The sequence below is a fragment of the Camellia sinensis genome, chromosome 12 (genome assembly GCF_055761805.1).
Source record: "Camellia sinensis isolate YWXY chromosome 12, ASM5576180v1, whole genome shotgun sequence".
Taxonomy (NCBI): domain Eukaryota; kingdom Viridiplantae; phylum Streptophyta; class Magnoliopsida; order Ericales; family Theaceae; genus Camellia; species Camellia sinensis.
Window position 1 is genome coordinate 92,083,509 of NC_138972.1, and position 72,089 is coordinate 92,155,597.

A 72,089-nucleotide genomic window follows, 5' to 3' on the forward strand; every position below is an offset into this window, starting at 1 on the left:
AATAAATGTGCATTTATGTCGTACCTCAAAACTAAATGGGTTACTTTATGTTGGTCATTGTGGTGGTTGTTTTTTTGTTCAGTTGGACGATGTGGCATGTGAGTCAAATGACAACAGGTTTGTGACGGACGTCAAAATCAAATGGATTACGTTATGTTGGTCATTGTGGTAGATGTTTTTTGGTCATTTGGATTTGTGATCTTTGGTTGTTTTTGTGGTAATTGGATTGAATTTTGATATGGTGTTAAGTACATCCTTTGTTACATTAAGTTTGGAGATTTTTTTGTGATATGGAAGTGGTTGTCAGTGGGTGTTGTTTTGGATTGAATTTCACTGGGGTTGTTATTGGGTGTTCGTATAGCTAATGGGTTGATGGTTTTTTGGATAAGTTGTTGATTGTTCATTGTTTTGTTTCAGTTTAACACGCATGGTTGTTGCTGTGGACTATTAATTGAAATATAATATGGTCTAATGGTTGTTATTGGGTGTTGTTTGGATTTAATTACGAAGTGTGTTGATGAGCATTTTGATGTGGTTGTTAAGTTGCATAAATTAGGTGGTAGAGACTTGCAGGTACCTATTACATAACCTTATTTCGGTGACGATGTGGCAAGTGAGTCGACTGATTATGTATTTATGACGTACCGCAACAGTGAATGGGTTACGTTATTTTGGTTATTGTGGCAATTGTTTTTTGTTCAGTTGGATTTGTGATGTATAGTTCTTGGTGTGATAATTGGATTGGAATACGATATGGTGTTAACGGCATCCTTTGTTACGCTTGGTGTTGTAAGACATATGTTAAGGTGGTTGCGAAATGCAGTAATTAGTGTGTGGAATTGTGAACATAAAGTACATTGCTGGTAAAACAAATTATTTACTAGAACGTTGTGAACCATAAGTTTACGAAAATTTAACATATTAATACTGGAAAATTAACATTAATATGGTGCCGTTAAATAATTGTACGGGGAGGAAATAATTCTCCTCGTATAATCCTGTTGACCAAGTCCACGCTTTTCCGTACGACGTCGCTTTGTCACCTGAAAACACAAACGTGAGCTAGCCGGCGGGTGTGTGCCGGAAACCTCTCCGATGCCTAAGTCAGAAAACTTGACAAATAGACAAAGCTCTAAGTTCTCAGAAAGATTGAGTTCAATTACCTCCTCCAAGGTGATGCTTGTGAGCTTTTATAAGTTTCCCGTGGCACAATCCTGGTAGGGCTTGTATTTCTCCATGCAGAGTCCTCCTAGGATTCATTCTCCTAAGGATAATGCTTATCCTTTTACACCCTCCCCCACTGCTTAAACCAAGTGGGATGGTTTTCTTTATGGCCGAACTTCCCTTTGACCGAAGTAAAATTGGCTATACCGAGCCACAGAGGGCCGAACTATCCTTAGCTCGGTCTTCTCCTCTAACTCATTATTTCGGCTGTGCTGTTCAACCTTGACGTACTTAGATCAAACTTCCAAGTAACAAGTTTTGACCGACCTAACCATTGTAAGTCACGACCGGACTAACTCCGAAACCGGCCTTCTCAGAACATACTGTGACCGGACTAACTCTGAGACCGGCCTAACTGTGAGTTGCCTCCAGACCGGAGTAGTTTTACTCTTCCTTGGGCCGAAGTAACTATCTCGTCTTGAGCCGGAGTAATTTCACCTCCTTGGGTCGAAGTAACTTTGTCTCCCCAAGGCCGGAGTAACCTTGCCCTCTAGGCCGGAGTATTCAGTACGGCCTTTTTACCTAGTCCTCTGCGTTTTGGGCCTCAAAACCCAACTCGAAGCTCGGCCCAATTTTTCCCAAAAATTACCCTCTCAATTGCCCCTTAATTCCATCTGTGCAACATGATTGGGATTACCAGCCTTCTGGCCGAGCTAGAGTTTGTTACGCTTTTTCAGCCGAGCTAAAAACCCTTTAGCCTTTCCAGCCGAACTAAGTTTACCTCGGATATCACTATGTCCGGTCAAAACGTCTCTTCAATCACAGCGACTGTAACGCTTCCCATTCCAGTGACACGTGGCTAACTCTGATAAGCTGTGGCCAACTGTCATGCCGCCCTTCAGAATTTTCGTACTGTTCCCGCTTCTTTTTGCCGCCTTTTTCTCTCCCTTCTTTCACAAAACAACCTTTTTACTATTTCTCGAATTACTTCACCTTCCATTCCTCATTTTCTCTTCTCCTCTGTTTCCTGAGTTTTTGAGCTTTGAGCTTGATTGTGTTCGTGCTTCCATTGCTGCTACTGCTCCATCTTCAGCTTCTTCTTCTCCAATCTGGTAAGCAAGCCTACCCTTCTCGCTTTTTTTTATTTGTTTTTCCATCTGTTTTTGTTTTGTATGCTTTTTGCAAACATTTTTCTTCATTTGTCTGCCTTGCTTTTGTACTTTTATGAAGAAACCAGTAGAACCCATGAGTATATGTCATACAAAAAACTCGATTTCCTAGAGAAAACTCGATTTTGATCCAGAATCACGTCCCAACCGAACTAGGATACTGTTTGTGTTATGTATGTAGATGGATTTCAGAGAACAACCGAACTAGAACTTGTAGGAATATCAGTAGTTTCTTCTGAACCACTCTAGCCAAGATAAGATCACCGAAGAAACGTGCACATACCGAACTAGGTACTTCGGTCTATAACCGAGCTAAGCCTTTCGGGGCCAAGCCGGCTTTCTTAGCTCTTAAACCGAACTCAGAAAACCGCCCCTAGGGGTTCAACCGAAGTAACTTTCCTCATACTGCAACCGATTTAAGCCTTGGGACTAAACCAGCTTTCTTAGTTTTTTAGACCGAACTCAGAAAGCTGCCCCTAGACGTTAAACCGGTCTAAACTGCTCAAAACCGAGCTAACAAACCTTCTGATGGGCCGAGGTAGAATCATCCCACTAAGCCGAAGTAGGATTTGTATATCTTGCTTATAATTTGTAGCGCGGTCCAACGATCTGTGCTTAACCCCTTTGTTTTCTACCTTGCAGACTTAGGCTGCCCAGGCACTCCTGCGTGTGCTCAACCGAGCTACTGAGCCTAATTTTTGTACCGAAATAATTTATTCATAAATTATACAACAAATGGGTAAGTATAGATATTTAGTCGAAACCCCTGGTGGCATGGCCGAATTTAGGCAAGATTACCAGATTCCTGACGATGTCCAACTGGTGTTGGCCAAGAAAGATGCTACTCCCTGGGACAATGAAGGCTTCGTCCCTTTTACCCTTCAATCCATAATAGAAACTGGACTACGGTTTCCTGTCCAACCGCTAATCTGTGAATTTCTTAGACAGACTAGGTTGTGCCCCACCCAACTGTCCACCAATACATATCGTATTATAATGGAAATAGCCGCATTAAACCACCAAACCGGACTAAATCTTGGCCTAGCCGAAATATTCCATCAGTATTCCATCGGCTCGAAGAATGCTGGGTGGGTCTATTACCTTAGGATCCGCCGTCGCCGAGAGAAGATAATTAAGCATACACCGGACAAAGACCTTAATGATGATGACTTCTTCTAGGTCTCTGGGAATTTTGAGGACTTTCAAGCCCAAATTCCTGGCCGACCTATAAATTGGAAAATGGGAGAGCCTGGTAATTTAACTTCGGTCTTCTTCCTTGTATTTTATTTCGGCTCTCGTTTAGTCTATTACCCGAACTAACACTTGTCTTTTTGGCAGATTTCGCCCATCTTCATTCCTTATATAGTTACCCAAGCCTTGCAACTTTACGAGCCGCCCTACGGATTAAAGAAAGAAGTTGGGCAAAACTTCTGAACTTTGAGCCGACCTACCGGTACAGCGGTCGTAGAAAAGCAAGAGTGACAGACTTCCTTCTTGAAGAAGCACTTGAACCGGACCCTACTTTGCCCGAAATAAGACTTGTCCAACTAACCGCTGAAGAAGAGATGGCGAAGAGAAGCAGAGTTAGGGAAATGGCCGAACTCCGAGGCGAGGTCGGCCGACTGACCGGAATGGTTAGTTCGGCCGAGGCTGAAAAACAAAAGACTGCCATTGCTCTGAAGGACAAGTACTTGCGTGAGCTGGTGAAGCTCGAAAGAAAGAAAGATGGCGAAATAAAGGAGAAGGTGAAGGAGGCTGACAAACAAGGCTTCAAGAGGGTAGAGGATGCTTATGCCCAACAATGTAATGCTGCCAAGGAGCTCTTTTTTAAGTGCGGCTGGAGGGGAGCCGTTGAGAAGCTCGGTCAAGATCCTCAGACCGAGGTTTTTAACCCTCCAGCCTACTTTATACCGAACTCCCTGATGGCATATGCCACGGCCATGCAACAGCAGTTCCTTGAGGGCTCAGATGATGAAGACTCTGATGAAGACTCTGCCCCTGAGGATACTTCGGTTGTGAATGCGGATCAGGTAGTTCGGTCAGAGCCCATGGTGGAAGATCTAACTATTGATCCACCAAGTGAAACCGTGGCTCCAGCCGAAACCATTCTTTCTTCTGAAAACGTCCTTGCGCCCGAAACTGGTCTTCGAGTTGACGCCGATGCTGCCTTTGACGCCGAGATCGAAGATCTTTTTTCTTGATTTTGTACTTTTTTGTTTTCTTTGTAACCGAACTAAGCCCCCTTTGTAATGACTTTTTCCTGAATGAAAATTTTACGCGACTCTTACTACGGTTTTGATGTGTATGCTTGTATTTTGTAATGTCTTCTATTACTCCAACTGTTATTTCGGTTTTGGTTGGTTAAACTATACTTACCAGCCAACCACTCCTTAGCCGACATAATTACTTCGGCTGAGGAGTACTAAGTGTTGGTTTAATCCAGCCAACCACTCTTCAGCCTTACACTTACTTCGGTTGAAGAGTAACAAGAGTTGGTTTATTCCAGCCAACCACTCTTTAGCCATACACTTACTTCGGCTGAAGAGTAACAAGAGTTGGTTTATTCCAGCCAACCATTCTTCAGCCATACCCTTACTTCGGCTGAAGAGTAACAAGAGTTGGTTTATTCCAGCCAACCACTCTTCAGCCATACCCTTACTTCGGCTGAAGAGTAACAAGAGTTGGTTTATTCCAGTCAACCACTCTTCAGCCATACACTTACTTCGGCTGAAGAGTAACAAGAGTTGGTTTATTCCAGCCAACCACTCTTCAGCCTTGCACTTACTTCGGCTGAAGAGTATCAAGAGTTGGTTTATTCCAGCCAACTATTGAAGTTAGTTTTTCCAGCTAACTTATAGTATTTGGTTATTCCGACCAAATGTCCTGCAGCCTGGATCCTTATCCTGGGCTTAGGAAGGGTGTTGGTTTAATCCAGCCAACCTCTAAGTTAGTTTGTCCAGCTAACTTAGAATAACATGTTTGCAATATACTTAAGTCTTGAAAGCTAACTTTTACAAAGAGTAATTTGTGCTAAAAAGAATTTCTCATTTTATTGAAGGAAGAGAAAATTACATGTTTGAAAAAGAAAAGCTAAAAGTAAAATATCTTGAGATTGGCCGTATTCCATGGCCTAGGGATTGCCTTGCCATCCTTGTCTTCTAGGTGGTATGCCCCTTTGCCTGCTAACCCAACCACCTTATAAGGACCTTCCCAATTTGGGCCTAACTTGCCGTCTCCTGGGACCAAGGTGTTTCCCATTACTTTGCGTAGTACCCAATCCCCAATCTTGAATTGTCTTGGATGCACCTTTTTGCTGTATTTTCTGATTAACTCTCGTTGGTATAAGGCGATGTGGACCAACGCTCTTTCTCTTCTTTCTTCTGCAAGGTTGAGTTCTAAGGCTATGGCTTCTCCATTTAAGTCTGGATCAAAATTTTCGCTTCAAATTGTGGGGAGGCCAACTTCTAGTGGGATCACTGCTTCCATGCCATAGGCTAAGGAAAATGGTGTTTCTCCAGTTGATCGCCGAGGTGTGGTGCGGTAAGCCCATAAGATGTGAGGAAGTTCATCCGCCCACTTGCCTTTTGCTTTCTCTAGCCTTTTCTTTAGTCCATCCAAGACGACTTTATTTGATGCTTCAGCCTGCCCATTTGCTTGAGGATAAGCCGATGTGGAATTGTAGAACTCTATCTTATATTCTTCACAAAAGCTTCTGAAGATTCTGCCGTTGAACTGAGTTCCATTGTCTGAGATCAGTGCTTTTGGTATGCCAAACCGAGTGATAATATTTTGCCAAACAAACTTCTTCACATCTTTTTCTTTGATTGACGCCAATGCTTCTGCTTCCACCCACTTTGTGAAGTAGTCTGTTGCTGCGAGGAAGAATTTTCTGCCCCCGGGTGCTGTTGGAAGTGGTCCTACTATGTCTAAGCCCCACATTGCGAAAGGCCATGGGCTAGTTAAGGGTAGGAGTTCTCTTGCTGGTTGATGTATTTGGTGCGCGAATTTCTGGCATTTTTCACACTTCTTCACATATTTCTCTGAGTCTGCTTGCATATATGGCCACCAATATCCTTGTAAAATAGCCCTGTAAGCGAGCGACCTTCCCCCTTGATGACTTCCACATACCCCTTCATGTATTGCGAACAGGAATGCTTCTACTTTGCTGGGATGAACGCACTTGAGGTAAGGCCCAGAGAACGACTTCTTATATAATGCCAAAGATGGAGATAGCCAAAACCGCTGCGACTTTGCCCTTATTCTGTTGGCTTCTTTTTTCTCTTCTGGTAGGATGCCGTCTTTCAGGAACAGGATGATGGGATCCATCCAGGAAGGGCCTAATTCTGCGCAACATACTTCTTCTGCTTCGGGGTCTTCTATGCTTGGTCTTGGTAAGAAGTCGATGAGTAATGGATGAGGGATTGATGTATCTGCCATTGAGGCCAGGCCTGCTAGCTCATCCGCTCGGCTGTTTTCCTCCCTGCCAATTTGTTCTATCCTTACCACATCAAACTTCTTGATCTCCGTTCTGACTAACTCTTGGTATTTGGCCATTCTGTCATCCTTTGCTTCGTATTCGCCAGAAATTTGGTTTACCACCAGCAGAGAGTCACTGTATACCATTAGTTCGGTTGCTTTCATGAAGTGTGCCGATTTGAGTCCTGCGAGAAGCGCCTCATACTCCGCTTCATTGTTGGATGCTGGGAAGCCAAGGTTGATTGCTTGCTCTATAACCAGGCTGTCTGGAGAGATGAGGACTATGCCAAGCCCTGCACCATGTCGGTTGGATGCTCCATCCACAAAGAGCTTCCACATCTCTCCAACGAATAGTTTCCAGCAAGTGGAAGGATCAGACGATGTCGTGAGGTCAAGAATAGTGTTTTCTTCGAGGTCTATGTTGGCTGTCTGTTCTTCGCCCTTTGTTTGAACTGCTGGTGAGCCTTTGTTTGGTTCTTCCTTGTTGTCCTTAGTGTGGTTTGCCTTGGTACTTGATTGACTACCTTCTACTAGGGGTTGCGCTATTCCGGCGTCAACTTTTGTCCCTAGCTCGGTTGTGTCAGTCAGGTCGACGGGGCAAATATGATGACTTCCAGGAGTAAATTCTGCGACGAAGTCTGCCAAGGATTGGGCTTTTATTGCGGTTTTAGGTTGGAATTTGATGTCGAATTGTCCCAACTCTACTGCCCACTTCAAAATTCGCCCACTAAAGTTCGCCCTTTCAAACAGAGCCTTCAGTGGAAAGGCCGTGAGGACGACTATGGTGTGGGCATGAAAGTAGTGCGCCAACTTTCTGGATGCCATCATTAATGCTAATGCTAGTTTTTCCAAGGGCAAGTACCTTGTTTCGGCTCCCAACAATGTCTTGCTGACATAAAAGATGGGCAAGTGTTGTATTCCTTCTGCACGAACCAACACTGCGCTGACTGCGTGCTGAGAGACTGCCAGGTATAAAAAGAGTTCTTCACCAGGTACTGGAGTAACAAGTAGTTGTGGGGAAGACATATATTCCTTCAAGCTTTCCAGAGCTCGGTCGCATTCTTCATCCCACTCAAACTTGGCCTTCAAAGCTTGGAAAAACGGTCGTAGTCTGTCCGACGACCTGCTTATGAACCGGTTGAGTGCAGCTGCCACACCAGTGAGATGCTGCACTTCTTTGACTGAGTTTGGTCTCTCTAACTCCTGGATTGCTTTGATCTGAGAGGGGTCGGCTTCTATACCTCGGTTGGTCACCAGGAAGCCCAAGAATTTGCCAGATCCAACTCCGAATGCGCATTTGGACGCATTTAGGCGTAGCTTGTGTTTCTTCAGGATCTGGAACATCTCGCCTAGGTCTTTAAGATGGTCATTCTCATCCTTGCTTTTGACCACCATGTCGTCGATGTAAGCCTCCATTGTTCTGCCTAACAATGGTTCGAACATCTTGGTGACCATTTTTTGGAATGTCGCCCCAGCGTTCTTTAGGCCAAAGGGCATGACCTTGTAGCAATATAACCCCCTTGGTGTTGTGAAGGATGTGACCTCCTGGTCTGGTTCATACATGGCGATCTGGTGGTAGCCTCTGTATGCATCCAAAAAGCTAAGTCGGTTATGTCCTGCCGTTAGGTCCACCAGTTGATCTATCCTTGGTAGAGGGAAGCTATCTTTTGGGCACGCCTTGTTGACTGTTTTGTAGTCGACGCAGACACGCCATTTACCATTCTTTTTTGGCACTACGACTGTGTTGGAGATCCACCTTGGGTAGTGCACTTCCTTTATTGCTCCTGCCTCCAGCAGGTTGCCTACCTCTTCTGCCACTATTTCGGCGTGGTGGAGTGCCGATCTGCGCGTGCGTTGAATGACTGGTCTGGCGGATGGGTGGACGTTGAGTTGGTGACTGATGAAGTTTGGGTCAATACCTGGCATGTCGTAGGGCGTCCAGGCAAACACTTCGATATTAGAGGTCAAGAATTCCAAGACCTCTGATCTCTCAGTGCTGGACAACGATGAGCCAAGCAAGAAGAACTTATCCGGGTTCTTCTCATCTATTTTTACCTCTACCAAGTCCTCCACCGCTTTCTGATCAGCCTCTTTGCCGACGTCCGCGAATAGTTCATTACTTTTTGGTTCTTCCACCGAATGAACGTATCCTTTGGCAGCTCGGCTTCCATTTGCTGTGGCGAAGCACTGTTTTGACATGATCTGATCGCCATAGACTTCTTCAATTATACCGGCGTCATTGGGGAACCGCATTACCTGATGGTATGATGACGCTACCGAACGCATGGCATGCAGCCATGTTCTGCCCAGGATGATGTTGTAGGTGGAGGGGACCTTCAATACCCAGAACTCCACTTGTTTTGTTACACTTCCTGCTCTGACTGGAAGGATTATTTTGCCGACAGGCCACTCTGGCATGGAGTTGAATCCAATCAGGGGAGAAACTGCAGGTGCCAAGTCTTTGTCTTGTAGTTTCAGTTGCTTGAATGTGTCGTAATACATGATCTCACATGAACTACCCTGGTCAATCAGAATCCGCTTGACGTCAAAATCCTTGACTCGGAGAGTGACAACCAGGGCATCATTATGGGGGCAGTAAATTCGTTCCAAGTCCTTATCCGAAAAGGACATGACATTTGTTGCCTCTGTCCTCCCTTTCTTGATGGCAGGTTGTGCACTTAATACTTCCCTAAAGTGCTCAGCCTTCTTGATTGAACCTCTGAGCTCGCATACGCGCTCAGGTTCAAAAACTCCATGAATTACATTGATAATGCCTTGGGGTGGTGCATCGATTGGCATTCTATTGGGATGGTCATTATGATCTTGGGGGGCCGGTTGCGCTCCTCCTTCAATGTATTCGTCCAAGTGGCCTGCTGCCACCAATTCTTCCAAGTGCTGTCTCAGTGGCATGCAATTCTCAGTTCGGTGCCCCTTTTCTTTGTGGAAGGTGCACCGTGATCTGTCATCGTAATTTTTCTGACCTTCCCCTAGCTTGGCTGGCCACTTGACAAAAGGCTTGTCTTTGATTTCGCTCAAAATTCGATATATTGGTTTTTTGAACACCGTGGTTATGGCAGTGCGGATTCTCAGCCATCTTTTGTCTGGGTCTTCTCCGTTATCTCGTCTGCCACGTCCGTTCTTGTTACTTCGGTCAACCGTGTTGACCTTGGCAGGGGTTTTCTTTTTTGGTGCTGCGGTCGTACTTGATTTTGCTTTAGCACGCGCGCCATCCTCTTCTACCCTGATGTGCTGATGCACTCTTTCCATCAGGGCCTCCATGGTGAGGGGTGGCGTCATGGTGATCGAGTCCCTTAATCGGTTCCCTACTGGTAGGCCTCTTTTATATTGCGCAATGGCCAGATTGGTGGGGCAGTCTCCAATCTGGTTGAATGTCTCCCAGTAGGGACTGTTGTAAGATCTGAGGGTCTCTTTTTCACCCATGTCGATGGAGAGTAACTGGTCTATCTCCACCGGTGTCTTAGTATTTGTCCGAAACCTCGTTACGAACGCTTCTGCCAATTGGGCCCAGGAGGCTATGCTGCCCTCTGGGAGCTTTTCGAACCAAGTCAAGCCTAGGTCGCCCAGACTTGACGGGAAGAGTATGCACATTAAGGCCTCGTTTCGCCTGTACACGGCCATGACTTGGCGAAAGTGGCTCAGGTGTGAATACGGGTCCGTCTTCCCTTCATATGTATTGAACTTCGGCTGAAGGAAGCCTGATGGTAGGGGCGCGTTTTCGATCGCTGGGACAAACGGCGAGGTCTGTAGTCTTGCCAATGCCTTGTCCGTTGGTTCGTAGGCCGGTCGCGGTATTGGCATTCCAACCTCGACGCTTCCGTGCGTCCGAGGAGCCAACCGTTGTAAGGCCGAAACTCGGTGTGGATCCCTTGCCCTGGCATCTTCCTTGCATCGTGCTTTTTCTTCTAGCACGGTTCGTAAGTCGGATGACCTGGGTAGCTCGGTTTGTCTGGATCTGGTTTGGTGTGAATGTGAAGGCCAATACGTGCTTCCTTCAGTGTATGATCTTTCGGATCTCGTCCTCTCAGACCTGGAGTGACGAGTCCTTGAAGATAAGGAGTGAGTGTCGCCTGTCCTGAGGCTTCTGCTCTCTCCTTGGGAGGGTGTAGTATTCCTACTACGACTCTCTGAGTGGCGAGGGGGCGTCTTGTGCTTGCGCCCCTCTCCTGTCGCCACATCTTTGGTCTTCATCTGGCGTTTCAAAGCCTCCATGTCCGCCGCCATCTTCCGAATTAGTTCATCTTGTTCCTTTACGCGGTCTTCCAGGGCTTGAGGATCAATCCTCCTCCTTTGCCTGTCGGGACTTTGAGAGTGACGAGGGCTGCCATTCCGCCTTCCCCTGCCACTCCTCCTGGAATTATGTTGTTGGGGCTCCAAGTCCGCCATGGGAGGGACAGCAGGTAATCCTTCACGCCTCGCGCCCCCCTCTGGAGTTAGTCCGTCGACGGCGGACTGCGGCAAGTCTTCAATGTGTGCCATTGAATGAGAAAAGGAGAAGCTTAGTCAAGAGGTTTTTGTTCTTGTCTGTTATTCCCACAGACGGCGCCAATTGTACGGGGAGGAAATAATTCTCCTCGTATAATCCTGTTGACCAAGTCCACGCTTCTCCGTACGACGTCGCTTTGTCACCTGAAAACACAAACGTGAGCTAGCCGGCGGGTGTGTGCCGGAAACCTCTCCGATGCCTAAGTCAGAAAACTTGACAAATAGACAAAGCTCTAAGTTCTCAGAAAGATTGAGTTCAATTACCTCCTCCAAGGTGATGCTTGTGAGCTTTTATAAGTTTCCCGTGGCACAATCCTGGTAGGACTTGTATTTCTCCATGCAGAGTCCTCCTAGGATTCATTCTCCTAAGGATAATGCTTATCCTTTTACACCCTCCCCCACTGCTTAAACCAAGTGGGATGGTTTTCTTTATGGCCGAACTTCCCTTTGACCGAAGTAAAATTGGCTATACCGAGCCACAGAGGGCCGAACTATCCTTAGCTCGGTCTTCTCCTCTAACTCATTATTTCGGCTGTGCTGTTCAACCTTGACGTACTTAGATCAAACTTCCAAGTAACAAGTTCTGACCGACCTAACCATTGTAAGTCACAACCGGACTAACTCCGAAACCGGCCTTCTCAGAACATACTGTGACCGGACTAACTCTGAGACCGGCCTAACTGTGAGTTGCCTCCAAACCGGAGTAGTTTTACTCTTCCTTGGGCCGAAGTAACTATCTCGTCTTGAGCCGGAGTAATTTCACCTCCTTGGGCCGAAGTAACTTTGTCTCCCCAAGGCCGGAGTAACCTTGCCCTCTAGGCCGGAGTATTCAGTACGGCCTTTTTACCTAGTCCTCTGCGTTTTGGGCCTCAAAACCCAACTCGAAGCTCGGCCCAATTTTTCCAAAAAATTACCCTCTCAATAATGATGACTTATTTAAAAATATGTGATAGTAGATTTGTTAAACATGTGAACGGACTATATTGGATCGTTGCATGTCTTCCTGTTATGGTTACCTATACGGCCGCAGCGGCCACAACGGATTTGTTGTACATGCTCTCCCCTTGAAAGTATCCGCTTCTTTTTTGGCCTACTTGGTGGACGTTTCACGGCAAAGGGTTAAATGAGGTAATCATTTGGACTAAACGGAGGTTGTTCCACTGTAGGTATTGGGTATATGGTTGATGCGTATGTGGAATGGTACTCAGACACATGGAAGTACAATTCTACAATCTTGTTCAAATCCCTACCACTCCTTCGAACGACGACCACAACATGTGCACATGGGAGACCTTTGAGTTGCTACTAGAAGCATGAACATGTACGCCTCCCAATGTCAACAGTGACTGAGGGGAATGAGTGTACTTCGTAGACGTCTGCATTTGACTGGCTGACATTCCACAACCTACCTGTATTGAAAGCTATATCCAAGTGGGTCTCCATTTTAGAACAAATTGCACCGGTCCAAGTTTGGGATGCCACACGACATTTGGCCATTTGCCGCATTAGTTTGGTTCTAATACTGTCAACCATGTAGGTTATTGGAAGGTTGCGTGACTCATGTATCCATGAGTTGAATGATTCAGCAGCATTGGAACACATCTCCCTATAACGCTTGCCCTTGAAAATTGTTAAATGATGAGACAATATTAATGTACTCGTTATAACACAGTATTGTGATTAGGTTCTTTACATGTGCCATATGGAATTTGGTAAGAACACATAAGAGGCGTACCTAAATAAGGCATTTGCCCAATGTTGTGGATGTGCGTTTGCTATGAATTTGGCTGCAATGCCACATCCTGATTTGTGGAATTGTTCGACTTTCTGATTAAACGCGGCTACCGTTGGTGCGTACGCACAATGTCATAGTTTGGTAACTAACCCAGCTCGATGCATACTATTTGAATACCGTAACATGACCTTGAGGTTCCTCTACAAATATTGGAGACAGAAAGCGTGTTCCGTATTTGGGAAAATGGTTGGCATTGCTTCAAGCAAACCAGTATTTCTATCAGAAATGAATGTCAGTTGCCTTCCACATTAACCACTTGTGCAAGTTGTTGAAGGAACTAGGACTAGTTCGATGTGTTCTCGGAGTCCACGACTGCGCATGCGAGTGGGAATAACCCTAACACGGAATGCGAAACCAAATGTTGAGGACTTTGTGGGTTAATATGAAATATTTGTTCATATCAAAATTGATTAGATGAAATAGTTCATTGATTTTCAGGCAGTGGGATGTACTAACCTTGGTTGCTATCTTTCACAGTGGCGGCGAGTAGGAATCATTTGAAACGTCCTTTCAGAAAAGTAGCGTCCAGGAAAAGCAACGGACGGCAATGATTAAAACCATTAATACATGCTTTAAATGATATGAAGTACCGGGTGAAACAGTGGGTGTGGTCATCGTACTCAAATTTGATGTAACTACCTGGGTTGTGTGCCATCACAGTATCACTGTACCATCGTAACTAATCGAAAGAAATGTTATGAGCACCGAATAGTTTGCCCCTTGCTTTTTCGACCCCCAACCACGCGACACAGTAGCTAATGTCCAGTCTGTGATCTTGTTTCAAATCCAAGATGACCTCGGTGGGGCGTGTGAGTGGTCGGTCATGTACCCGTTTTGAAATAATGTCAGACACTAACTCAGACCCCACCAGCGGATTTTTCGAAGTAGGGATGGCTACGCCACAAATGTGTTCACTATTCCATTTTCGAAGGTAAAAAAATCTGTTTGCCTCTAATTTGCGAGCATGAACAAACCATGTACATCCATTAGTCTCGAGCATTGCACAAACATCGGTTACACGGAAAGAATCATTTTTCTTGTATTTGAACTGAAACCGCGTATTTCAGCAATACATTCGGAACTCCGAAGCTCCACCCTTAAACCCCTGCCCTATGTGAGTGAATCCAGTTGCCTATGAATGTGATAGGAAGACCTTGTCATTGTTTGGACAAAATGTTGGTAACAAATCCACCTCGTCATCAACGTCCATATCGCTTTGTACCGTTACCCGGTCAGGGGAGTTGCCTCCAACGTAGGGCTGTTCAGCAACATGAGGACCGTCCCCCTTACCCTGGTGGTATTCAATAACCACATCAACAAGTTGTAATTGGAATGACCGGGCAAGGCATACCATGTTCTACATGTCAACGTCATTCTGCAAAGCAAAATTGTTATACCCCGGAATCTTGTAGAACAACAACACTTTTCCCGGTGACAGGCCACCGTATTTGGTACACACAAAATCAACAAGTTTGGAAAAGTTATATGACGGTTGCAGTTCGTATGCAACATTGATGGATTGATAACAACATAAAAGCATGAAAAATGAGTCCATCTGTAACATAAATAAAATTGTTTACAACAATGATTACTGTATTGACATTAAATGAACTGGAAGGTTCAATGCAAGGAAAACCAAAACGACCAGAATCCCGTCAACACGAAATGATACATTAAACGGGACAGAGAAACAGTATGCCATACCTAAACATGGCGGAAGTTGATCACATCGACTGCAGAAACCCCACTCCCACCTCACACACAGCAAAACCCAAAACCCTATTCTCCCTTAAACCCCTTTGCAAATTCAATCCCACGGCTCTACACAAACGTCTAACCACATATTTCAAAAATATAGCATACCTATCCTAAATAACTAATGAGGGTACATATGTCCAACCAATGGCCATCATATTTTAAAAAAGGACTTCATGGTATGATGTTCCACATAATAAGGACTACGCAATCAAACATACCTAACGCAGGATTAAATGGTACGAGAGTTGCCAAATTGGGGCTTTTCAATAAATTTCCCATTATATTATATATGAAAAAAAAAAAAAAAAAAACTCTGAAGATCATAGGAAAAAAGGGCCACAATTTAAATGCACGCTGTCACAAAATGAGGTTACACAATTAATAATTTGAAGATATTGAGATATAAAGGATAAAGTACAAAATATTAATAATAATTTGAAGATATCAAGATCACAGTTGTAACAATAAAAAGCTAAAAAAGTCTCCTCAAACAATTACTATAAGTTGGTGGGAATAAATGTATACATTATTAATAACAAAATTGAAAAGAAAAGCAGGGACTACAATATCAACTGGCATAAAAACAAATAAATTGTATTCCTATTAAGTTATAAATACTTTTTTTTTTTTTTGGTAGTGGTTATTTTATTTGTTTTATGCATACACTTTATAATCTTTTTCTTTCTTTAGAAAATAATAAGTTTGTATAAATTATAATGCTTCATGTATAAAAATCTAGCAGGACAAACTTATATAATTTGAAAATAATTAATAATTAGTGTAGTAAAGAAAAAATAAAAATTGAATTGTTATTCGAGATTGTTCTCAACAAAACCATTGACTTATTGATTAAGTTTGTGGTTGGTGAAGTCCAATTCTTCATGTTTAACTAAAGTTCTTTTTGACACTTTCTTTAGAATAATTCAAAGTGAGAGAGTATGAAACAGCATCTTTTTTTTATTTACTTTAATAATTATGGTGCAACCCATCACGGGTTGATGTGTGGAATTTGTTTTGTATGATCATGATTCATATCTTATTTGAAGAGTTGGTAGTTGGGAGGAGAATGTGGCTTCATTTTTAATTTTTTAGGTCATGCGTGTGACATATTTATAGAAATAAATAAATAATAGATCTGTTTCACAGGATAATCAGCAACTCATTTAACTCCAAAAACATAAAAATAAAATAAAATAAAAAAATAATGTAATGTGTGGTATTAGTGTGATTCTAAATAGTGGGATGTACCTAACTCCTTGTGTACCCAATTACCACTAGTTTAAGCATTGTTTGACAACGTTTTTATTTCATATATTTGTTTTTATTTTAAAAAACATGGAATTAAATTCATAGTGAAAATGAAAAAAAAAATGGGTTTTCACTTAATTTCAAGGGTAAATTACACTGACACTCTTAAGATTTCTATTTAATATAAATTCTCCCTTCACGTTTGAAAAAATACATTTTCTTCTCTAAAGTTTATAATCTCATTACAAATTACCTTTTGAATTGCTGATGTCATACCTTAAAATTTTTTAAATGATCATTTTTTCTTTTTTCCTACCATTTTTTCTTTATATCATCATGATTACATTCTAAGACTTTCCATCATTAAATTCTACCTGAATATATTTTTGTGATATATAAATAAAAATTTTATATAAATTTTTTAAATACAATAATATAGCTTGATGGTGAACTTTCACTTTAAAACAAAACACTCATAAACATAATTTATATTTACAGTAATATCATTATCACAAGATTTTTATGATATTTTTTATACAAATTTTTATATATGAATAGAATTTTTTATTTTTATTTCCACTATCATCATTCTTTTTCGTCTATTCACTCATATTTATTACAGTATTATCAAACACCATCATTCACATTTATTATAGTGTTATTGAGTTTTTGTATTTTTGTATTTGGTGAATTTAAAAAAAAATCACAAAATATTATATTTCTTAAATATATCTAGATTAGGTGTATCTAAAAAATTTTAAAAATTTAGTAAAAATTAAAAAAATAGGAAAAAAAAAAATTAAGGCTCTGTTTGGTTGTGCTCTGTAATCAATTTTCTACCCGTGTGTTGGAGCATGATGTTTGGTTTCGTTTTCAAATCAATTTTCTACACTCTGCAAAGAGAACTCTGATGCACAGGCGCCTTTTTTGTCCACCCGGTTGTCCACCTGGTAGACCACCCGGATGTCCACCCGGATGTCCGGCTGATTTCCAGATTTATTTTTTTTTTTTTTTTTTTTGCAATTGATTTACATAATCGGGAAAAATATTTTCTGAAAATTTTTAAATTTTTTATGTACTTTAAAATAATTTTGAATTGTATGTTTAGTTATGAGTTGTAAATTTTTGTATCACATATCAAATGTCACATCAATAATTCTCCACTCAAATCAAACCTCTTTTCCAAAACTATTTTCAAAACTCTTTACCAAACAAATTTTCTACACTCAAATCATAATTCCACAACACACAAACTCAAAATACAACTCATACTCTCAAATCACATTTACAAAACACAACCAAACGCTACCTAATTTTTTGTGTGAGTTAAACTAAAAAAGATGATTGTTATTTCTTTTGAAATGACATGAACAAAATATCAGTATTATTTTATATGTATACAGAATAAGAGACAAATATGTCATTTTAATTTGACAGGAGGTAAGTGTAATTTTTCAAATATGAAAAAAAAATTATATTAAACAGAAACCTCAAGTGGTGTTAGTGTAATTTACCCTAATTTCAAAACAAGTTTTCTCTCTCTCTCTCTCTGCCCTCAACCTTCCGCTATTGATCGACATGTGTTTTTCAGATCAAGATGTGCTTTCAAACCTTTCATTAACCTTTAATATCACTTACTCATAAAAATATTCAAAATATAAAATGTGTTAATCAAATTCATTTTAGGTGAAGGGCAGATTCAATTTTTGAGCATTTTTTCTGAGTAAGTAACATTTATTTTTATTGACTCACTCTTGAGACCAATGCAGTGTTGGGATAACTTGATCCATGGTCTTAGTGATATTAATTGGTGTTTTGGAAAGTTAGTAAAAATTAAATTTTTTAATTTTTTTTTTTTTTTTTGTGTGTGACTTTTTAACTTTTTTTGTGTAAAAATATGACTCAAAAAAAGTCAAAAAAAACTAACTTTTTACTATGTTACCAAAACGTCCCTAATTATACACAAACCCAAATCTGTTTTGTGCTTAATTTAAGAGGCAATTGAATTTGAATATTTTATTGGTTATATTATAAATAAACTTCATAGAAGTACTAGTAATACAATTTGTCTTCTTCAGCTAGCTTATCTACAAAACTGGCCAGAATCAACCTATTAATTTGCAACCTGGCTTAAATTTCAATTCTCTTCTAATCAGACTGACCAGTTTCTCACCTTTTAATATTTTTTATTTATCAAGAAAGAAAATCTAATTCATTTGTGTATTTCAATTTGGATAGTATGACCCCCACAAACTCACCATATGTATTAAGAACCAAATACAAAGTCACATACATGAAGAGTAAAGCTGTATTTGGATCGTGAATTTGAGTATGAAGTTTGAAAGAGAAAATAAAAAGCGAGGGAAATGCGGAAAATATTTAGTTAATATTTCATTCAATTTCTATTGCCTTTTCATTTTCTTTTCCAAATTTCTAATCAAATCTACAATCCAAACATAACATTAAAATTTTCTGCTATGATCTAATTTTTGTCCCAAGAAGATACAATTACCAAAAGATATATTATAACAAATTTAAATTTAAATTTAAATTTAAATTTAAATTATTAAATTATTATAACAAAATTAAATCATGATGGAGAAAATCTCCTCCCCTCGTACCAAAAAACTTTTTTCCTTCTTTTTTCTTTTTTATTATATAAATTTGATTTATGTATGAGGTTCAGACTCTTTCCTGCATGAAGTTTCCTACACATACATGTTACACAAACAACCCTAAAAACAACTACCATTTTGTTTTATCAGCCATGCTGGGACTTCTGGTGGGTGACCCCAGCACCCCACCTCCACTACTATGGGGGGGGCCCTGTGAGAGCAAGCCTTAAAAAAAAAATAAAAGAAATTTACACCAATCAAAAAACAGTGGGGTGGTGAGGACACCCCACTGGGTCTAAGTCTTTTTCCTTATTTTATATATAGTATATCAAATAAGACAAATAAAAGACTAAAATCTAAAAAGGTGCTTTTGTGATCTTCTTGCAATTGAAAAGCAACCCTCAAGAAGATAATTCTAGAAAAACATTGACTTGATTGCAAATTCTAAAAAACTCTTAAAGAGTTTTCTTCTTTCTTCACAAGTCACTTTTTGACATTAGAAAGTGTGTACTTGTAGGTATACCGTGTATATATGAATAGGGCAATTTTTACATGTTCAAGTATATACTATATGTATTTATATAAATTTTTATATATATATATATAAGTTATCTTATAAAATTACGTAAATTTTTACAAACATACATAAGTCAACTTATAAAAATTTTAAAAAACACAACTTAATTACATATATTTGTGAGAAGCATTTCCAACGGTAGTAAGCATTTTACCTATTTAAATATTACTATAAAGTATATATTTTATTTTGTCTATCAACTGTTTTATGTTTTTACTCCAACCATACTTTTTATTTTAGCTATTTATCCAAATACTATTAATTTTATAGAATGTCACATCAACAACAAAGATGGAGGGAAATGATTCCAATGATTAAAGGCTAGCTACATGTAGCTAGTGATAATGAGTTGAGCTAAAATACCAAATCATATACCTAGTACATTGGAATTGAAAAAAGTGAATCACACTAGATATTTTAACTAACAAATGTTATACGCCAGTAGATTAGAGATGCTCACAATTTTTTTAAATAACTTATATATATTTATAAGAATTTACATAAATACATATAATATATACTTCACGCACCTAAATACTTCCCATATGAATATAACTTGGAAGTTTTTAAAAACCATAGATTGAATTACACGACATCAATGGAAGTAGGTGAGAGAGGGGAAGAATAGGAAAACTTTGCCGCCCAACTACCGCTCTCATTTCCTTGAAGTCTACCTATAAACAAATAATAATAAAATAAATGAGCAAATTACACCTATATTCTTGTAATTTGTGTTATGTTAAATTTTTTATTTCATTTGATTCATTTGGATATTATAATAAAATTTAATAAATTATAATTATAATAATAAAAATCAAATACATCATATAATCAATATAAAGAAATTCTTAAAGTAGAAGATAAAATTCCAATAAATACATAGAGAATAAAATCACGCATAAGTGAATAAATTCGAACTACTAACTTCCTAATAAGATGTAAGAGTTCTGGCCAATCGGGTTTGGTTACGTCAATTTTATCTTTCAATTTTTCGTATTATGTCAATTTAGTCCAACATGATTACATCTTTACAAAAAATAGTCTAAAATTAGGAAAAATAATATAGTTTCTCTCCTCAAGGTTAGTGAAAGGTTTTTTTTTTTATAAATAAAATTACATCCACACAATCCTAATCAAACAATTATAAAAGTCCAATAACCAACCAATTTAAGAAGGAGGCCCCACTAGCCCAAACTAATTTTAAAAAAATTCTTATAGTTGAGGAGAAACAAACAATGCAACAAATATCTATAAAATTATCTATATTTAAGTTAATCCCCTAACCACCTAGATAAAAGTGTATGGCACTGGTGAACTGAACTAGTTTAATTGGTTTGGATTAAATTGATATAGTGTAAAAAATTTTAAAATAAGATTAATACAATTAAAACGTTAGAGACGAATTAGCATAAAAGACAATACAAATTATAAACACGTTTTCCATATTTATTCAATTTCCAGCAACCAAACAAGCCCTAGTTGTAACACCACGTGGATTACTTAAGAAGAGGGTTCTTTAGACTAGGAAAGTTTGGTCTAATTGTCTATTTTGCTAAAACGACATTATTGTCCCCGTCTTCACCTCATATTTTCTGATTTCACATTGATCATGTTTGGTTGCAAACAAATAAGTGATAATATATCATTAATCACTCCTAATACTTTATTAACATCATATAATGTATTACATACATGCATTTAACCAGCATGTTTCATAGTATATTTAGGCCTCGTTTGGGAATATGTTATTTTAGTAATTTTTTGACTTTTTAGTTAAAATATGAGATAAAAAAAAAACTAGTTGCTTTGAAATGACTTTTTGTACAAAAAATAGAGAGAAAAGAGAATTTTTAACTTTTTTGTATATGTTATAGATTTTTTGATTTTTTTAATAACTTTTTTATTTTTAAGCTAAAACAAGCACTTGCCAAACAAGACCTTAAGGATAAGAGAAACAAATCGGTGTTTTATTAACCCTAGGGTTAGTCCAGACTTGAAAGGCAAGGGATTCAATTGAATATTTTGATGTAGTTGTTTAGTTTAACAAAATGAAATAAAATAGAATCAAATGATTATCCATTAGTCTCTCTATGGAGTGACGATCTCACGATCCCTTTATATAAATGAATAATGATTTTATTTGTAATATATTTTCATTTTATAATAAAAATAACCATTTCACTAAAGTAAAGTAAATGAGAGAATATATACGTCTACATTTTTTAAAACCAAAATGATAAAAGTTATAAGATCCAAAAGTATTTATGATTAACTAGTCTGCTTTTTTATTTTTAAAATTTTCAGATTTGACGTCATTGTTCAAATTAATGATTTTGGTCTCTATCACATTCACTCCCTGCACATCCCTCCAACATTTAACTAGTTTTGATGAATATTTAAGGGAGTCATTATTCCCACTCTACTTTGTTTTAAATACACCGTTTTTTTTGCCCTTATTATATATAATTACATTAATACTTTTTCATATGAAATATACCCCCGAAAAGAAAAAAAATATCAAAAATACTCTTACTAAAAAAAATAAAATTCCCAAGATATTGATATAACTACGTATAATAAAGATAAAGATATGAGTGTATTTAAAATAAAATAGAATGAAAATAATGACTCCCATAATTAATAGAAGATTATTTCTATATAATATAATGTTGCAATCATGAACATCTTAAAATAATACGGGTATAGCACTATTTTTGTTTTTACTTTTATTTCAGAAACTATAACACAAAAAATGAAAGTATTGTACATTGTAAACATAAATATATCAACCTACCAAATATACAATACACATACACAAGCGTAAGAGAGAGAGCTCTAATCACTTTTAGCAAGATCAAAAGTTAATTTAATTGCCTTTTCCTCCTAGAGAGCCAATAGAGTGATTAGCTTTAATCACTTTTTTGCACCATCAAAAACAAATTTACATACATTTCCTCCTAGCTATTATACGACACAATACTCAAGCGTGAGAGAGAGAGAGAGAGAGAGAGAGAGAGAGAGAGAGAGAGAGAGAGAGAGATCAATCTAATCACTATTGCAAAATCAAAACTTAATTCCAATGCAATTGATTTTGGCTTATAAAGGAAAGCATGAAAATAAAAATGAAAATGTAAATGCATATCACAAAACACGGCATTCCACTTTTAAGGTCTTTGCCTCTTTACTATCAACAACTATGTTTTCATTAATAATCTAAACACTTCCCAAATATAGATGACTGGTAAAATCAAATAAAAATATTATGACTGGCCGTTTCTCAAGGGTTGCCGGGTCGACATGCAAGTAAAAATAGTCCGTATGGTCACTCTCAATGACTCAAAACTACATACATGGTTTACAATTTTAGAATTACAACACAAAGTAGTTTACCCCAAAACCCCACCCACAAAATATCCTCCAATGTACACAAAATAACTCATCCCTATGAGATCTATTGACCCACCGTCCAAGACGGGAAGATGAACAAAAAAAGGGAAAAGAAAAAGAATAAAACAGTTTACAGAGGTCGATTTTACTATATGAGCTAAGCTTAATTAATTTAGAATCACAACACGACACAATCTACCAAGAAACAGCTTTTGATGAGCTTAATTGACAATCCAACAATGGCTAACCAAAAAAAAAAAAAAAAAGAATTAAGAAAAAAAAGAACCTCATGTCTCAAAGCCCAACCCATTTCACCCATCTGAAAACTCGCCCAACTCTGAAGGGCAACTCGTAGTCTTTGGCAACAGCAGGCTCCCGTCTTGCAGCCTCGGGTTCAGACCAAACATAAGCACCACGTTCCTGCCGACTACCCGGTACGGTGTTATCCAGGATTATGGCTATTAAAAGTGCAATCACCATGTGAAATGACAGTACTGTGTTCACGACATAGTTCAGCTGCAAAAAGAAGATAAATAAATTCTATCATTTTTTGCCGAAATTGAAATGATAGAAGTCAGTGAGATGCATACCCCTCCATATTTAGTGCGAAAAGGACCGTGAGATGCCACAATGTATGGCTGAAAATAACTTGGAACGGACAAATTGGTATTTGGAGAAATGCCATATTGCTGAAAGTAGGCTGGTATTGAAAGGGAAAAAAATAAAGACAACCCAACTATGATAATGTTCCTAGAGCTTCCTGCCTCACTATAACGTAGATTTGACAAGCCCAATGCTGTAAGCATTGCCCACATAAAGCACAGTAGAGCTGCAACCATGACTTCAGGAATTGAAGCAATAAACCCTCCAACTTTACCTGTCAGCACAGTAAAAACAAGATTCAGTACATTAGCAAAGCAATATAACTTGAGAAAGACATGAGAAGAGGGCTCTAAGAACCCCTTATGACAACTAGAAAATTATCAAGACACATTTGTTGTGTTTTGCATTCCCAAGAGTACTAGCTATTATTCTCATTAACATATTCACCACATAGGCCATGTTGGGGAGTGTTTGAAAAGTGCCAATGATGTGTCGTTAAAGTGTCATAAATTCAATTTCAAACTATGCCCCATTAAGCGTAGGACATTTCTAGGTGTCCAAAAAATGTAGGCGTCCAGTACATATCCAACACAAGAAAACTCCTAGACATTACGGGGCTATTTATGACACCACATAACTCCAATCTGTACTGCATTTTGATTTAATCATATGAAAATGCAACCATGTGATGCATAGGCCCTAGGATGATACGATAACACATCCATATGAAATGTGCACAATCTATCAGCAATGTTTTTAGAAAAATAAGTTTCAAACAATTTTTCAAAAAGTACTATGTACATTAGGGTCACAGGGATGAAAAATTAAATGCTCTATTTTGTCTTCAGTAAATAAATAAATAAAAGTTGTCTATCAACTTAGAAACTGAGCACAGTTGTTTGTCTCTTATATCAAACAAAGCTTGAGTACACTATTTGTTATATGACTGCATACCACATAGCCATTACGTGGAACTTAAAACCTTACAGATTTATATCCATATCATGCTTCATATAAATATATGGGTGTATTTATTCTTTTTTTGTGTTTAACAAAAATGCAATCCAGAATTGTTAAATACAAAGTCATGCTAGAAATGGTCACATGCTCAGATGGGAACAATTCCGCAGACCTCTTAGCTAACCAGGGAGTGTAGGCTATGGAAGAAATGGTCATCCTCCAACCTCCTCTTAGAGAGTTGCAGAATCTTTTGCTAGCTGACATGATCAGGGTTTCATTTGCGATAGGCTGTTTTGTCCTTTATTCAATTCATTTTAATTTTATGCAATTAAAAAAAAAGGAATTTCTACTACATAATTCATTAATTTTATTCAAACATTGACAAGGTCATAGGTCCTAAAATACTTAGCGTTTCACTTGCAAATCATTCATCAATGGTGAGAAATGATGTCTTATGTAAACACGTAATTAAACCCTAATTAGAATTGGAAATTATGGAATGATATTTAAAAAATTACTTATCCGTTGAAGTCCCCAAGTATATGATATCTTGGCATACATTATGCCGCTTTTACTGATTCAGTATATAAAACAAATCAACTAATGGCAATAACTCAAGAATTCAACAATTCAACAATAATTTTCCAAAGAACCAGAGCATTGTATGGTGCAAGTGCGGGAGCTGCTTAAAAGTAAATTGAAAGAATCTGACCTCAAATGGAACATAAAGAAATCGTCAACTGGCAAATTTTTTTTATTTTTATTTTTGTTGCGGGTAATCAGATCATTTTCTGCTTAACAGAATATAAACTTTCCAATGTGATTAATTAATATTATGGTGCACATATCAACACGTAACATGTCTTTGCCACCACGAAAAAAGATTTCATTGTTCAGTAGTCATGAACTCTAAGAAAAATTTGTTAATAGCCACTTTAAAAAAATACATACCTACAAGGGATAAGACAATCAACATGATTGCACCCAACTCAACTGCCCTGCGGCTTCCCATTTTAGTCACAGCAATAGTGTGCACATTTTCAGTTAAAGTTGTGGACCCAGTTCCTGTTCCCCAAAGACCAGCCAATATACTAGAAAGACCTTCAAGACCAATTCCTCGACTTAAAACACCTGGAGTCGGAGGTCTGGATGCTACCAACAAGGATGCTGCGTGGTATGAGCCAACCTGTGGAGCATCGCAACAAACAATCAGCCATTCGGGATTTGAATAGTAATTCTAGATTACTTAAAATATCAAATATGAAGCACTTCACAATGAAATGCAACAGAAACATATTCAGTGTGTTTGGTTTGAGTTTTCTAGATTAAGTTTTTTGAAAACTAAATTTTTTGATTTTTGTGTTTTTTTATTTTTAGTGAATATTTTTAAAATTTTAAACATTTTTTTTTACTTTTTTAGATGCATCTTACTTAGATGTATCCAAAAAATAAAAAATTTCAGAAAAAATATTTTAAAAAATTAATAAATACATAAAAATGTAAAAAATATATTGAATTCTCGTATTTTTTTTGTATTTTTGGTATTTAGTGAATTTCTAAAAAGTTTTTTTCAATTTTTTTTTACTTTTTAGGTATATTTATGTTAGGTATGTCTAAAAACTAAAAAAAATGTTTAAAATATTAAAAAAAATCAATAAAAACAAAAAAATACGAAAAATAAGAAAGTAGAATTTTCTGAAAAGTGTTTTTAAAAAATGATAACCAAGCAAGGTGATTAGAATCAGCAAAATTTTCACCGTGTTTGGTTTCAGAAAATTGAGTCCACTTTTCAAAAAATGAGTTTTTCCGTGTTTTTTTCTAGTCAAACTTTTAAATATTTTACGCAAAATTTTAGTTTTTTAGATACACCTGATCTAAATACACTTAAAAGTACAATATTTGTGAAATTTTTTAAAAAAATTTACCAAATTCAAAAAATATGAAAATTCAATACATTTTCATATTTTGTTGTATTCAATGAATTTTTTATTGATTTTTGTACAAAATTTTTACTTTTTAAGTATATTAAGATTAAGTGAATTAGGATTGAGTGTATTCGGAAATGGGTAAGAGTAGCACCGATAGAAGATAAGTTGAGAAAGAATCGATTGAAATGGTTTAGTCATATTCAACGGAGACCAACAAAGACAGTAGTGAAGAGATGCGATACTGTAACAGTAAATGGAAGTGTTAGGGGACGGGGTAGGCCTAGATTAACGTTGGTCAGCATTGTAAATAGAGATATGAATCTACTTAATTTGACTAATGAAATAGCCTTTGATAGGGTCGCGTGGAGAAGAAGGATTCATGTAGCCGACCCATTTGATGGGACTTAAGGTTTGGTTTAGTTTGGTTTGGTTTATTAAAAATATAAAAATACGTTCAGAAAACTACTTTTGAAAACTGAAAACCAAACAAGGTGTTAAATTTTCTTCAAAGATGTTAACCATGATAAAAAAAAAATTAATAAAATAAAAGCTAAAAAACAATCATGCAATCTAATTTATAACATTATATAACCTAATGTTGACTTACTAGTCATTAGTATATATGTTAATAATCTATAATCGCTACTAATGTCTTGAGGACGCACTACCTTGGTTTGATAGTAGATAATCAATAGTGATCTAATCTATGCTTAAGATTCTGGTGGGAGTAGTGAATAAAACTGAAAAGATTATGAGAGATTTTTTGTTTTAGGGTAGCAATAAGGAGAAGAAAGATCACTAGATTAGTTGGGATATGAAGATTTCCTATTGAGCACAACTCTTTATGGCATTCTGTCATTAAGAGCAAGTATGAGATTCAGATTCAGGTTAATGAGTACGACTCTCAGGTCAATTGTGTGATTTGTGTTGTACATTAGGTGATATGGTTTGAAGAACTCTTCGATATGAATTTATACTTGGAATTCGGAAGAATCTGAAATGCTCCCACTCTGCATGGCAGGTGAGGTAGGATAGAGAAGAGGGGTTGCCTTTTAGGATAAGAGTGATAATTAGATGACGTATAGGGAAGATTTGTTATTTATCATCTTTTCGGGTTTCAATGTCATCTCCTTTTAGAGGGATCCCTTTATTAATTATTAGTCTTAGGGATTGGAGCATTGTAAGTGACTTGTAATTTTGATCTTTACCCCTTTCGTTCCTGGTGGACTACTCCTCCTTTTTCTCTTGTACTCTTTTCACTTTTTTCTTTAATAAAATTTTTTTCTGCTGTCAATAACAAATAATTAAAAAAACTTATAATAGGTTAACCTATTTTTTCAGAGGATGTCATACATATGTGAGGGAGGGAGTTGGTCAATCAAGCTAAAAGCAGATAATATTTAATAACCTCAACTTTTATATCTTCTGCTTCTATTAATTATCACATGGCAGACTGTATTTTGAACTAATAGAGAACCTGCTCTAGCATGCTTTTCACTCAAACCTCGCATTACACATGTTTTCAGTCAAAGAATCATATGAGGGGCCACAAAACGTGATAAAATCACTAAAATTTCTAAGAAAGCATGCGACACATTGTTGTTTTATTGACATCAGGTATGACCATGTTTATACTTGCATACTTTTCCTTGCAGTGGATAATATCAAAGTATTTAGGGAGTTTTGCACATTCATTCCAATTTCCAAGTTACTCTCCATTTCAAGACACAAATTCACCCATTGCTGGAACTTCAACAGAAAAATGGAGACATCACCACAAAAAATAATAAAACCTGATGTATCATTTTTTTTGATACACCAAGACTAGGGATGGCAATTTGAAACCGACCCGACGGGGACCCGATCCCCAGATCCCGATTTGAACGGTCTTTCTCCGAAAAATACTCCCGATGGGCCGGGGATGGTATTCAAAAATCAATCCCCGATCAATTTCGGGCCAGGGACAGTGATAAGTGTACAATCTCCGGCCCCGGCCCCGGTTGCCCCCGAAGCAATATATATATATTATATATACTTTCTATACTGTTTCTCTCTCTCTCTCTCTCTTTTATTTCATTTGTTTTTCATTTCACATCTAATCTCTCTCTCTCTTCCCTCCCATCTCTCTCTCCCTCGCACTCACTCACCGTCTCTGATCTCTCTGTCGTCCTCACCGTCTCTCATCTCTCTCTCTCCCTCCCTCTCACTCAAAGTTCCTCTGTTACAACTTACAAGCCATTGAAGAAGCATCTGAAGCAAGCAGATCTATGATGATTGAAGTAGATCTATAATGATTGAAGCACATCCTTGCATCTGAAGCAAGCCATTGAAGAAGCAAGAACATCCTTTCATCTATATATATATATATATATATTATGATTTTTTTAACAGACCTATGATTTTATCTTTATATATATGGATTCAAATCTTTTCTTTTTTTTTTTTACCATATCTAAATGTTTTTTTTTAGACATTTCAGCTCACAAATTTTTAGATTTGAATAGTGTTAGATTTGTTGAATAGTGTGTTTTGGATCTATGTTTTGGATTTGTTGAATAGTGTGTTTTGGATCTGTGTGTTGGATTTAGATCTTCTCTTCTTTTTTTTTTTTTTTTCTTAGCCGGGAAATTTTTGGGGCCGGGGAACCCCGATCCCCGTTAGGAGACGGGGGCGGGGATGGCAATAAGTTCCCCGTCGGGGATCGGGAACGGGGGAATTTGTACCCTCGGGGATCGGGGACAGGGGGTGTGATCCCCGGCCCCACCCCGCCCCGTTGCCATTCCTAACCAAGACATCAAATATGCCCTTTCTTTTTTCTTTTTTTCTTTTTTTTGATAAATAAGGCATCAAATATGCTCTTAAACTAACTTCAAAGAGACTCAGGTAGTGTTTGGAAAAGTTTTGAAAATATGATTTGAGAATAGAGTTGTATTTTGAGTTTGTGTGTTTTGGAATTATGATTTGAGTGTAAAAAATTTGTTTGGTTATGCGTTGAAAAAAGTTTTGAATTGAGTGGAGAATTTTTGATGTGACATGATATCTGATACAAAAACTTATAACTCATAACCAAACATGCAACTCAAAAATCTATTAAATGATCATAAAAAAATTTTAAAAATTCCGAAAATATTGTTTTATTATAAATAAATAAATAAGAAAGAAAAAAACAAGTGCCAATTGCAAAAAAAAAAGGTTGCCCTGTTCCAGTTGACCAGCCGGTCAATTGGTCGGACGACCAGTTAAGCCAAATTTCAAAAAAAAAAAAACCCGCCCGACACAGAATTTTTTGCAGAGTTTTTTTTTTGGTTGTAATTTGAAAGATGTATCCAAACATGGCATTGGAATGTACGGGTGGAATTATAGTTTGAAAATCTATCCAAACACAGCCTTAAAATTTTCTGACCAACATACTGACTTCTCGGACAATCCAAAAGATGTTACATGAGACTACAAATTGAATCAAGGTTTTTTCAGCATAGAAAAAAAAGGAAAAGTTGCAGGGGACAAACACAATAATCATTTGTATAATGGTTATTATATTTGACCAATTTAAAGACAAAAAAAGTGATGTAAAACTCACTGTTGTTCATATAAAATTCACTTCTAAACCGACTGTTGACTCATGGCTCCTTGGTAAATGAAAAGGAACTTACCGAATCCACTGATGATATCAACGACACCACACACATAACAAGAGCCATTTTCCACTGGAAGACAGGTGTACCCCATTGTAGTGGGTAAGGAAATCTAAACCATGGGGCAGATTTTAATGCCTGAGAAGTATCAACTCGACATTGCTTCATCCTGGAAATATGATTTCTGCAGTGCTCCGATATTATATTTGACACTGGTACATTTACATCACAACCTTTGTAACTATAGGCTCCTGCTTCAGTCAGAAGAAAAGCAGCAGCCCATGTGATTGCAAGACCCAACGGAACCTGGACATAAGATAAAAACAACAAATTTAGGCTCATAGAAGTAGGAATATAATGTAAAAATTGTGGAAAATCGAAAGTAATAAGCAGAATCAAAAGTAATATGAATATGATAACTTACCGCATATATGAGAAATACACGATGACCAAGAACGGATATCTTTCGAAGGTACTGCAGGAAATTTAGGAAAGAAAAGTCATAGAAATAGTGGGACAAGATCCAAATCCAAAGAAATAATGAGTTATCACATTTCCAGGCAGCAATATCAGGTAAACTAAGATGACGAAGCATGAGAACAAAAACACTTGTAAGGAGTCAGAAATGAAAGGTCGCCTCTGAACTTACAAGAGAGAAAATAATAACCAGTAATATCTGCACTGCACCAATCTCAAGACATGTACCAACTCGTGGAAAACCATAACTGTAGAAAGAAAGTCCAACAGCAGCAATAGTTGGGGCCACAACAACTGGATTAATCAACCTGGAAAGGTAGGACAAATAAAGCATGGATGAGTTAAAAGGCATATTGTACATCAAAGCCTCATCGTAAATGTTGTAATTGGACAACAAATGAGCTACATTAAAACAAACGGCATAAACTGATTTAGCCTGGTCTTCACGAGAATTTTGTTGAACATGCAGTGGGCAAATGTGTACTAACTTTGTTCAAGTAATTATGTGATACAATGTAGTAGAGACGAAAGAACAAGAAAAAGAACATAGGGAGAAGATATTGATAGAGGTAGATAAAAGGCAAAAAAACTACAAGAACGATAGAGAGGAGATAACGAACAGAGAAGAGTAGAGACAGACAAAAAAAGTAAAACAGTTCCAAATATTCAATTTTAATTCATTCTCCCAAACCCTAATAAGAGACCGTTTTACTAACCTTACAAACCCCTAATAACATAATTACAGCATAAACTACCCATACCCATTATGGCAACAATTTAAAGTCCCAAGATTCCATCACTAAAACTGGAAAACAAAAGCTAAATACAATAAAATACAAAAATTCTTCTTGCCCCTAAGAGGCCATTTTATAAGCCTTACACAACCCTAATAACAGATAATTTACATATAAACTACCCTACCATCACTAAAATACAAAAATAAATAAATAAACAATCTAAAATAAGAAACACAACGATACAATTACAAGACTCCCAGCAAAAATTTAATGACTACAATGAAAACTTGATGTGAACCTTGCATAAACTAGGTTGTTAGTAACTGTGTACTTTGCTAGACATAGGTTGCAGTGGGTAATCTATGAATCATAATATGAATCAAGTTATGTTTTTGAGTCATATATACAGTTAATAGGCCGTAAATTTCCTAATTAGTAAAGGTATACTAGTTTCCTATTTATGAGTCAAAGCACTTGTAAATAGTAAATCCAAATAGTGAACAAGTTTGGCAGACTATAAATATATATGTAATTTTTATTTTCAATAGAGAATTTGAGTTATGAGGATTTGAGATTGTAAATGTATAAATTTGCCAAACCCTTGCAAGGGTGCAGCATTTCATCTTTGCATACATAATTTGGATATTGTTCTCAACTTGGGCTCATTTGAGAATTGGCTATTTTAGCAGCTTTTTGGCATTTGAGTGAACTGCCCGTTTATAACCTCAAAACTTACTCCTACAGTTTATAACCTCACGGACTAAACCCCTCAAAGCTAAAATTAGGCAACTTCTTATAGTTGTCCTACATTCAGTTTGTTTTTCATTTCCATTATTGATTCCTAAAACAAATGTATCCCAGAAACTTCATATTTTGTGGGCCTAGGTTGTAGTACTAGCCAATGAATTTTTCCTTTCTAGCTGGAAAATAATGTTCTTAGGCCTTTCTGAGACAATTATATTATGTTCATAGTGCTTTCAAGGGTCAAAGTTCCTAATTTTAGAGTATTGGTAAAAGCAAAATTAGAAGGCAACCAACAACCTTTATATCTCTGTATATAATCCATTGATTTGACAAACACATTTCATAGATGACTTTAGAGTCTAACTAGAATAAGGACATAACCAACAGCCCATTTATCAAGCTTAAGCAAGGTTTTAAAAAGCGGCCGCAACCGTTACGTAACGGTTGTGGTCGTTACCGCCACCCGTTACGGCCGCTTTTGCGGTGTGATTGAGATTTACAGGTGTATCGGCTGGAGCGGTTGCTATAGCGGTCGTAACAGTGCCGTAACGGCCTATTACGCACTGTTACGTAACGGTTCCGAATTGCTTTTTTCGAAGAAAAAAAAAAGTTGAAAATGGGGAAGAGAGATAGAGAGAGAAAAGGGAAGATGGAGGAACAAGAGATAGAGAGAGAGAAGAGGGAAGATGAAGAACATGTTATTAATTTGTTGAAACTGTAAGGCTTATACTCAAGGTTCTGAAAAACAGTTGCGGTCGCCGTAACGGTGGCGGTGAAGCGGTTGCGGTTGCGGGGTGTAAAGGCCGTAGCGTAACGGTTGCGGTAACCGGAACCGTTAATTTTTTTATTTTTCGCACAATTTGAAAAAAATTTACCGATACGCACATTTTTTTTCCATGATCATATTTATTGAGTTTTAAAATAAATATTGATTAATTTTTATAAATTTTTTAGTTTGATCCAATATATTTTATGTTTTTAAATCATTACAAACTGAGTTTTTTACATTTTATTTTAATAATTAATGACTTTATATTATACAAAAAATCAATCACTAACTATTATATATAACATAAACAATGACAAAAGTAAGAGAATAAATAAGAGCCTAAATATATATATATATATATATATATATTAATCAAGCCAAATAGATAATGACCACACTTATTATTCTTATTATTATTATTATTATTATTATCAAACAATATATAGATAGACACGCACAAACAAAATGATTGAGTGATAGCAGCTGAATATAATAGTATAAGTCTTACAGGTTCAACAAATCAATAACATGCTCTTCATCTTCCCTCTTCTCTCTCTATCTCTTATTCCTCCATCTTCCCTCTTCTCTCTCTATCTCTCTTCCCCATTTTCAACTTTTTTTTTTCCAAAAAAACAATTCGAAACCGTTACGTAACGGTGCGTAATAGGCCGTTACGACCGCTACAGCAGCTGCTCCAGCCGATACACCTATGAATCTCAATCACACCGCAAAAGCGGCCGTAACGGGTGGCGGTAACGACCACAACCGTTACGTAACGGCTGCGGCCGCTTTTTAAAACCTTGCTTATACTATTATATTCAGCCTCTGTTGTCAGAATCTTACGATTCGCGATTCGATTCACGATTCGATTCGCAATTTTTGCAAAATCGATACGAATCTAAGGGTGAATCTATTTTGGAAGTGAATCTCTAGTGAATCACACGATTCACAATCGATTCACGATTCGATTCACTTTTTACGATTCATACAATTTTTAAAATTATTGTGTTCGACATATTTTCGACTCTATTTTTTCTCCATCTTTTTAGTAAAAATGGCATAATGCAACTTCTAATAGCATTTAATATCAAAATAACCAGCATATATACATGATTTGTTGTTATTTTAGTGATCATGAAGTTTTCAATAGAATCCAATTAGATTTAATCAGACCTAACATATTTTTAACCTTTCTTCTCATTTTTTTTTTCCTTTAAAAAATCGTAATATACCTTCTAAAGATGTTTAAGATTAAAATTATACTATGAATTATCTATTGCTATTTTATTAAATTAAATATTATATGTATGAGGTCAGTTATACTTTTTAAAATATTTTAAGCTTTAAAAAAAAAGATTTTAAAAGATTTTTTTTTTATTATTTGCTCACTGTTACTTAGAAAAGTATGTATGCTTATTATCCAAATATCAATATCCTTGTTAATTATTGCTACTTTAGAAATTGATAATTTGTCCATTTGGTTATTATTTTTATTAAGAATAGTTGATAAGAAATATCTAAAAAAGAAAAAAAAGGTAAGATGGTGATCTTACATAGGAACGTTTGTTAACTTCTTACTTATTAAACTATGTGATTATCATTCAAAATAACATTTTTATTAACTTAAGTCTAAATATTTTATATTCATAAGATATATTTAACATCTAAATGTGTAAATATATGTTTTTAAATAATTTAGAAGAAGTGACCGAATCTTTACGATTCACGATTCGATTCGATTCACGATTCGGTACGAGACCATTTCGATTCACGATACGAATCCCGATTTGACAACTATGTATTCAGCTACTATCACTCAACCATTTTGTTTGTGTGTGTCTATCTATATATTGTTTGATAATAATAATAATAATAATCTAAGAAGCATGGACACGGACACGTGACACGACACGAATACGATACGGACACGCCGACACGTTAATTTTAAAAAAATGTAGGACACGACACGTGGAGGACACGCATGAAATATATAATTTTATATATTTATTATATGTTATATATATGAATATATCATTCAAAGATAATAAAAAATGCAATATAGCACTAATTCCTATAAATTTATATGCTTTTTGTTTTATTATTGTATCTTAAGTTGTTTTGTTCAAACTTATAATTAGTTTCACATATGTATAATCAACAGACACATGTGTTTAAACAATTGACACGTGTGTCCTCCAAGTGTCCAAAGAGTGTCCGGGTCTTTAAAAATATTTAAAAAATAGGACACGTTTTGAAGAGTATCGGACACGTGTCCTAAGAGTGTCCAAAGAGTGTCAGTGTCCGACACGGACATGACACGGATACGTCACCTTCTTAGAAGTGTCCGTGCTTCTTAGATAATAATAATAAGTGTAGTCATTATCTATTTGGCTTGATTAATATATATATACTAGTATATGCCCGTGCCTAAAGGCACTGTATAAATATTGTTAGAATTAAAATATAATTGTAATTTATATATTAAAAATTTATGGAGTCTGTAATATTTTTTGATACAAATATTAAAAAAATATAAAGAAATATTATTTTGGTTATAAATAAATATGATTTATCTAAAAAACTGAAATTAATTAAATTATGTTCCATTCGGAATCACTTAATATTGTTAGCCTCCGTTTGGGAAGTGAGTTGGCTTTTTGGCTTTTTTGACTATATGAGCCTGGACTCAAAAGCTTGGTTTGGGAAGGACTTTTGGCTTTTTGGCTTTTTTGATTTTTTTGTGAGAGAATAATGTAATGATTATGGGGTTGAATGGGATGTTTTGTCTGTTGTGGCTCATGAGCCTATTCTGTCTTTTATGGCTCATTGAGCCAAAAAAGCCCAATGAGCCCTTGCCAAACCAACCCTTATTAAACTCAATTGATTAAATTATTAAATTTCGTGCCTTTTAAACTCAATTGATTAAATTTCATTCTTAATTACCTAATATTGTTATTATGAGAGAGTTATTTATTGTTATTATGATAGAGTTACCACCCAACAAAATATGTATTTGTAATGAAAACATATTATATCATTTTAATATTTATGTTACAAAATTTTAGAGTGATATTACCATATACTTTGAGTGGTTTTGAGAAATTGATTAAATATTAACTTTTAACTTTCTTGAAAAAACATATAAAATAAATAAAAAGATAATATCACCCAAAATAAATTAACCAAATCCATGTGGGTTGCCTCTCACTTTTTTCCTTATCTCATCAATCTTCTCTTTCCCTTTTCTTTTTATTTGTTTTTCTTGGGAAGAGATTTCCCCTCCCATGCCTTTGTCCGTCCCTCAAATTTCACCATTGTTGCTCAAGTTTGATGTTAGAATGAGAAAGGATTTTGCAAAACTTTCTCTTCGAAACAAAACTCACAAAAAGAAAGGTACCAGTACGGTACAAATAGGGCTATTTTGAGAAGTGAGTAAGTGGATTAAAAGCCACTTCTCAGCTTTTAACCCACTTCCATCTCTCAAAAAGAAAAAACCAAAAAAAAGTCAAAAAGTAACTTTTAATCATCTTCCCAAAACACCCCATAATATTGAGATCAAAATATAATCTTAATTTCTACGTATTATATTAAAATAAGTGAAGTGTGTAGTATTTTTTAATAAAGACACTAAAAAAATATTATTTTTCTTAAAGAACTTTTAATAATTTTATTTATATAACTCTCCTTAGCCTTGACATAAATTAAGAAATAAACATACAAAATTTATAATGTTTGCTAAAAGAAAAAAAAAGAAAAAAAGAAAAGTCCTATATTTTATTTCACCAAAAAAAAATAAAATAGTGAAATAAAAAAATATATATAAAAAAAATATTTCGGATAATATTATTTTAATTTGAAGGTGATAATTACTAAGTAACTCTTTTTTTTTTTCTTTTCTTTTCTTTTTTATCTTTGAAAGTCTTGTGTTCTATTGCATACTTGTATTGCTCTCTTTACCCCATAAATAATATATTCTTTTACACTCACAAAGCCCCGTCCAAGAAAAACCATATACAGCCAAAAATAAAAAAACAAACTGAGAGATAAAGGCACGGTGTAAATAATATTAAGATTAAAATGTAGTTATAATATTATAAAAATAAAAATAAAAATAAATAAACAAAAAGGAAAAGGGGGGAAGTAAAAAAAATAAAAAGAAAAGAGAGAGGAAGGTAGGATCATGAGATCATTCATGAGATTATTCATGAGATTATGGGAGGATTTGTGAGAAAAGAACAAAGAAAGAGAGAGAAGCGAGAAAGTGGAAAATATAAGCATAGAATATTTTTCAAAAAAATATATCTCAGCTATTGTTTTATAATTTGAACAAATTTATGCTCTAAATAAATCAAACTTGCCTATTCAAGAGCTATGTATCCAGAAGTCCCGGAATACTCTAGTGCATGCCTGTACACAGTGAAAGTAATTTTGAGATTAAAATATACTTAATATAAAAATATTGAATTAAAATGTAATTTAGCTAATTTGTTGTAAAAAAACAAAAAACAAAATTTGAGGTCAAAATATAAATAGATTATCCATTTGATTTGAATTTTCAAATAAATTTTATAATTATGTTTTTGAAAAGAATTTATCAAACTTGACATTTTATTTGGTTGTATATTTTGAAAATAATTTTTACAAATTTAAAATCCAAAACATATTTAGTTTTGAAATTTTCAAAAATAGTTTTTAAAATTTACAATTTGAATTTTATTATTTTTAATAAATTTTTAAAAATATTTTAATCAAAATTTTTTATTTTTCAGATTCATTAAATCTGAATACACTTAAAAATTATAAAATTTAGAGTAATGCTATAAAATTTACGCTTAAAAATTTTAAAAATAATTTTTACGAATTTAAAATAAAATTTTATAATTTTGCATGATTTATGTGATTTTATGTATTTTGAGTATTTCAATTCAAATTATTATAAATAACACATTAAAAAAAAAAAAAAAAGACAAAACAAAAAGAGTGAGGTGGTAGACAACCACACCCAATAATTTTATATCAAAGTGATATTTCTCATTCCATGTTTGCACGGCTTACACGGTGGTGTCACTTTGACGCCGACAGCTTCTCCCACTCACTCTCATTCTCTCTGTTTCTAACTCTCTCTACTATCTCTCATTCATCATTCTCTCTCTCCATCTTCCCTACTTTCTCTCTCTCATCTCTATAGAAACGTCTCTCTTTCTCATCATCACATCTCATCTCTTGGCAAACTCTCCTCTCAGAGATCTAATAGCAACCAAGTCTCATTCACATAATTTGCTCAAACAACTCCCAAGCAACTTGAACCCATCATTTGATTGTGTTGGGGATCGCAAGTGTCGGTGGCGGCGATGGAACTGGCAATGACAATCTAAATGGAGGGGAGGTTGTTAGAGGCAGTGATGAGCGTAGGTTGCTGCGATGATCTCGGTTGACTGTGGAGAAAGGGATAGCAGAGGAGGCAGCCATGATGTTGTCCAAAATCCAGAGCCCAATCCACCCATACCCATCAAAGCTCCTCCTCCCCCTCCCCCACACACACACCACCACCACTACACTGAAACCCAAATTTGTAATATAACTTTGTTAAATCACATAATCAGTAGCCCTTCATTGTCGAATCCACCTTTACTAAATCACTTAAGCAATTACATGCACTCAAATTTTACCAAAGCAATTTTAAGCACAAAATGCGTCACTTCAAATTTTATCAAAGCAATTACATTCACTCATTAATGAGATTAATGTACAGCAAAGTCTACTTTCCTTCCTCCTTCGCTGCCACTACTTCGGCACAAACAGAACACACACAAAAAAAAAAAAAAAAACAAAACTCATTCTCTCTCCCCTTCATCTTCCACCACTCATTCTCTTTATCTATGAGATACATCTTCCCTACTCTCTCTCTCTCTCTCTGTCTCATTTCTCCTACTCTCTCTATCTAAGAGATCAAATAACCAACCTTTATCCCCTTTGTTATGCAGTAGACTGAGCAGCAGCGGTGGTGATCACTGGAATAGGTGACTGGAGGAGGTGATGAGCACCACTATGGTTGGTTCATGAGACAATCGTCGGGAAGAGATGTATCGCCGTGGGAGAGAGATGTACCGGTGGTGTGATGGGAAGTAAGGCTGTGAGTGAGTGAGTGAGAGAGAGAGAGAGAGAGAGGGGTGTTTTGAAATTTGAAAATTGGGAAGTGAGACTGGGAGAGAGAGAGAGATGAGAGTATATAGAGAGAGTGAGATCAGATGAGCCTATCGTGGGTGCAAATTTTTAGGTTTATTTTTTACATGTGCTCTTAGGCGGGAAGTTGAAGGAGATTGGCAGAGTTGATTCTCATCTCTACCGTCCATTTCAGTCAAAAATGAATCCTAACCATTCAAATGTCCTAATAGAACAATTGTCTCTAAGACAAATTTAAAAACTTTTGTGCCTTGTTATATAGATATATATATATATATTTAGGCTTTTATTTATTCTCTTACTTTTGTCATTATTTATCTTACATATAATAGTTAGTGATTGATTTTTTGTATAATATAAAGTCATTAATTATTAAAATAAAATGTAAAAAACTCAGTTTGTAATGATTTAAAAATATAAATATATTGGATCAAACTAAAAAATTTATAAAAATTAATCAATATTTATTTTAAAACCCAATAAATATGATCATGGAAAAAAATGTGCGTATCGGTAAATTTTTTTCAAATTGTGCGAAAAATAAAAAAATTCACGGTTCTGATTACCGCAACCGTTACGCTACGGCCTTTACACCCCGCAACCGCAACCGCAACCGCAACCGCAACCGCTCCACCACCACCGTTACGCCGACCGCAACCGCTTTTCAGAACCTTGAGCTTAAGTGTTGGATAGAACTACTATTTCAAGCTTTCGATTCACTTGAAAGAACCATTTCCAATTGCATTTATCACACACAAAAAAAATATAAAATAAAATAAAAAATACCATTTCCAATTGTAGCAGTTGACTGATAACTAAGGGTGTCCTCAGATCCAGGTTCTTATAATTGGCAATCTGAGCTATTACTATCGCACCACCAGTGGACCTCCAATAAATAAATCTCTACGTATAAAACGAAGTATTGAATTAATTCTTGTTTTAGAAGTCCAGTAACTTTTTGGAAACAACTTTTTTGGCTAAAATAACAAATAAAGACCCCCCCCCAAAAAAAAAGAACTAAAATAGGCAATAAGACGAAATGCTATGATACATGGACTCGGGTACAGGTGTCGGATACGGGGTATGTATCTAGATGTCAGACCCATCAAACTATAAATTTAAAGGTGCACAGATTCGACAAAAAAAATCATATTTTTGTATTTTTAATCAAGTATATGAAATAAAATGGTATTGTAACTTATAGTGTCAAAAAGATATTTATAGCAATTATACGACAATATGTACATATAATAATAATGTTATATACAATTATATAAGAAGTATTCATTGAAAAGTATCTGACACATATCGCATACTCTTATTTGAGTGTCGGGTGTCCAACACAGGTATTTGATTTATTTTGAAGAATCCGTGTAACATAGACAAAATGTCACATCCTACACATCAATTAATCACTTTTTCTCTCACAACCATCTATTCAACTACAAAAAAATCCACAAATAATCTCAAACAATACTTTTTTTCATCTCATAAAATAGCCAAAAAGCCAACTAAATAGCCAAGTTCCAAACGAGGCCTTATTTTATCAATTTTCATCAATTTTGTCACCATGAAATTGAAGTTTATAGCAACTATATTCTAACTACAAAACTTTGCACCTAGTTTCAAATATTTTAAAATGTATCATACAGAATCATACAAATGTATCAGGTTTCTTCACAACAAACACCAACAAACAATTCAGTCAATATTTTAACCCAATCAGCTCTTCAGAAATAAACATTGAATTAACTCCATGTTTCAAAAAATCATCTAGATTCCAAGATTAATCCTCTTCCTTGGGAAACAGAATTACATGCACAAACTGATGAAGTAAAAAATTTCCAAAGAAAGATCACTTAAGAAGAAGAAATTCATACCTCAAAAATAGTGTCATCAGTCCACTATACCCCAGTATTGCCTGAAAAGCTGAAGATATAATTATAGCCCCCTGAAGCTCCTTCATAATATGCTTGAAATTCTGCAATGTAAATAATTTTTCACAAGTCATGATCAAAAATTCACAAAAAGTATTAACCAATTTTTTGAGGAAAAAAGAATTTAGTTAAAAATGATGATCTTGAAAGGCACGATTATTATTAGATCTACTTCCTTGAAAATATAACAAAACTATATTAAAAAAAACTAGAGTTCGACAGTGTTTATGTTTACACTACAATTTATACTGAATTATGCATGACATGAAAGTTAAAGTGTCCTGTATTTCTATTCAACTCTCATATAAATAGAATGATTGGGGAAAGGTTGCTCTTTTTTATTTTTCTATTCATTCCTTTAGCTTGTTTTTCTTCAAAAACACTTTCACGTTTGATATCCCAGACAACCAACCAGAGCATCAGCTACTTGTAGTTAATAAAATGTGATATCCCAGACAACCAACCAACCAACCACAGTGATATGTTTAAATTTTTCATAAGCTGATTGGAACAGTGATTTATCCATCATGGACCATATCTGGATGTTGCCTACTCGTGCAATGTAAACTTTAATCAAAGAAAAATCAAGCATAAAAACTACTTATAGGTCAAGGTTCAAGTACTAAGGCCAAGTTTGGCATTCTCAAAAAAATCTAAAAAGTCAAAAAGTCACTATTCTATTTAAGTCACATCATCTTATTTAAGTCACATCACCTCTCTATCACATCACTTCAAACCCAACCCATACCCAATCCATATTTCATAAAAAGTCAAAAAGTACACTTATTTAGGACATCCCAAACAACCCCTAAGCAAAAATGAAGAGCAATTCCACAAACAGCCAACAATAAAATAGGTCAAGTCTCCACTCTCCACTCATAAATTGGGTTTCCCTATTGCCCACCACCAACTCATCAGTCAAGGTTCAAGATTTTCTATTTAGATTGTTAAATACAAGTAAAAATCTTAAGACGAAGTGTCAAAAACAAAAAGGGCAAACTTTACTTTACCCCCTTATGATTTAGGCCGGGTGTGGTTTACCCTGACATTCGGATATCACTACATAACCCCATGTGGTTGATGAACTAAAACGCACACTAACTTCTGTTAACAGAAGTTGTATATAGACAATTATACCCTCATATATATATTATTTCAAGGGAAACCCAGTTCTTTCTCTCTCCATCTTCATCTTTTTCTTCTCTCTCTTCTTCTCTCTCTCTCTCCATTTCTAGGTTCGGATCTAAAAAATAATGTGGACTTTATCTTTTACTCTGCATTGTACCTTTTACCGTGTTCAACTTTGTCTCATAAATAATGTGCACCTGCAACCACTTTTAAGAATTTTTGAGCCCATTTTGAAGAATGCCACTAAGGAACTTCTTCAAGGATACACAATATCTATCTCCCTCTCAACTCCTTCAAACAGTGGCATAATGAAATTTGCTAAGAAGCAACTTAGTTGCATCGGCTGCAAGGCTCTAATCAGGTAGAGTTCAAATGCTATGTTGTTTCCATGTTTCGTTACTTCATGTGAGGACTAAATCCTTCCATTGTTTTTCTAAAAAAAATTTTATACTCCTCACTACTGTTAGATTTTTTTTTTTTTATTATTTTTAATTGGAAATTAGCTTCAACAGACAAAGATTGCAACTCTTCAGTGATCCCCATAATAATCACAAACGTTTTCTGGATTCTCTACTTTTTGGATATGTGTGTGTGTGTGTGTGTGTGTGCGCGTGCGTGTAAAGTATAATTTGGGGGATGAATCAATTTGATGTGGGAAGGAGGTTTAAGGATGGCATGTGAGGGGAGGGGCTACGGTGGTGGTGCGATGGATATGGGTGGCGGTTTGAGGGAAGGAGAGAGAGAGAGAGAGAATGGCATCTTTTGTAAATTTGAAGAGATAGAAAGGGTATTTTCGTTATAAAAACAAACTCACTCTCCATAGAGGCACGTGACTTTCACATTTTGTTATCTTAGCCAGAAAAGTTAACTATGCGTTTTAGTCCATCAACCACAGAGGGGTTATGTGGTGATATCCAAATGTTAGGGGGGTAAACCGCACCTGGTCCAAACCACAAGGAGTAAAGTGAAGTTTGCCCAAACAAAAAATTTTAAAAAAAAAATTAGAGTTATACAACACAAAGCATGTGAAGTCAAAGTGAGTTATTTTAACCAAAGCACATGGCAAAGGACAATTTCCTTCATCTTTGACAATTTACGAATTATACCCATGAATGTCTTGATTGTTAAAACAATCTACAAGAAGATAGAATAATTATGGTAATGATACTAGAAAGAAACTGCATTTTAGGAATTTGAATGCGTAATATCTAATATGTATGATCGGTAGAGAATTCTTTTTCCATTTTTTAGGCCTCGTTTGGGAACATGCTAATTTAGTAACTTTTTGGCTATTTGGCTAAAAAGGTAGGTAAAAAAAACTTGTATGTTTGGGATGACTTTTTAGCTAATTACGAAAAGATGTGCAAAAAGTAGAGAGAAAAGAGAATCTTTGACTTTTTGGTATGGGTTGTTGGCTTTTTGGCTAATTTAGTAACTTTTTCGCTAATTGGCTAAAATAGCCTCTTGCCAAACGAGGCCTTAGTAAGGACAAGGGTGTACAGACATTCGAATCAAAACAATTTTCATTACTCTACGTGTGTCTCTGTATATGTTTAAAAATTAGCAGATAACTGTGTTATACACACATCAAAATCACAATATCAAATACTCTATTTGACCTTTTTTTGGGCAAATTAAAGACTTTTCCTGAGGTATAGAGAGAATACAATAATGAGACCCATAATTTTGGAAAAATTGCATGTACATCCCCTCTAGGAATGGTAATGTAAACGAAAGTAAGAAGTGATAATAAATTACTCCAATATATCACCAAATTACACAACTGCCCTTTTTCTCTTGTCATCTCTACTGCAACATTCCCCCTCAATTCCAACTGACCACCATCTCCGACCTAGAAGCTTTACCCCTCTCTCTCTCTCTAACCCAAAGAGACACCACCACACTGCATTGCACCAACCACCAACACCACATAAACAGATGGCCACCACCACTACACCCACAAGCCATCTCCCTTTCTTTTCCCCTTCAGCCACTATTGCCAACTATTAGCCACCATAAAATTGCATCACCAGGCACCACCAAATCACATTGCACCACCGCATCTCTGCCATCCCACCGAATTCCCATCTCTCTCTCTCTCTCTCTCTCTCTCTCTCACTTCTTTCTGGCCACCATCACTACCCTTTCCCCACTCTCTCTCTATTCTAACCGCCATCACTACCCCTCTCCCTCTCTCAATTGACCACCATCACCTAACCCACAAGCTAGCAGACCCAAGAGACACCATTTCACGGCATCGCACAAACCATCACAACCACAGATGGCCACCACCGATCACTTTTCTTTTCTTTTCTTTTTTTTTTTTTTTTTTTTTTTTTTTTGTGTGGGGGGGGGGGGGAACTCAATTTGACTTAAAAGGTCTCAAATTCCAACTACTTGATCTTTCTCACCATTCAATCCTGGCTATGCCTATTTTCAGTCATGATTCATTCATACCTCTAAGGTTGTACTAAAATTTTAGTGAATAACTACATGAACACAAGAATTTTTACTATTAAGTAGTACATCTATTAGTCTACATCTACCAAACAAGATACCTTGATCCATGACTAAAGGAACATCTGTTATCACAGTTTTACTTTTAAAAAAGAAACAAGAAAAAACATTGACAGGCAAAGTTAACTACATCAAAATATAAGATTAGAAACATACATTTCCATTCAGTCCCAGAAACTCAGGAGAGTTAATTATCGCAAGTGCTGGAGCAAGATATACAAATGATGGACCCTGTATAAGGGGCAACCTTGATCCAAACGACGTATGCAGAAGCGTAGTGACTCCCGATACAAAGAGCACAGTAGAGACCACATTAGCTGTATCTTCCTACACCCACTAATTTTGATGAGATCAAGTCATCTAATTTATGATACAACATAAAGAGTGAATCTATACAGAATTCAAATAAGAAATAAATTACAAGTGCTCACATAAGTACCACCCATTGCTGGAACTATGACGAGTGGAATAAGAACCAACGAACCCAACATTGAAATATAATGTTGAAATCCATATAGGCCAATTGGAACTGAAACATTTTACACAAACTTTTAGAAATCCATTTAGATATCAACAAAGTCAGACATAAACAAAAGTCAAGTCACAATTTTTTTCACTAATAACTAATAATAAATAAATTAGCGGAATAAGATCCAATGAACCTAATATTGGTAATATATAATATTGGAATCCATATAGACCAATTGGAACTGAAACATTATACACAAAAACATTGACAAACCCATTTTGAGATCAACAAGATTATACATAAAAACACAAACTTTTTTCCCCACTATTAACCAATAATAAATTATTATTAGTTAATTAAGTAACCCAAAAAAGCTCACCAAGACCAGGTGTGTCTCTGAGTTCATACTTCATATGTGAGTGACGAGAGGCAAATCCATCATCACTAACTGTTTGAGGCAATACATCCAAAACTTCCTCACTCCTCACCGGCCTCCGGCTCGGCGGCTGAGTTGGCTCCACCGTCGCCGTAGCCTGCCCATTTGGGCCCGAACTCTTCGGTGCTCCACCGTCCGAATCCCTCCTCCTCTTCACCGGCTGATCCTTCTCCACCGCCACGGCCGCCGTCACCTTCTCTCCCTCCAGCTCACCATTCGCCGGCGGCGGAGCAACAGGCCGAGCTCGGCCCGATTCAAGATCGGGCTGGGAATCGGGCTCTCTGGGCTTGGGGTGGGGCGCAATTTGGCCCGAATCGGTGGCATTGGTCTCGCCGGAGAATTTGGGGCGGAAGCCGGTGCGCTTAGCCCAAGAAGACGGTGGCAATGCAGTGGATTCCGGCGCGGGAGGCCATGGACCGGGTCGGGGACGTTTGGTCGGGTCGGAGCTGGCCATTTGCCTAAAACTGCATAACTTTAAGAGTAGCAATAGCAATGTTTACAGATCTGATCTGTGATTGGGGTTAACAGTAATGGTGGTGAGTGAAGTACCAGTGTTGAAACTTTAGGGTTTATCGAGATCCCAGACCATGAAAGACAGACAAAGAGAGAGATTAGAGAGAGAAAGAACGTTTGCAAGCTGTGCGCTAGAGAGAGAAAGTGTGAGTGAGTCAGAGAGAGAGAGAGAGTGAGTGAGTGTTTGTGTTTCGGGAAGAGAGACGTCAAAGAGGAGAGAGAAACAACTATTGTGAAGAGTTTAGAGAGAGAAGGAACGGTGGTCGATTCGAAACCGCGTTTTTCTCTCTTTAATAAAATATTTAACAAATTAAAAGTGGGTAAATTGCATTGACACCCTGGAAGGTTTGTATTTATTATAGTTCTTTCTTACATTTTAAAAATTATATCTCATTCCTAAAATTTAAAATTTCATTACAAATTGTTTCTTCTAGTAATTTAATTTTTTAAATATCAATTTTACCTTTACTAGGTAAATTACATAGACATCTCTCACATTTTAGAAATTACAATCCCCTTCTCTAATGTTTAAAGTAGCATTAACAATTGTCCCTTTGGTTAGTATTAGTTGAAAAAAAAAAATTCATTGAAACAAAAATTATTTGAAAAAAATTTGTTAGTCAAAATTTTAAATTTCTGTTTAAAAACTAACGTAAACTCATGTTTTGAATTTACGTTTTTTTCTCAAATTTACAAACTAAGACAACCATTTATAAACCAAAAAAATTATCAAATAAATTTTCATGACATTTTTTAAAATTTTTGTAGATATAAATTGAAAACTGAAAACGAAATGGTTACCAAACAAGTTTCAGATGGTAAAAATGTCGTAAAATTAATAAATACTTAAATAAATTACCAACGTAATAAATGACTTATCAAAAAAAAATTAGGCAATGTATAGTTTGATTTTTAGAATTTTTTTTAAAAAATTAAAAATTAATTTGGTTAAGAAATAAAAAATAATTATCATTTTCATATAATTTTTATCTTTCGAGTGTAATAAGCATAAACCTCAAGGGGTGTCAGTTTAATTTTTATCTTACGTCATTTTTTAAACAGAAATTTACAAATTTGGCTAACACAATTTTTTTTCAATTATTTTTTTTCAAATAATTTTTTCCAATTAATTTTTTTTTAATGAAATTTTTTATTTTTTTTTCAATTAATACTAACTAAAATGTGAGGGGTGTTAAAAACTGGTATTTAAAAAATTAAATTGCTAGAGGGAGCAATCTGTAATGAAACTTTAAACCTCAGGAAAGGGACATAATTTTCAAAAGGTGAGAGAAAACTGTAATAAATACAAACCTTAGGAGGTGTCAATGTAATTTACCCAATTTTAAATCTTTGGGAGGGGATTGTCAATGTAAATACAAACTTTAGGATGGGCAATTGGTAATGCTACTTTAAATCTTAAGGAGGGGATTGTAATTTCTAAAATGTGAGGGATGTCAATGTAATTTACCCAATGAAGGCAAAATTAGTATTCAAAAAAATTAAATTATTGGAGGGAGCAATCTGTAATGAAACTTTAAACCTCAGAGAATGGGATGTAATTTCCAAAAGGTGATGGAGGAACTGTAATAAACATAAACTTGGTGTCAATGTAATTTACCCATTAAAATTTAATATATTATTAAAACTAATTTTTAATCATAAAAAATTAAATATTTCAAATATTTTTTACTAATGGGATGATGTAATAATAGATTGTTTTATCCTTTTTTTTTAATGAGATTTAAGAAAATTTATGTAATTTTTATTTAGAAAAACACTTAATTTTAATGTATAATATAAATATAAATTTATATATCATATATGTAAAAAGGGTTTTTAATGACAAATTTGGCAAGAGTTCTAATATCTCAAACTAAAATTTTTTATTTTTTATTTTAAATAATTAAAAAAATTGTATTGGTTAATTCTCATTCAAGTAAAAAATAAAATATATAAATAATATTCCTTAATTTACAACTTTTAAATGTAAAGTATATTAAATAAAAAAATAAAAAAATATTCAAATTCATTTTAAAATTTAAATTTAAGGGGTACTAAATATGAAAAGCAATCTATTTGTAACTTAAATTTAAAATTATAATGATTTAGCTCATAATGTATAAGTTACAAATAATAATTTATCCCATGATTTATTTATATATATATATTTATTATAACTACAAAACATTGTTATCTTTATAAGACTGTAAGTTGTAATTCTTTTTTCTTATTTTTTGATTTTGTTTAATTTTGATTAATATGAGTCACAATATGATTGGTTTATAAATTAATTTTATATTCTTAAAATTAAATTTTAACTTTGGATTCTTCCTTAAATTGTATTACTATAATTGAAATGAGATCAATATTCATTCATTAAATTATGCATCCTGTATTGAATTACAAAATAAATTTTAAATTTTTCTTCAAATTATGTTACTGTAATTATAATGAAATCAATATTTAGGGATATCATACTGATGTGTCATAATATTATTGATTTGAGTATAATATGTTATTAAATATACATGTTCAAATTATTATTCATTATTAAAAGTTTGTATTTTTATTTTTTGCCTTCTTTGGTTTTAAATTTTATAAAAAAAATAAAAATTAGATCCTTCTAAATTACAAGGACTTGAACAATAAAAAATTTTAATACAAAACATTTTTTAACAAAAGACAAAAATATTAAGAAAATGAATGATTTTTTTAGCATTTACCAAACATGGTAGATTTTTTTTTTTTTATCTCAATTGTCAATTAAACAAAATGGAGGTTATACGTGATAATTTATTGTTCATGACTTTTTAACACTTGCTAAACATGGTGAATCCTATTAATTTTGTTTTTAATCTCAATTGTCAATTAAATAAATTAAAATAAAAAGTAAATATATTTTTTGGCTAAAATTGTTAAAAAGTGACTTGCTAAATCAACATGAGGGTTATAGGTGATAATTTATTATTCATCTAGAAATTTCAGATTAAATGAGAATATATACCATTCTAAATATTTTTCTTACCTTTTTTTTTTATTCAGATACTTTTATTTTATAAGAAATTTATTTTTATTCCATTTAAACATTTTGTTGTAATTTTTAAATTAAAAATAATTTATGAAAAATCATATTAAATTTTTTTTTCCATTATAAAATATAATTTTTTTAATATCAACTTATTCGATGATCCATTTCTAAAAGGCGTATTTTTAAACATTTTCAAAAAAAAAAAAATCTATTGAAAAAGCTTAAGCATATTGCTTTTGCTTTTGTTCATTAGTATTAAAATTTTAATTAATTTTATTTATTATTTTAAAAAATAAAGTAGCAATAATTTTATATATTTATATATACAATTTTGTTTCCGTTGCTTAGTTATTTTTGGTGTCTTCGCCTAAGTATACTTAAATTTAATTCAAATTTTTAAATTTCTACATAAGTACTCACCGAATTGAAATTATGTTGCCCGATGTTCATAAAATTGCAAGCTTGACTCGAGTCGTTTGAGTTGAGCTTGAACAAGTTTGTAAATATTAGATAATTAAATTTGTGACAAATTAAAAATTAATACATAAATTGTGGTAAAATTGTGGAACTTCAATGGTAGGTTTCAATAGTTTTTGTTTTCATAGTTTGCATGCAAAAATCTAACTATTTATATTATTTCATATAAAAATATGTTTTTAATTTTTTCACATCCCATGCATGACACGGATTTACCACTAGTTTAATATAATATAAATCATACTTTTTAATTCATAATTTTAAATTCTATATTTCATAATAAAATTTCAAAGTTTGTAACATTATTGTTTGTTTTTTATTTATAACATTGATGTTTGTTTATTATTTGATAATTTCAAATTTTTGTTCAAAAAATAAAAAATAAAAAGTAGGTAGGATTGAATAGTTTTTAGAGTAAATTTGTGATAAATTCAATTTAGAGAGTGCCTAAGGCATTAAGTTCAATGAATTTTTTTTTTATTGGTGAAATATCTACCATTTGTAAAATAATTTGATGAAAAGTACTTTTGTTAGTTTTGAAAGACATTTTATTTATAATTTTATCGCTTAATTTAACTGTCAACTTTTTTTTGTCTATTGACTTTTGTTGACTACCTGTTCAAAAAATCTCCCTATCTGTTCAAATTTTTTGCACTTATCTGTTCAAATATCTGTCCAAATTTTATTATCTATTATATTTTTTCACTTATCTGTTTAAATTTTTTTATCTATTCAAATTTTAAACATTTTTTTTTTGATCGGCAAATGTTAGTTGTTAATTGTTAGATTAGTACCTATGGGAGAAAATCTCCCCACACTTGGCAAAGCACCCAAGTGCTTGCACTCCCTTAATTCAACCTCCCTAAGAAGAATTGAACTCATGACCTCCTTGGGACTAAGCCCTGATGTCACGATCCAAACCCGCCCCTATAGGTTAGCACCGTAACCGGCCAGTAATCCGTGAATTACCAAAGGCCTCTGAACAGATTAACAAATATTAAGGGGGCTGCGGAAGCAATAATATAAAATATACAAGATCCAATGAGCTGTGATAATGTACATGGGACAGAACATGTTAAAACTTATTTATAGATATATAAGCATGCCAGTCCAGATACACAATATTTACAGAAGTGAACTTCTCAAGATCTGACTTTACAAATAGTTACAGAGACTAGCAAGAAATACAAAAATAGCCTTGGCGTTAGACTTCGATCGGAACCTCCTCGGGAGGCACAACGGTTGGCTGACAAAAACAGTACAAAAGGCCGTCAACTCTGGCCCTGGTCATATGCCGGCTCACCTACATACATAATATAACCTGTGAGCGAAAGCCCAGTGAATAATAACAGAGTAAAAGGTTATATGAATGATGTCCATCACAAGTTAGAATCCAGTATTTAAATTAGAACATAATCAGACTTCGAACAGAAACAGATTCATATACATTTCATATTCAGATTTTGCATAAGATCATACGTGGTACACCCATTAGCTATAAGATCAGATTGGTCCAGAGACCCACATATATAGTTGGTACCAATGAGCACAAAGGTCCATAACTTGCGCGCAAGTAGCCATGGTATTATTACCCCCAAGCAAGGGCCACGTGCAGATTGGCCGCGGTATTGTTACCCCCGGGCGAGGGCCACATACAGATTGGCCACGGTATCGTTACCCCCCGACGAAGGCCACGTGAACTAAGGGTGCCACAATTACTTTTCAGAAAATTAGACATAATTTGTAAGATAACATTTCAGAAAGCAGATCATACAATACCAATCGGAAAATACTTAAGTTGAACATAACTTTACAGAGTTATTACTCACAGTGGGCTTGGAGACAGACATACAGAGCAGATCAATCAGACAGGACGTGGCACGTGACCTACACGACACATAACAGATACACACTTGAAACGCACGCTCTAATTGTACAAAACTTATCTCGTTGGCTCTTAGTGTGTTTCTAATCTCTTACCCTCACTATATAGTCTTAAACATGACCTAGGAATGCCTATGATGGAATGAGGATGCAAAGATGTGCTTTATACACTTTTCAAAATTTTGCTGAAACAGGGGTCCCGCTTGAGCGTGGCCTTCTACGCTCGAGCGGACATGCAGACAAAAGGAATCCCCTCGAGCGTGGATTACTCCGCTCAAGCGGATTGCAAGTTACAGTAAAAGTACTAGATGCATGAAATTCACGCTCGACGAGCGCTCGATACCCGCTCGAGCGTGAAACACAAGTCCTTGCTCGAGCGTGCATTACCCTGCTCGAGCGGACTGTAAACACAGGCAAAGTATTGGATACGCGAAATTCCTGCTCGAGCGTCATTTTACCCGCTCAAGCGTACTGCATGAACTCAGTATGTACGCTCGAGCATGGAGTTTCCCGCTCGAGCGTGAGTCCAAAATCTGAAATTTCCAGATTTGAACCTCAAGCTCAAAACTCAACTACAATGCATCAAATTCAATCATTTTGGGCTAATTTTCTGGAAAACTCTTGTAAACTCATAGTATGACATGTTTTGAAGATCAATTTGAGAAATCAAAGCCCAAAGGTAGTTCAATTAAACACAATTTTCAAATATACTTCAAGAACATGAAGAACAATGCAAATTCAACACATGCATGGATTCCTTGAAACTCCAAAGTTCTAAAACAAAATCAAATGCAAGATTTAACTTCAAAACATGGTGAGTTCATGGACTATAACAAAAATGTGGACATGCATGCAATAATTTCTATGAAAACAACCTCAAACTTCATGATATACACATGCATGCAAGAATTCCTACTCAATTCAACATTTAGAACCAAAACTTGACTCTAAACTCTAGTTCACTATGAACCATGCAAGAAGTAGCTCAGAATTACAATGGAGAAGATGAATTCTCTACCTTATGTCTTCAATTTCAAGTGTGGGAGCTTAAACATGCAAAGCTTCTTCAATTCTCCTAAGTTCCAAGCCAAATCTCTTGTTGAAGCTAAGTTTCTCTCACTCTCCCTCTAACCCACGGTTTGGACAAGATAAATGGCTAAGGAGAGGTGTGTCTAAGTGTAATGAAGTTGGTCAACAAACAAGTCACTAAGTGGAATTTGTGTATTAACTCAAAAAAGTATAAATTAATATGATTTAATCTAATTTAATCATACCAAAACACATTTCAACTAAATTTACCATAAATTCACATAAAATCTAACTACCATAAAACGTTAATCAATTTTGGAATCGGGCGCCGATAAGGCTTTCAATTCGCAGTTTAAAGTCAAAGACATGAACAGATCATTTTATGGCAAACAGATAGAAATACATAAATAATGCAATACACATGCAGATTAAATCCCAAATCCTTCCTAAATTATTGTTAGGCATAATTAAGCACGAATTACGTTAATCAGGGGTCGGGGTTATTATATCTAAGAAAGGCATAGTGGCCAACTAGGCTAAGTCTAGTTGGTTTATTCAAATTTTAGTATCTTTCTTTCTCCAGGCGATGAAATCTATTTTTTATCTGTTTATTTACAATCTATTTTTCAACAACAACAATAACAACAAAACTCCTAAAAATCATCTACAATATTATTTTTTTCATATTAAAAAAATGTATTCATTATCACATCTAGAATTGGAAATCACGAAACCCTAACCTAGAACTGATAAATCTAGTGAAAAAAAACTCCAAACTGTTTCGTCATCGTTCATGATCATCAACAATAACAACAACAACTATCTGTTTAAATTTTTCAAAAAAATAAAAAATAAAAATCTGAGCTAGAAAACATAAATACTACTACTCGTTGCGGTAGCAGATCCTCTACACAGCAGCGCATAGTTACAAAGCGATGGCAGCAAACCTCCGAGATTACAGCAAGATCGTCATCACGAGATCTTATATATATATATATATATATATATAAATCATATAGAACACACACACACACATATATATACATAATATAGAACACATATCTATAGGGGTGTTTGGCGAAAGCTTTTTTTGTCTTTTTGAGCTAAAATTCACAAAATGACAAAATAGGTTAAAATAGCCAATAAGACAAAATGTCACACTAAATCCATAATCATTTCAATTTTTCTCTTACAAACATCACATCAAACTACAAAAAAATCCAACTATTTTCCCAAATACAAAAATTTTAGTTTACTAAAATAGTCAAAAACTAAAATAGCCTACTAAAATAACAACTTCTCAAAATCTACATATACATCTCCTAACCACCACTAGAAACCCCATCCCTCTGCCAAGATCTTATATATATACATCATATAGAACACAGATCTATATATATACACCTCATACCATCATTGAATTGCTGCTAGAAACCCCACTCCCCTGTACCCTCTACTATCACTGAACCGCCGCAAAGATCTAAGGGGAGAGAGATATAGCTATGAGGAGAGAGGGAGAAAAAGAGAGGAGATTGGGGCCAATAACGGCGATGAGGCGAGAGGGGGCAATGATTGCGATAAAACGAAATGACAACAGTGGATTTGAGAGAGAGAGAGAGAAAAATCTGAGCGAGGGAGTAAGTAAGTGAGAGGGGTTTGGATCGTGTGTATAGGATATATAAGAAAGGGTATTTTGGTCATTTTAGTTAAGCTTGTCCTTTTGAACAAAGTGTTTCAACAGCTGGATCTTTGAGCAACAAAATTGAAATTTGGACTTTTGGACCGAGTGCCATAGTTTTTATAGTCATATTTAGGGCTGCAAATGAATAAAGTTATTCATGAACAAACCTGAACTCTGCTCGGTAAGAGCTTGTTCGAACTCGGTTCATTAATTTTTTTTTTTGGGTTCAAAAACTTGAGCTCGTTAAATTTTTAATAAACAAGTTCAAACATACTAAAGTTCGGTTCGTTAGTTGGCTCGTTTAACATTTATTATTTATATATTAAATAATATAAATATATGTATAAAAAATAAGATAAATATCTTGTTTATATATTTAAAAAATATAAATGCAAATAATAGTTAACTATAGATAATACATTTATATAATAGTGGTGGTAGATATTATTATTTTGGTAAAATATTATTTTTTATATATAATTATATAATAAAAGTTGTAATTGTAACGTTAGTCTCATATGCAAATATGAATCTATAAATTTTTTGGCTCGTTAAGGCTCATAAATATGCTCGAGCTCGAGTCAAGTCTAAGCCAACTCAACTCGAGTTCGGTTCATTAAATTTTTATTGAGTTCGAACTCTTTAAAATCATAATAAATAAGTCTAAACATACTAAAACTCGGTTCGGCTCAACTCGTTTTTTCAACCCTAGTTACATTATAATTTATAATTTTATTTGCACAAATATTCACCCCACTTTTATTGTGAACATAGCCAATTAAAATTGTAGTTAGTATTTTAATTTTTTTTCATATAAATAATTTAAAAATGATTAGATGCCCGTGATTTAAGCATGAAAATTTATTTCCAAAGGGACCATTGAGGATTTTTCTAATGAATGATTGAAGAGTTTTAATTCCCACTTTGAATTCAAATTTGACCGTTCAAGTTTTCAATTTGAATTTGATTTTTAAAAATAAAAGGGTAAATTATACTAATAGTCCCTATAATTTGGGACTCGTATTACTTTGGTCTATGACTTTTTAATTGTAACATATTTGATCCTGAATTTTGAATCTTGTTCTAAATAAAGACAATTGAAGATACCATTGCTTAATTTTAAGGGTGAAATCATCAATTCGACAAAGTATAAACTAATTTGACAAAAATAAATATCAAAAAAATATTTTTAAAATTATTTATACACACCAAAGATAAAATTATATAGAATTGATAAATTTTTTAAAATTTATTTATTTATTATTTTACCAAATTAATTTTTATTATACGTTTAGATGATGATTATATAATGAATAGTTGTTAAATTTTGAATGTGTAATTGATACATTTAATATATGAAATATTTTTAGTTTTGGATTTTTTTTATTTAATGGATTAGTTTAATAATGATATCAAAGTTGTCATCATATTTGACTTTTGAAAAAATAGAAACTAATTTAATAAAAACAAAAATAACAACCCATTACATGATTACCATCCAAACACATAATAAAAATTAATTTGGTAAAATAAATAAATAAATAAAAGTCTAAAAGATTTATCAATTTTACATAATTTTATCTTTAGTGGGTAGCAATAATTTTTAAAAATTTCAAAATATTTTTTTGACATTTATTTTTGTCAAATTAGTTATATTTTATCAGATTGATGGTTTTGCCCTTGAAAAATCAAACGGTATCTTCAATTGTCCTTATTTGGAACAAGATTCAAAATTCAGGGTTAAATGTGTCACAATTGAAAAGACAGGGACCAAAATGACACAAGCCCCAAACTATAGGGACCGTTAGCGTAATTCATCCAAAATAAAAATATAAATGTGTGCGTTTGGTTTGAGTTATTTTGATTAAATTTTTTGAAAATTAAGTTTTTGATTTTTCGTATTTTTTTTTGTTTTTAGTGAATATTTTTAAAAGTTTAAGCATTTTTTTAACTTTTTTAGATGCACCTTACTTAGATGTATATAAAAAGTAAAAAAATTGTGAAAAAACATTTTAAAAAATTAATAAATACTTAAAAATATACTGAATTCTCATATTTTTTTTGTATTTCTAGTATTTAGTGAATTTTTAAATATTTTTTTCACAAAAATTATACTTTTATGTGTATTTATGTTATGTGTGCCTAAAAATTAAAAAAAATACTTAAAATATTAAAAAAATTCAATAAAAACAAAAAATATGAAAAACATAAAAATAGAATTTTGGTTTTTGGAAAACTAAAAACTAGCAAAGTGATTCGGGATCCAATGGTAACTTAAGAGTTGCTAGAGAGGAACACAAAATTCTCAAGAGAAAAATTAGGGATCATAAAAATTTTTTCATGAAAATGATCATGAAAGATTTGTGACCTTTGGATTACCTTGATTAGTGTGTGGTGCTTTATTTTAAGTATAATCTAAGGATCATAAAACTTTCATGATTATTTTCATGAAACTTTTTTTTATGATACCTAGTATTGTTCAATTCTCAATCCCTATGGACTACAAGGGAAAAAATCTATTATTGGTCAATCTTTTTTTATGATTTTTAACAATATAAAACATTTTGTGCTCCTTTTACAAAGTCACATAATCTCGTGAATGTTGACACTATAAAAATTTAAAAAATAAAAAGAAGAAAAAGTGAACACTGATTGAGTATAAATAAATAAATAAAAATTACCTCGTAAATGAGATTTTTGTTCCATAATCCCTTCCTAACGATTGTATTAAGAAAATTTTACTTGAACTATATGATCCATTAATACCGTTTGTGTGAGATATAAGATAATTTTACATTTTTTGTAACTATTATTGGTGTTATACGAAAATGATCATAATAAAATTTAATGAGTGTTATACTAGGCAAAATATAATACCTTGGAAAATGTTATAAGTCATAAATTTTTACCAAATAAATAATCAAATGTCTCAATGTGGGGTCCACAAAATTGCAAACCTCACGCCCGTGTGAGACATTTGGTCACTTGTTTGATGGAAAATTTGATATCTATAACATTACCGTAATACCTTTTAAGCGCTTGATAAATCCTAAATGCATAAATTATACTCAAATTGTTGAATGATAAAAATGATTTCAAGAGAAGGGGAAAAAAAATGAAAAATGTTGTGATAGTTATACTTCATTGAATTTTGTACAATTGACATTGAGATCAATCACATTTTAAGGATAAGACTACTAGTTTTTAGTCTTCTTTAAAAATTGAAATAAATATAAAAATAGTAAAACATTTGTAGATAATTTTTTTTAAAAAAAGAGTTAACATTTATTATTTCATATACTTCAAAGATTTTAAGATCATAACCATTAAAATAAAAATTTAAAAAGCCATACTACATATTTAGGTCTCGTTTGGAAATGCGTTATTTTATTAATTTTTTGACTAAAAAACGAGTTTAAAAAATTAGTATATTTTTAATGACTTTTTAAGAAAAAAAACATGAAAAAGTAAGATAGATTAAAGTATTTTACTTTTTTTATATAGTTTGTTAGCTTTTATTTTTTTTTAGAAATTTTTTTGACTTTTAAATCAAAATGCGAAGAATTGCCGAACAGAGTTTTGGAATCGAATCTCGCCTTTATGAGAGATAGAAAAGTTTATGAATTCATATTATCTTTGTGTAATCCATCAATATTTAACCAAACAAAAAAAATAATAATAAGGAAAGAAAAATTCAATGAAATATCTACGTTGTATATCTTTCACGGCACCATTACTAAGGGTACGTTAAAAAAATAATTTTGATAAATTTTTTTGAAAACAACTTTTGGTTTTTAGGAAACACTAACAAGTTAATTTTCATTTATTTATAATTATTTTCATACAAAAATGAAAGCAACGTAATAAAAATAAATATCTTTTAAATCATGAATTTATTTTTCTTTTTTTTTAAAGAAAAGGAAACACACAAACAAATAATTAATTTACTTAACAAGAGCATCAATTTCAAGATAACTAGTGAGAATTGATTCATCTGTTTCTTGTGTAAACTTTATTTGAAATTACCATTGTTTGCTATGATTAAATGAGTTTGGGGATGCTGCTGCCTGGGGTGTGCAGCAGCATCTGTTGTGCGCTGAAATGAGTCTATTTCGGGATTTATTTTGATAATTTGAACTGTTCATATTTTAAAATACATCAAGTAAAATATGCCTGCAAAAAATCAAATTAATTGATATCGTTTACCTATTCATCCACTCACATTTGTATTCATTTTAATACTTTAAATCACAATTATTATTTATTTTTATAGATAGAAATGTGAGTGGATGAATAGGTAAATGATATCCGATTAACTTGATTTTTTATATCATTTATCTAGTCATCCACTCACATTTCTATCTACAAAAATAAATAATAATTGTGATTTAAAGTATTGAAATAAATACAAATGTGAGTGGATAACTAGGTAAATAATATCCAATTAACTTGATTTTCTACAGGCATATTCTACTTGATGTATTCAAAATGTGAACGGTTCGGATTATCAAAATGGGCCCCGAAATAGGCCAATTTTGGCGCACAGCAAATGCTGCTGCACACCCCGCGCAGCAGCATCCCCAAACTCGTTCAACTTGGTGTATTCTAAAATATGAACGGTTCAGATTATCAAAAGGGCCCCAAAATAGGCCCATTTCTGCGCACAGCAGATGTTGCTGCACACCCCGCGCAGCAGTGCCCCCAAATCCTAGTTTGATTTAAACCCTCAATCTATACTCTTAGGAGAATTCTATTATACACACCCCATACCATATACACCTTACGTCATTTTTTTTCTTTAGTTATGACCAATTTTCTTCTTTAGTTATGACATTATTTTGAGATTTTAGTTATAACTTTTTTGTATCTGGTTATGACTTTTTTTTTTAAAAAAATGTTTTTGAGCTCTGACTAAAAAATATGAAATTATATAATTTTTCTTCTATAATTATAAAGTACATATAATACGTACTATTTGAAAGATATGTACCATAGTCTTCTCCATACTCCTAAAGCATCTTAGAGCAACTTCAATATATGCAAAATCCATGCTAAAGCCAAAATCTCACGCATATAATATGAATGTTTGAAGCTTGAGAATAATGAAAAGTAAAATAAATATTTTAGTTAAACATATGATATCATCATTTTCCCATAATTTAGGTAATTGATTAGAGTACTATGAAACCGATGTATAATTTAAGGATAATATATATATATATATATATATATGATAGACTCTTCAAATAATCGAATAATATGAGTGAAGCAGTCTCTTCAAAAATGATTTTGTATTCGCTTTGTATCTAAAAAATTATCCATTGTGTCCAACCAACATATTTGGAATAATTAAGAATAAATAATGTAATTTACCCTATGATTTAACATGACAATCTAAAAAAAAACGTCGTTTGTAAAGTAATAGTTTTAGTTTCAAAGTCCAAAAAATACTATAAAAAACAAAAAAAAACTTATAACCTATACAAAAAAAGTCAGAGATTCTATTTTCTCTCTACTTTTTGCACATCTTTTCATAAAAAATCAAAAAATCATTATAAACATAAAAGTTTTTTTTATCTCATATTGTAGCTAAAAAATTACTAAAATAGTTTATTCCCAAACAAGGTCTCACGATGGTTGTCCGTCCATGACATGTATACAATGGACATTTTCAATTGATGAAGTGGCACCGCACTTCCATTTGATTAAACAATAAGAAAATGTTATAAGTTCTCAATTTTCTACTATATAAATAACCAAATGTCTCACATTAAGATCTACAAAATTGTAGACTCCACATCCAAGTGAAACATTTGATTATTTATTTAGTAAAAAATTTGATATTTCTAAACATTATCCTAAACAATATGTTTTTTTTTTTGAACAAGATAAAAAAGGGCTCTGTGGTGTCATCACGGCCCCATGAGCCCTGACCTCGGGGTAACCGGTTGCCAGTCAGGAATTAACGCCCACCAAGTGAGGGACTCACCACCAGGACACTAATGGAGCGCAACTACACACCCCAGCAGAGGACATGTTGTCGAGAAAAGTACAGGACGTGTTCTCTAAAGAGATTTCAAATACCCCCTCTCAAGAATCGACCCTGACTCAGTGCTGGAGAATGCATTCTCCACCAGGCCACCAACCCGGGTGGTATCCTAAACAATATGTTAAAAAAAGAGGTTTTGCTAGCTGGATTTTGGTTGTGCAATTGCAATACAAAGAGCTCTTTCCCATTAAGTGAAAGCAACGGGTTTTTTGGCTTCAACAAGAATTGTCATTTGCATATGCCAAACAAAAAAATCAACTAGCCGTTGTTGATCTATGAAAACGACACACTTGTGTATTTATCTAAATATATATATAAATATAAATAAATAATCTTTGTCTGATGGGCCAATCTACCCATGATGGTTTGTTCCTTTGTTGGACTTTGATGTAAAGGTTGGAAGAAAAAAATGTTATTATTAGCCAATGGGGTTAAAACATTTATTGCACTAATTACTACGCATAGATAGTGATCTAAAAACACACTCTTTTTTTTTAAGCTTTTTCTTTTATTGTTTTTCAATATGTTGGTTGGATACAACTAGAGTGAGGTTGATGTTTAAGAAAGCTAAAGGAGGCAATTGGGGGCTTTTCTACTCGGGAAAATGGGTGGGGCCAATTTATTTTTTATTTATTTTTAAAATTGTCATTATTAACATCTTTTAGTCAAGGAGATCTGTTATAAATCAAAAAAAAAATTATTATGTACGTTTGGAACATTAACAATTTTAACAGACGCGCAATCATATAAGTCTCTTGTAATTAGATTTTATGACAAGTCTCTCTCAATAATGTGGCTTCTCTCAATCCGTTAGATTGTCTCAATATATTCAAGAATCACATAATGATATGAGTCTCAATTGATCATATGTATCTTTTAAATATATTGAGATAACACTATTTTCAATATTGTACAATAATGCTATATTTACACAAGAAAAATGAGTGAGAGCACTAATTAGTGCTACTACTAATGATATGGCAGTGGATGGAACTCACTGCCACAATGTTTTTGTGCCTTGTTTTTTTTTTTTTAAAAAAAAGTGGGTGTCAACTCATTAATGGTGCTTTAGAGCACCACTTTTAGTGGGATGTAGTATTGTTGTTTACACAATTTCTTTCTCATAAATCCTCCCAAATGATGTGACAAGATTGGCTAGAAGATCTTCAAAGAAGAGAGAAATGTAAAAGTATGGATGAAAAGTTTGTGTTTTGCATTTTTCAATATTTTATTAGTTCTTTAAAAAATTGATGAATCTATAACCCATCTATAAAAGAATGCAAGCTAATAACTCAGTTAAATCTAACAACTGAAATTCTCCTATTTGCCCTGCTGCTACTTTGCTCTGGATGTTTCTCCATATGAGTTCATACTTGAGTCGCTTTTTTTTGTTCATAGTGGGAGTCCCTATTTGCTATAGAACCAAGTAGGTGAGACATTGCAAGTGTTGCCTACTATTTGGAACTTCAAATTAGCAAAGCGGTGCTTCCATGTAGTTTGCATTAGATGGCCAGGTATATAGGATTATATATACGTCTCATGCTTCTACCGTTGGAACTATCTGTATCTGTAGCAAACAAAATAGTTGGTATGTATTTATTCTGTGTGTTTATTTTCTTGTCTGCTTCTATTTTCAATTGTGTGTCTGCTTATATTTAATGTTATACATTTGCGGCCTTGTTTTATTCATGTCTTATTGTTTCTATGATTTGTCCGCAATGTGTTTGCAAATATGTTTGAATAAGAGACTAATTAGCCTCTACAAATTGTTCACCACGTGTTTGCCAATATGTCTTAACCACAAATTTACAAGAAAACAAAATTGAATCATAATAAACAAATGTACCGAACAACAAGATTTGGACAATACAGTAAGGATATGACGTGATCAAATTTTTATAAAAACCCACAAAATGCATTTACTTTATAAATTATAACATATAAATAAATAAATAAATAAATAAACCATTTGAAGCTCACATTGACCTGGTTGTATTATTTGACTTTTATTAATCTATAGAAAAACTAACTATGGATATTCAAACTGAATTATCCCAATCAAGTAAGGTTGAGATTGTTGAGAAATGTATAGTGTTATCATTCAAAATTCATAGATAACTCCCAATTGGGTTAAATAATACTAGACTAGGATGGTAATCTCCTCATTCAAACAACATTGAACCATTTTAAAATAGTCATAATTCCTTGTAGCTCGAAAGTTGGAGCCACAATTTGGCTCAAAACCCAACTGGACAAACTTTACCAAACCAAAGCCACCTTAGCAATCCCTATCAACAATAACTTCCATTAAATTATAATTTGACCCCAAAAGACTAGTGTAGAATTACAAAAAAGTATAAATAGTAAATAAAAATTATATTTTCATATAAATTTAGAATTAGTAATTATATGCGTTTAATTAGAGCTGAAATAAAAGATAGTCTAGATTATATTTTTGAATTAGAAAGTGAGTTAAATAGATTAAATTCTCTTTTGGCTATTGTCTCAGGACAATCAATAATAAATTATAGCCAAATAATTGCTAGTATTAAAAATAAAATATCCTTAGAAAAAACTAGTGTAGAATATCAACAAAAGATTTTACAAGAGTTAATATTAAATTAGATCCGCAAATCCCCAATTGAATTGGTATTAGAGCCCGATTTCTCAGCCTTGCCAATAGCTCTTGCATTTAATATAGCGAATAAGTAAAATCTGATAACTTAAATAATAATACTTCTTTATAAATAATAATAGAACAAAATAATACCTTAATTAGGCTATTAAAAGAAATTAACGAAAAACTTAGAACTAATCAATTAGAAATAATAAACGAAATTGGACATTTTGTGCAAGATTCAGAAAAACAAGTACCCATTTTTGAAGAAAAACAAAAAGAATTAGATCTATATCTCTATCCATATAGAGGAAATAATATGAAGAAACCCTTTGAATTAATTTCACCAGCAAAATAAAAAGATAATGGAGTAAAGTAACTATAGTTAAGACAGTTGGAAGAAATGGTTGAAAAAGAAAACGATAATGAAATAAAATATAAGATAATATTACAAATAACTGAACAATTAGATATGGTAGATGAAAAAAATAATAGAAGAAATAAATAATGAGAGAATAAAATTAGAAAAAGATATCTATAAATAATTAGAATTAATCAACTTGAGAGAAATGGAACACATTCCTCTTGAAGATTTAGAACAAATAATAGGAAATGATGACGTAGAAAAAGAAAAAGAAAATAACATAGAAAACTTCGGAGATATAGAAAAAGAAAAAGATAATGCCTTGGAAGAATAAACTAATAACGTTAAGGGGCACTTACCAATCAGTCCTATCAACTAGACTTATTTACCTACATGTCCTAACTGATAAATTTATCACTATAAAAACAAGAGATTGATAAATTTATCACTATAAATTTATTCATAAAAACAAAGAGACTGATAAATTTATCACTATAAATTTATTCATAAAAACAACAGACTGGTAAATTTATCAATAAGACTTAATGGGTAATAAGTCTCAAAAGTAGGACCTATTAGTAATTTTTCCTAACGTTAAAGATATTGATATGGCAGTAATAAAACAAAAGGGAAGTAGTCTGTTTGTCCCAACTAATCTAAATTATCTAGATTTTAGAAATTTTACCAAACAACAACTGCAAAATGATACTAGAAATTATGAATATAGAAGAAGAATGGAACACTATATTTATCTAAATAGAGGATCTTTTATTAGAGGAACATCCAATTATGCAAATTTTACCGCTTGGAATGAAGTATTCTTAAGGGTGGTACCATTAAAACTAATAAGTAATATAGGGTATGCATTAGACATTGATTATGCTACAACTACAAGTGAGGTAATAAAACAATTGAAGAGAGGCATGCACCATATCTTAAATATCCATAGCAACAGTTGGAACACGCAAAATTTTATAAATTATATTGAACATAGCTTTACGGGTATAGAAACAAGCTGGTATGACAACCTGAGAAAAAGTGACAAAGAAAAATTAACAGTAGAAACTACCCCATAATGTATTTTAAACCTATTTGTATAATATATTGAAGTAGGAGTTATAGGAAAAGAGTGGGATGAGGATAAAAAAAGAGAGAATAGGTCAGAAAATTAAGTAACATAGAAATATGCAATATAGAATATATAGAAAATTATATATGCGAATACTCCTATTACTACTATCAAATAAGTAGAAATAAAATTTATTTAACCATGTTTTTTTTTTATATAAATTACCATATCCTATAAATGTTAATATAGAAAAAAAATATGAAAAATGGTTAAAAAAATTAAGAGATGCCACAAGTGATACCTTGGGTCATACAATTAAATATCTAAAAGGATGGGTAGATAGGAATGCATGAAAATGAAACAAGGAAGAAAAATGAAAAAACAATATTTACATTGCTAGCAAACATCTAATTCATGGGGATGTGAGCCTTCAAGAAGAAAAACATACAATAAGAAAAATAAAATATTTTATAAAAGAAAAAGTTTTAATAAACAAAGAGGAGAAAAGTATAAAAGAAAATATTATAAAAAAACCCCGATAATTTCAACAAAAGAATAAGGTTTTTTTAAAAAAATAATTATTGTCCAAAAGGAAAAAAGACTTGTAAATGTTAGGCACGTGGAGAAATACGTCACTTTGGTAATCAACGCAGAAATAGAAGAATAATAAAATAATAAAAGCCCTAGGAAGTTTAGATTATGTGGAATTAAAAGAAGAAGAAGCTTTAGAATTGGCTTTAAGCCCCGTTTGTTTTGGGTGTAAAGGATGGAATGGGATTAGGATGGAGGTGGGGCTATTTAGTGTTGTGTTTGTTTGTAGAGTTGGGGAAGAGATTATGATGGATGAGGGGATTACGATGGAGGTTGGAAGGGGATTGGGATGGAGGAGGTGGAGGTGGTATTAGAAAAATAGTGAGGGGATTAGAAATTTTTTTTATTATTTTTATTTTTTTACATATTGGGAATTTTTTTTGAACATTAATGTTTAATTTTTTGTATTTTTTATTTGTTTTATTATTTTATATAAAAATAATTTAACAATTCCTACACTAACAATTATCATCAAAACAAACACAATTTTACTTAATCCCCTCACTATCAATCCCATCCATTCTACCTCTGAAAACAAACGGGGCCTTAGAAAATAATAAAGGAATAATAGAATTAATTGAAGAAGAAATATAAATACAAATAGAAGACGGAGATTATAGCGACACCAAGGAAGAGTTAAATTTTATGATGACAGAAGAAATAATAAGTATAGAAAATTTAAGAGGAGAACAATTTGTCATAGAAAATTTTCAAGAAAAAAATAGAAAAAAGATTGGATATTACCAATAACACAAAAAGACAAAATATATCAGAAATCAATATTCAAATTAAAAAGTAAATATATATATGAAGGAATGAAAGGAGATATTGAAATTAAGGATTGTAAATATATTGTAGGAGAAATAAATTATAAAAATATATTAAAATAACAAAGATAATAAGTATAAATATATGTATATAGGGAGTGTACAAATACAAATTATACCGTTATTTGATAAAGGACAAGATATAGATATGTATTCATTTTTGTTTGATATTAGACAGCGAAATTTTGGAAGGTTCATAATCAGTGGAATAAAAAGTAATCTATGTGGGGAACCATTAGGTTTTAATTGTAGACTAGGATATTACATTAGCTTAAAAGATGGATTCGTAAATAGATTTTTAACTTTAAAAATAAAAACCGTAGGAATCAATATGCATGAAACCACCTATCCATTAAGGATATTTTGGAAAACAATGTATAAGTTAGATAATACCATAGATCCTAAAATACAACATAAAATTATAGAAGCAGATAAATTTGAACCTACCAATGAAGTACCAATAGATAGAATTACACCAAAAATAATAAATCCTAATGAGATCAAGTTAGATAATCGATGGATAGCAAGTTTTAATAATCCTAAAAATATTACAAAAATAAAAAAATATAATTAAAATCAATAATACAAGAAATATTAAAATAGAAACTCTTAGCGTAATAGAAAATAATGATGAAGTGGATAACATAAGCATGTCGTCAGGAAGACACTCTATAGATAATTCTGGTATACAATCTGGAAGGAGTTCAGTTAGCAAAAGAATAATAGGATATATAACTATGAGTGTGCTAGTATATGAAGATAAGGAGAACCTTATGGCATGGACAAAAGACGATAAAGAAGAGGTACAAAAGGAATACGATACATTTGAAAAACAGTACAGCAAAAAGAATGAAGAACATAAAATGTCATTATCATATACTAATATTAATAGTATATATATATACCCATAAGAATACACATAGAATGATTTAATACTTATGAACTATGTGTTTACTTAGATAGTGGATGCTCAGTATGTTTTGGGAAAAAGAAACTCTTCCCAAAACATATGTAGAAAAAGCAAAATCTACCATTAATAGTTCGAATTGCCAATAATAGTACGATGATACATAATGTCACTATAGAAAATTTAATTATAGAAATTAATTCAGTCACCTTTATTATTCCTAAACTTTGGGTAACTGATCAACCATCACATGATGTAATTATCGGCAATAATTTTCAAAGATTATTTAGCCCTTGTATTCAAACGTTACACTCTGTTATATTTACAAATAACAATAAACCAACTGAAGTCTTAAAACTAAAAGCGGCTCTTACACATCATAATATTGACCTCGTACGCAGCAAGCGTGGTGAGGAGGTAATATTTCCAACCGGGCGCGAAACTGCACTAAGTATTAAAGAAATTAGTATTCAAAAAGAAATTAAAAAAGAGCAACAAGAAAGATACAAAAATTTATATAGTGAAGATCTGTTAAAATTTTGGCATAAAGATAAAAGTATAGCTAAATTAGACCAAATTGACCCTAATAAAATAATTAGAGTAAAACAAATGGTATGTGCTTATAATAATATAGAGAAATTCATAAAAGAGATAGAAATCTCAAACAAAAATGCTTAATTAGAGATTGTAAAAGTTCACATAGTAGTCCAACATTTATGGTTAAAAATCATACTGAGATTAAAAGAGGAAAGTCTAGAATGGTAATAAATTACAAAAAAAATAAATGATAATATTAAAAGATATGATTATTTTATTCCAAATAAGCAAGTCATTTTTAACAGAATACATGGTGCCTGTTGATTTTCCAAAATGGACTGTAAAAATGGAAGCTGGCAAATAAAAATGGATAAAGACGATATTCCACGAAGCTTTGTATGGTAGAAAATGCTGATCTCCGATATGTTAGGCCGAAGTAGGTGATGGACCTTTGTTAGGACCAGAACTTGTGCAAGAAACAACCGAGAAAGTGAAACTGATCCAACAACATCTAAAAACTGCACAGAACTGGCAAAAGAGTTATGCTAATGTCCGAAGAAGAGACAGAATATGAAGTCGGGGATCACGTGTTTATTAAAGTGACTCCAATGAAAGGACAAACGCGATTTGGTGTTGAGAGCAAATTAGCACCGAGATATGTTAGGCCATATGAAGTTCTGGAGAAAATCAACCCGGTGACATATCGGGTAGCCTTACCACCAATTATGGAGCATGCGCATAATGTCTTTCATGTCTCAATGTTACGGGATTACTTACAAGATTCGCATCATGTTATCGAGCCGTCACATGTGCTTTTGAAGGATGATTATACATACGAAGAAAGACTTATTCATATTGTGAATCACTGGATCAAAAGATTGAAGAATAAAGAAATATCGTTAGTGAAAGTTGATTGGAAAAACCATGGAGGAACTTATGTTACATGGGAAACAGAAGAAGAAATGATGAAGAGATATCCGTATTTGTTTCCGTTGGACCTAACGTTTTTCTGAAACGAAGGTAATTCGAGTTTGGAGGACCAAACTCTTTAAGGGGGGACGGCTGTAACAACTCCGACCCATAGTTAACATTAATCCATGTTTAATTATACCTAAAAAGAAATTAAAGTGAAATTTTGCATCATACATTGCATTATATGTGTTTATAGCTACTTAGTGTAGAAAGGTCTGTTTATGTTTTCGTTTCAGATTACGAATTGAAGGCCTTATCGACATTCGATTCAGAAATTGACTTGATTTATGTGTTATTAGAATTTTTTAGAATTTTATGGTAGGTTTAATTGAAATTCGGTTCGGAACGATTAAATTAAAATAATTTAATGTCTACTTGATTAACGTGATCAACAAATAATTACACTTTTGCCCAAGCCTATATTAGGCTTCTATATACATCTCAACTCTTTTTTCTTCACCATTTTGTTTTAGTTTGTTGATGCCAACCGTGAGAGAGAGAGAAGGAGGAGAGATTGGAGTCAATTTGAGGCCAAGCTAGCAATTATTAGAGGAATTGAAGGCAATTGGAGGGATTAAGCAAGAGAACACTAGCATTTGAGGAATTGAGGACTCTAGGTAAGGAATCAAACTCTTTGTTGTGTAATTGAGTTAGATTTTACAAGAATTCAAGTAAGAGAAATGGATTGACAAGAGAATTAAGTTAGAATTGGAAAATTGTAACTCATACCATGCATGCATGCATATTTTCTCATATTTTAAGTTTAATTGCCAAGAATTCCCTCATGCATGTTTTGGATTCACCTTAATTTTGGGAAATCATCAAGTTTCATGTTGTTTTGTAGCATTTGATCATGTTTTGAGAAGCTTAAGTTCAAAGAAATTCACGCATGTCATGTTCATGGAACATGCATAAATTTTAAGTTGAATTTTTGTACAATTAGCAAGCTATTGAGCCATGATTTCTTGAAATGATCTTTAATTCATGATGCTTTATGAGTTTCTAAGTGCTTCCTCAAGTTTTGGCCCAGAAAAAATCGAATTTTGATGCTTTAAGATTGAGTTTTAGACCTTGGAAGCAAATTTGGAAATTCCAGAATTTGCACCCTTTGCTCGAGCGAAGTATTGTACGCTTGAGCGACCACCTTTGTTTTTGCACCTCTGCTTGAGCGACCAGAAGTACGCTCGAGCATGAAATGCATGCTCACAAAAGTTCATGTGTTTTTGCTGATCGCTCAAGCGACAAAAGTCATGCTCGAGCGAAGGTTTGAATCTCATGCTCGAGCGAGGATTGCGCGTCTGTCGAGCGTGAAAATCAACCAACTAGTACTTTTTCAAAGTTTGCAGACCGCTTGAGCGAATGAAGTTATGCTCGAGCGTACCCTCATATTTTGCATGTCCGCTCGAGCGAGGAAAACCACGCTCGAGCGTGGACCCTGTTTTCAGTAAATTTTGAAAAAATGTTTTCAAGTACATTTTTGCATCCTCATTCCATCCTAGGCATTCCTAGGCCAAGATTAAAACACTATAATGAGGATAAAGGCTAGAAACACACTTAGGACAAAAGAAATGAGTTATATGCAATTCGAGCGTGTGTTTCAATGTATGTCTCTATCATGTTATGTAGGTCACGCACCTTGAGTTAAATGAATTACCTACTCTACTGGCCTACTTGGAACCATCTGTTAATTATGAGTAATAACTCTGTAAAGCTATGTTTAATTACAAGTATTTTCTGATTGATATGATTCGATCTGTTTCCTGAAATGCTATTTTATGAATTATGAATGAATGTCCATTTTTCTAAATTGTATTTGTGGCATCCTTAGTTCATGTCGATCTTGCCCGGGGGTAACAGTACCGTGGTCAACATGTACGTGGCCCTCGCCCAGGGGTAACAATACTGTGGTTTATATTCACGTGGCCCTTGCTCGGGGGTAACAATACCGAGGCCTATATTCACGTGGTCGTGCAAGATATAAACCTTTTTGGTTGTCAGTACCGACTATACATATGAGTCTCAGGACCAAGTCGATATGATAGCTAATGGATGTACCACGTATGATCTTGTGCAAAATTCGAATATGAATATGAATATGAGTATGAACATGTATATGATCCTATTTCTGATTTGAAAATTTGAATATGCATAAGACCCTGTTTCTGATATAAACTCTGATTTCTAACTCTGTGATGGACATCATTCGTTAAAACCATTTACCTTGTTATTATTCACTAGGCTCTCGCTCACTATTCCTTTATGTATGTAGGTGACCAGGCATGTGATCAGGGCCAGAGTTGACGACCTAGGGTTTCGTTTAGTCAGCCACCCTTTGCGCCTCCCACGGAGGTTCCGGACTAAGTCATGTATAGTGGCTACGTTTTGTGGATATATAAGTCTTTACTTCTTTTGTTTTTACAAACAAGTTTTCCGCTGTAAATGTTATGTAAACACTATACTAAGCTTTGGTAACACACGCACATGTTTATAAAGTTTAAAATTATTTTGTCCCATGTATATCTGCACAGCTCAATAGACGTTGTATTTTGTATAATTACTTTCGCAGCCCCTTGATTATATATTATTATGTTTAGAGGCCTTTGGTAATCCAAGGATTACTGGCCGGTTACGATGCTAAATCTATAGGGACGGGTTTGGGTCGTGACAGAGTGGTATCCGAGCACGTGTTTTACTACACACATGAGTCCATATGAGCTTAGGATGTCCTAGTAATAAGTAGGGGCATTTGATCTGCATGTGTAAGTGTGTGGTAATCTTTATGAATGTGAAAACTGAATTTGAATCTGGACAAATGAAAGATTATTCCTATGTTTATTATTACTTGGTGTCTCTATAGCAACATGGAGAATGCAAGAGGAAACGATACAAGTGAATCTTTTGAGGCCCGAATGAACAGAATGGAACAGATGCTTGTGGCCTTGACTAAAGTAATGACGCAGCAACTAAGACAACAACCTTTGCCTCATCCACCTCCGCTAGTGTTAGCCGAACTGGACAATAATGACATCATCAATTTGACTCAGAAATTTATGAAAATGAAACCGCCGACCTTCTTAGGTGGTATTGAACCATTGAAGGGGGAAACCAGGTTGCTAGAAATGGAAAATTTATTTGAAATATTCCCTTGCTCTAAAACTCAGAAAGTCCTTTTGACTACTTACACCCTAAAGGATGAAGCCTGGAGATGGTGGCTATTGGTTCGAAATAACAACGGGGACATGACATGGGCACAATTCAATGAGATATTCTATAACAAGTACTTTCCCCAATGCTTCAAGGATCGAAAAGTTTCTGAATTCCAAGAACTTAAACAAGGAAGAATGTCTGTGGCCGAACATAAAGCTAAATTTACTGAATTAGCTCGTTTTGCCCCACACATGGTGGACACCGATTATAAGAAAGCGTGAAAGTTCAAGGGTGTCACGACCCAAACCCGGCCCTATGGGTTTAGCACCGTAACCGGCCAGTAATCCGAGATTACCGAAGGCCTGCTTAACAGTAATACAGTAAAACAGAGTACAGGGCCTGGCGGAAGCCAATACAGTAATTAAACAATGTCCAATGAGCTGTGACAGTCTGTATGCCAAAAAGATTCTTCATGCATTCATACATATACAAACAGTGCAGTCTATACAAAATTTACAGTCACACAGTACAGGGACCTAATCCCTTGATAACAGTACAGTTAGTCACTGACAGTCTATACAGTAATCCAAACAGTATGGAGACAGACGGGGGAAAACAAACAAAACACCCCAAAGCCATAGCATGGCAACTCGGAACCTCGCAGTGAGGCACATAGGCTGGCTTGACAAAACTGGAGTTACCCTGACGCTCCTAGCTCCGATCTGGTGCCTGAACACCTACATATATATATGAGCAGTGAGCTAAAGCCCAGTGAATAACATAAAGCGTAAAGGGGTTTAGAATGAATGTCCTTACAGTAATGAAAACAGTTCAATTCAATCAGTATTTCAGTTGTTCAGTACAGTAAACAGTCATATGTGGTACATCCATTAGCATAACAGTAACAGTAGGTCTTAAAAGACCGAACAGTAATGATGGCCATCAGTCAGTAAACAGTAGTGGTTCCACGAGGGAACCGACAGAGATCTCTGTAACAGTAACAGTAACAGTAACAGTAAACAGTAGGTACTAAGGATGCCACAGTACAGTTCAGAAATAAAGGACATACATTCATTCAGTAATACCAGTTCAGTAAACAGTTCAGTTCAGTATTCAAAAGATATCAGTTGAACATATCTTTACACAATTGTTACTCACAGAGTTCTGGGCTACAGTATGCTA

General features: G+C 34.1%; 2 protein-coding genes across 2 annotated transcripts; one reads left to right on the forward strand and one right to left on the reverse strand.

Moving 5' to 3' along the window:
• Positions 1–22,540: 22,540 nt before the first annotated feature.
• Positions 22,541–46,004, reverse strand: NAT12 (nucleobase-ascorbate transporter 12). The gene is made up of 10 exons (XM_028230934.2): positions 45,159–46,004; positions 44,742–44,839; positions 44,467–44,637; positions 40,609–40,709; positions 30,468–30,603; positions 30,243–30,293; positions 29,837–30,124; positions 25,207–25,441; positions 23,283–23,569; positions 22,541–23,208 (listed from the first exon to the last, which is right to left on the reverse strand). The coding sequence occupies exons 1-10, from the start codon at positions 45,667–45,669 to the stop codon at positions 22,987–22,989; spliced, it is 2,100 nt and encodes a 699-aa protein (XP_028086735.1). The 5' UTR covers positions 45,670–46,004; the 3' UTR covers positions 22,541–22,986.
• Positions 46,005–67,336: 21,332 nt separating this feature from the next.
• Positions 67,337–67,801, forward strand: LOC145803730 (uncharacterized). The gene has a single exon (XM_082897066.1). The coding sequence runs from the start codon at positions 67,337–67,339 to the stop codon at positions 67,799–67,801; it is 465 nt and encodes a 154-aa protein (XP_082753192.1).
• Positions 67,802–72,089: the final 4,288 nt, after the last annotated feature.

Bases quoted from the DNA above. Each gene is read 5' to 3' on its own strand.
- LOC145803730 (XM_082897066.1), top strand. From the start codon at position 67,337: ATGTCCGAAGAAGAGACAGAATATGAAGTCGGGGATCACGTGTTTATT.
- NAT12 (XM_028230934.2), bottom strand. From the start codon at position 45,669: ATGGCCAGCTCCGACCCGACCAAACGTCCCCGACCCGGTCCATGGCCT. The intron at 40,710-44,466 runs GTATGTTTCTAA...TTTACATTGCAG, and splicing joins TTCTGGGACTGAATGGAAAT to AATTTCAAGCATATTATGAA. The intron at 23,209-23,282 runs GTATGCATCTCA...TTCTTTTTGCAG, and splicing joins TTCGCACTAAATATGGAGGG to CTGAACTATGTCGTGAACAC.